Raw genomic sequence first — 72,089 nt, forward strand, 5'->3', positions numbered from 1 at the left:
GATTCGAACCTGCGACAGTAGCAGTCGCGCGGTTCCGGACTGCGCGGCGAAGATTTACTCGGCTTGTATTTCTCCAAGTGTACAAAGAGTCATTACAGGATTCGAACCTGCGACCGTGGCAGTCGCACGGTTCCGGACTGCGCGCCTAGAACCGCGAGACCACCGCGGCCGGAGGAGATTTACTCGGCTTGTATTTCTCCAAGTGTACAAAGAGCCATTACCAATATTATAGCAAGAAATACATCCTACTATTAAGACACAAACAACGATGAGGCTCTTGCTAAACTAAGCACGATCGATGGTGTTGCACTGAAGAGGTTGCCACCAGCCATCCTATACTGCAGTGGCAGAGGACGCTTGTAAAACATACCTGCTGGAGGCGCAGCTCAGTGGATGGGTTCCATTGGGTCCACCGGATCCCATAAGAGCGTTGCCTGTCTGACAGAAACTTACAACTCGTTGCAAACTTCGCAAAGTCCGTGAGGTGGACTCGATATGTGATATCACAGGAAAAGAAAGAAAATTACAGTCTGGCTAAATGTCAAACAAGAAATGAAACGCCCAGAGTTCAGCCCACAGTCGGTTCAACCGTTTTCTCTGTCACTTATAGTTTCCTTCATCTCTAGCAATGATGTCAACGCTAAAACCTTGTCCACATCATCTGTAGATTCACGTATCTGGTTACATAAATCAGATGGGATGTATGTTATCACTTCTAAGAGGATTATGCCTACTGATGGGTGGGGTACTGAAATTAACTGTCAACGACAACTATACACTTACTTTTGTTTATACCAACACTATCGCAGTAATGAATCGATCACACACATATTTCTGTATTTATCATCAGGAACACATCTGAACAAAAGTATCTGGATATCAATTAATGGACATTAATGTGGGAAGTGTCTGCTGTTCGTCTTTATGACGGCTTGCACACTACTGCGCACACTTCCAATGAGCTGTCCTGATGTCTTTGGAGGAATGGCAGCTCATTCGTATTCAAGAGCCAGAAGCTAAGAAAGAAGTTGTGACATCGCAACTCTGTGGATGAACATACAATTTCTACTTGTTTTACGAAGTTTGCTTTATTAGTTGTGCTGGATGTTATTCTTGTAAATATGTTGTCAAGTTACAAATGCTGTTTGTTATTTAAGGAAGAGAATACGCATGGAATGTTAACATTTTGTAAGTCGACAAGCTAGCCTAGTCAGGGAAAAGCTGTTGTCAAAGAGTGTAATAAATTGTAAATGCATTGTCGCTGGGCATGCGAGAGCGCCAAAAAAGTAGCAGTTGGAAGTGGCGAGGTGACGAATGGTATCGTTGGGAGTGTGTATTCGCCGATGTAGCTATGCAAAAGTGCGGAGGCAAAATGTCTGTTTCCGAAGTGCGGAGGAGTGAAAACTGAAGTGGTTGTTTTGGCGGATGTTTAATGTAGACAAGCCATAGCAATTACTGGGCACAGTACAAATGCAGCAAGAGTAATTCATATAACATCAAGAGTACTGTGGGCCCTTGTTATTGACTATGGATTGGCAAGAAGATTTTCCTGTGCCCTATTTTGCGCTAAATGAAGCCACTCGAAAAAGCAACGGCATCATGAAGTGAAGTAAGGTCTAGGCTTTTATAACTAGAAATGTAATAGAATGACCAGCTTAGTTAGAATTTTATTGCTTGAATAACACTGTATTTCGTTCATGCTGTCAAGCAAATAATTTTCCGAAGTCCTTATTCAAGTAGTATCCATCCTATCCCTTTGTATGGACCGAGATAATCAGAAAATGAACTGAAAATGAAGTGAACATTATTTTATTATATTATCAAAACATAACTTTTACAACTTTTGGGCAGTTACATAATAATGAAATAGTTGGCTTGGTTGTGGTATGAATAATGTCAGAAATAGAATGAGGCAAAAGCCAGTATTAATTCATTTGCTAAAAATAGAGTAACTTTCATAATAAAAAATTGGTAGTAAAGCTTTACGTAACTTGGACACTGAATTTCATTGGCAAAGCACAGTTCCAATTTATAGCTTGTGGCATGATTTGTAACTTTTATTACAAATAAATATCAAAGTAACTGCTACAGTCAAAAAATCTTTCCGCATGCTGCAATTACGACAGTCCCTATTATGGTGACTAACGTAACAAAAATTTTCTGTCCAGAACCAGTAAACAATCTTACTTTAAAAGGATATTGCGGAGACATGGCTTAGCCACAGCCTGGGGGATGTTTCCAGAATGAGATTTTCACTCTGCAGCGGAGTGTCCGCTGATATGAAACTTCCTGGCATATTAAAACTGAGCAGGAGAGCTTCTGCAAAGTTTGGAAGGTAGGAGACGGATACTGGCAGAAGTACAGCTGTGAGTACCGGGCCTGAGTCGTGCTTCGGTAGCTCAGTTGGTAGAGCACTTGCCCGCGAAAGGCAAAGGTCCCGAGTTCGAGTCTCGGTCGGGCACACAGTCTTAATCTGCCACGAAGTTTCATATCAGCGCACACTCCGCTGCAGAGTGAAAATCTCATTCTGGAATCTTACTTTAATTGATCTTTGAAAATTAATATGATATGTTGTGTATGTTTACTATTTGATTATTATCTGACTACTGTGACATGTGTGGTGTGAAATACTTGAAAGAGTGCGCTAGGTACTGTTCCTACGTCATGACGCCAATAACTATTCTTACGTATGATTGCTTAAGAGTATGAAGTTCAGTTCCAGTTTAATTATTCTTGTACCGGTAAGGACCTGGCGACCCTTGGTTATTTCATTAATGACATATTTCGAAAACCTTTCTTAAAAATTTTGCGCTAACTACTGTTAATAAAAAAACTAGTTTACTTGTTTAAAAATATATAAAGTTAACCGAACTTTCTTTCTAATCGTCATTGCTAAAATACTGAGCAGTGGTGATTCGGTCATAACTTCATTTACGTCTTTCGGTTTTGCATTATTCTTCAGACGTCTTTTCCCGAGAGATTAGTGTCTTTAAGTGCACGGTCATATAGAAAAGCCTAATTAGCCGAAAAAGTAGGAGGGTTATGAAGTGATGTTGGAGGCTGGGATCTACAGCGACGTCGACGCTCTAATTAATTCCAAAAGTGTTGCACTGTGGCCAGATGGGGACTGTAGGCAGACCAGCCCATTTCAGGAACGTTTTGGTACACAGACCATTGCCTCGCAGATGCTACTTTAGGACACACGCATTGTCATACAGTCATCGTCATCGACCTTTCTATACCACATGCGGTGCACAGTGCTGTGTTTGTATCCTTCCGCATTTAGCGTTTTCTTAAGTATAGTAAGGGTCTAAACATTCATGGTGGTGTCTGATTGTTCTATATCGTGTCTCCCTACCACTTTCGCGCAACGACGCTCTGAGCGTGTTTTTTAGGGAATTAACTAGTTTGAACCTGGGACCTGCTGCTGGTACGGAGACGCCAGACCGCACATGACATGTAGAATTCAGAAGAGTTCAGTGAGACTAGCGATCATATAACCAAATACTAAATGATCTCAGCGTCAGCTCCACTGCACTCCCTGTAAAAGAATCTTAATACTAACTAAATTTAGTGGAAAGGGTTCAAGGCTTTCCTATTTTTAGTTAGCTGGTAAAATAACGTCGAAAAAGCAGTTAAGTTTACCATTGGAAATTTTATTCTACTCACAAAAAATCGTTTATAAATTGCACTATTGATAAAAGGAAATGTTTTAATACAGGATGGTAAAAACCAACTGCGTTCAACAAAAATGTGAACGAATATTCCCTGAATTTCCAAGTTCTACAACCGATCGAAGGATAACCTATGCCATATCACATCTGTAATCTAGGTTTAATTTAAGTTTCACAAAAGAGAAAACTATCAAAATGGTCTACAGTGACCCTTAATTATCCTTAATTACTTATCTAACTTGTCGTAAATTACAGTGGCTGATGTGGCTTCTCAATAACTATATAAAAGAAAAATCATCGCGTTTCAGATCTTTACTTCAAGTGGCAAATGTGAACACCATGAGCTTTAATTGAAGATCGACACTAGTATTACGCAAAAAAGGGGTATAACAGATGAGTCTTCTGCAGTTCTGAGTGAAGCCTTAGGCGCTCAAAAATGCGGCATCGCGTGCGTTCATTACCTTGTCGGTGTTTAAGCAGCGTCAGGGCGACAGCGGCCGGCGCACCAGCCATCCAGCTCGCCGTCTCGGAACTAATTCTCCCTAACTTCTCGTTACTACAATTTACCGAAGTTGGTTTAAAAAACTATCTGGCTGTGTTTTTATCTGACCAGTCAGGGTCTCAATGTTAACCTTAAGCTACGCCTACAAAAATTCTGTCTATCCAATGAGAAACGTTATACTTTTCGTGGTGGGGCAATGTTTTTAAAGTTTGAAACGTAACACAGACGCTAAAAAGTCTCACGCTAAAACCTGCTTCTGGTGTGGTCCTTTTAGCGTTATCGTAAGATCTATACTGTTCTTTTGGAGGGCTCTATCTTTTGACATGGGCTGGGGGTGGTCCTAACGTAACAGAGACGCGAAAAAGTCTCACGCTAAAACTTGCGGGTGGTGTGGCCCTTTTTTTGTGTTATCGTAAGATCTATACTGTTTTTCTGGAGGGCTCTAGCTTTTAACAGGGGCTGGGGGGTCCTTCTTGACGTAACAGGGACGTGAAAAAGTCTCACGCTAAAACGTGCGGGTGGTAGACTTAGAGGTAGGCTAGCGACGTGGGTGTCCACTCCGTCCGTTATCGTAGGGCCTTCTAGCTTAACACGGTTCTGCTCTCAGCTTCTGTCCTCGTTTCTCCCCTCGGAACTGCGTCTGCCTCACGGTGGGAAGGTACGACATGCATTTAGGCATTCTTGTGTTAGTCTGTGGTATTCCATTTGCTCACTCGTTACTCGTATTACTTTGGTTAATTTAATGTCACGATTTATTCGGAGCTATGTGACATACTACTGGATTTGCTTATCATGTCAGGATTTTCATGGAAGGTGTTGGATTTGCCTGACACCTTACAAGGGGATCACACCTTAACCACGAAACATACGCAAATATCATTACACTATCTCCTCCGTATTTCCCTGTCGGCACTACCCTTGGCGGCAGGTAACGTTATCCAGGCATTTGACAAACCCAAACACTTCCATCGGGCTGCCACAGGGTGTAGCATGATTCGTCTCTCCAAATCACTTGTTTCCAGTCATCCACTGTCCTGTGATGTCGCTCTTTGCACCACCTCAAAAATCGCTTAGCACTGACCTCAGAAATTTGAGCTTATGACGAGTTCCTCCCTACGCACCGTCACTGGGCCACCTCAACTGCTGGTATCACCTTGTGACTCAGAAGCATTTCCTTCTGTTAATTTCAACAATCTTCCGCAATGTTCGACAGTCCCTGTTCGTCAGTATATGAGGTTTGCCATATCTTGGTTTTGTTGCGATTGTTCTTTCGCGTTTCTACTACACAGTCACGTAATCAGTAGTCGACTTCGGCAGCTTTAGAAGGGTTGAAGTGTTCACCATGGATTTGTTACTGAGGCGATACCGAATGATTAGTCCACGTTCAAAGTTATGTAGCTCTCCTACACTACCAAGTCCTCTGTTACTACTTCTCTATTGACAATACAATACTCCCTGCCTACTTTTATACTCGCGGATCTCCCTCTCGTGACATTACAAAGAGTTGTTTCGATACTTTTGATCAGATAGTGTATTTACAGGACCCTTGTATTCTTACAAGTAGCAGCGCATTGAATTTGAATATTCAGGGCCGGCCGGTGTGGCCGAGCGGTTCTAGACGCTCCAATCTGGAACCGCGCGACCGCCACGGTGGCAGGTTCGAATCCTGCCGCGGTCATGGAAGTGTGTGATTTCCTTAGGTTAGTTGGGTTTAAGTAGTTCTAAGTTCTAGGGGACTTGTAGGGAAGCAGCATACTCACGCCTTATAAAATTCACATTAGTCTTTCCATTGTGTGCCAGCTTAGTCCGCTGTAACTAACTCTGACGTCATAAATATTGCGCAATACTTTGAAATGAAGTAAATAACCTGAAACGTTTCTAGCATGTCAGGAGTAATACTAAATCAGTATGTGTTGAATATCAGTTCAATAACTTTAACCATTTTCGAAATTTAGACGTTTTTCTGTAAAAATCATTGGCGCAACAGAAAAGAGCTAGAAACTTAAAAATTTATATTTAGATTCCTTTTGCATAATAATTTAGTAGGAACAGTATTCTGCATTTCACAAATTAAAATTTTAGTTGAAATTCATGATTTTCTGGTTTTTGTCTTAGAAATTAAGGAAGCAAGACAGATTAAGTAGGCGAATAAATAAAGCTAGGATGTTTAAATTTAAGTAGAAGGGAGATCCGCTATAATCATAAAAATGTAAGGAGTTTCAACAGAATAACTATAAAACTATAGCTATAGCGTATCTCCAAAGAGCAAGTTCACAACTCGTCTACTGCGTGTAGTGTAATTAAATTAATTCTCTCGCCCAAAATATTTGACTCAGCCACGTCAGACTTTTATTATGATTACTTACTTGTGTGCTAATTGCACAATTAAATTTAAAGCTTCATCGGCCATCAACAAAGGAAGCAATGATTTATTCGATAACTTAAAGTGGTGCATTACTAGCCTAGCGGCTAGTCGGGAGAGCAGATTTGATCAGGCATTCCCTTAGCCGTCCACACCGCGGCTTTATATGTAAGAAAGCTGCGTGAAGGAAGGAAGGCCCTAGTTCTCTCCAGACGCTGATTAGCGCACCACCTGTGCCGGGAGTCACGTCACGTCGGTATCATTGATATACGAAGTCTCAGATGGTGTTCAGGAAAGATAGATTAGTCAGAATTGGTGGTGGAGTGTTTGTGTCTGTCAGTAGTGGAGTATCTTGTAGTGAACTCGAAGTAGATACACTGTGCGAATTGGTATGGGTGGAGGTTATACTTAACAGGCGAACTAATTTAATAATTGGCTCCTTCTACCGACCCCCAGACTCCGATGATATAGTTCCGGAACAGTTCAGAGAAAGCTTGAGTCTCGTAGCAAATAAATACCCCATTCATACGGTTATAGTTGGTGGGGACTTCAACTTTCCCTCGATGTGTTGGCAAAAATACTTGTTCAAAACCGGTGGTAGGCAGAAAACATCTTCTGAGATTGTTCTAAATGCTTTCTCCGAAAATTATTTCGAGCAGTTAGTCCACGAACCCACGCGAATTGTAAATGTTTGCGAAAACACACTTGACCTCTTAGCCACAAACAATCCAGAGCTGATAGAGAGCATCATGACTGATACAGGGATTAGTGATCACAAGGTCGTTGTAGCTAGGTTCAATACCGTTTCTTCCAAATCCATCAGAAACAAACGCAAAATAATTTTCTTTAAAAAAACGGATAAAGTGTCACTAGAAGCCTTCCTAAAAGACAATCTCCATTCCTTCCGAACTGACTATGCAAATGTAGACGAGATGTGGCTCAAATTCAACGATATAGTAGCAACAGCAATTGAGAGATTCATACCTCATAAATTGGTAAGAGATGGAATGGATCCCCCGTGGTACACAAAACAGGTCCGAACGCTGTTGAAGAGGCAACGGAAAAAGCATGCGAAGTTCAGAAGAACGCGAAATCCCGAAGATGGGCTAAAATTTACAGACGCGCGAAATTTGGCACGGACTTCGATGCGAGATGCCTTTAATAGGTTCCACAACGAAACATTGTCTCGAAATTTGGTAGAAAATCCGAAGAAATTCTGGTCGTATGTAAAGTACACAAGCGGCAAGACGCAGTCAATACCTTCGCTGCGCAGTGCCGGTGGTACTGTTACCGACGACTGTGCCGCTAAAGCGGAGTTATTGAAAGCAGTTTTCCGAAATTCCTTCACCAGGGAAGACGAATGGAATATTCCAGAATTTGAAACACGAACATCTGCTAGCATGAGTTTCCTAGAAGCAGATACCTTAGGGGTTGCGAAGCAACTCAAATCGCTTGATACGGGCAAGTCTTCAGGTCCAGATTGTATACCCATTAGGATCCTTACAGATTACACTGATACAATAGCTCCCTACTTAGCACTCATATACAACCGCTCGCTCACCGATAGATCTGTACCTACAGATTGGAAAATTGCGCAGGTCACACCAGTGTTTAAGAAGGGTAGTAGGAGTAATCCATCTAACTACAGACCTATATCAATGACGTCGGTTTGCAGTAGGGTTTTGGAGCATATACTGTATTCAAACATTATGAATCACCTCGAAGGGAACGATCTATTGATACGTAATCAGCATGCCTTAAGAAAATATCGCTCTTGTGCAACGCAGCTAGCTCTTTATTCACACGAAGTAATGGCCGCTATCGACAGGGGATCTCAAGTTGATTCCGTATTTCTATATTTCCGGAAAGCTTTTGACACCGTTCCTCACAAGCTACTTCTAATCAAGCTGCGGAGCTATGGGGTATCGTCTCAGTTGTGCGACTGGATTCGTGATTTCCTGTCAGGAAGTTCGCAGTTCGTAGTAATAGACGGCAAATCATCGAGTGAAACTGAAAGGATATCAGGTGTTCCCCAGGGAAGCGTCCTGGGACCTCTGCTGTTCCTGATCTATATAAATGACCTGGGTGACAATCTGAGCAGTTCTCTTAGATTGTTCGCAGATGATGCTGTAATTTACCGTCTAGTAAGGTCATCCGAAGACCAGTTTGAGTTGCAAAGCGATTTAGAAAAGATTGCTGTATGGTGTGTCAGGTGGCAGTTGACGCTAAATAACGAAAAGTGTGAGATGATCCACATGAGTTCCAAAAGAAATCTGTTGGAATTCGATTACTTGATAAATAGTACAATTCTCAAGGCTGTCAATTCAACTAAGTACCTGGGTGTTAAAATTACGAACAACTTCAGTTGGAAGGACCACATAGATAATATTGTGGAGAAGGCGAGCCAAAGGTTGCGTTTCATTGGCAGGACACTTAGAAGATGCAACAAGTCCACTAAAGAGACAGCTTACACTACACTCGTTCGTTCTCTGTTAGAATATTGCTGCGCGGTGTTGGATCCTTACCAGGTGAGATTGACGGAGGACATCGAAAGGGTGCAAAAAAGGGCAGCTCGTTTTGTATTATCACGTTATAGGGGAGAGAGTGTGGCACATATGATACGCGAATTGGGATGGAAGTCATTACAGCAAAGACGTTTTTCGTCGCGGCGAGATCTTTTTACGAAATTTCAGTCACCAACTTTCTCTTCCGAATGCGAAAATATTTTGTTGAGCCCAACCTACATAGGTAGGAATGATCATCAAAATAAAATAAGAGAAATGAGAGCTCGAACAGAAAGGTTTAAGTGTTCGTTTTTCCCGCGCGCTGTTCGGGAGTGGAATAGTAGGGAGATAGTATGATTGTGGTTCGATGAACCCTCTGCCAAGCACTTAAATTTGAATTGCAGAGTAGTCGTGTAGATGTAGATGTAGATAAACAGCCTCGGATGCAGTAATAAATTACTCGGGATACGCGTAACCATGAAATCGGTTTCGAGTGAAGTGTCAATTTTGGGATGACGTTAATGATCTATCTTTAGTTTGCGTATGTCGTATTTTCACGTGCCGCCGCAGGACAGGCATTCTACCATTATTAGCATGGCGTTTGATGAACATTATCATCAATTATGGCGAGCATTCACTTAAACATTTAATTTGAACAGTTATAGTGGCATCAGCGCATTAGACTCTGAACTGCTCTGGTAGTTGGATTGTGCGGCTTCTTTCGGTCTGTGACTTTCAGAATACAGTGAACATTTTAGTGAGAATGGTTTTTGATTATGAATCCCAGACAATCCCTTAATTCCTCATAGCTATAAGCTGTAGATATAAATGTATTTCTCAGATGAAGTGGGCACTGGGAGTTCAAATTACAGTCTTCACGTTTTGCTAATCACTTTCTGGTTGCCAATATTGTAGCTAGAGAGCCAGTGTTGAGAACGGCAAACAGCATAAATACAAAGCATTTATTATAAATATTCCACCCGCCGCCCTACAGACTGATGACCTCAGATGTTAAGTCTCATAGTGTTCAGAGCCATTTGAATCATTTGAATAGCCTGTTTTACCCACTTGTAATAAATTTCGTCAGCTAATAGCTGTTCCTCTTCACCAGAAATACTGTGATCTTAAAAGAGCATAGCGATTTAATGGTATATCAATTAACACATACATTTAGGATCCAAATTAGACACGTGGAAGAGTGTTTTAAACTGAGTGCTTTGAACACTAACTGAGTTTTCCGTTAGGGCTTTGCAGAACATAACAATGCAATGTTCCACAACATATTATTTTATTTATTTAGTAACTATTCAGCTTGCAGTTCTTAAGCTGTCATCAGATGACTCCTGATTGTCACAAATACAGATAAGATGACGTGCGACCAGAGCCCCAGTCTACGAGTCACAGAACTCCCCATGTTTTTCTGCAACTTCACGACAACAACGCCACCAGGCGGCTGGTATGTATAAACCACTTTGAAACGATTGTGTATCGTGTACATGGAGTGCAAAAATATTCAAAATGCAAATTAAGTTGTCATTCGAAGTTGATTGTGAAACTTCAAATATGGAAAGTCGTTTTACAATGTCGAATGAAGTAAAAGTTGTCCCTTTTTAGGCAGTGTGATATCGAAAACAGAGATATGAAAAAACACACTCTTTCTTCGTATTAAAATTGTCCTTTCAGATTCGTACAGGAAGATAAAATCAAGAAAGACGTTAAGTAAGTCCATTGTCACCACCGTCGTTTGTTTGTTCATTGAGATAGGAATAAGGAAATTAAAGATTGTTGTTGTTCCTCAAGGACAGAAAATTTACACAATACGATCCATTGATGACGCGCAAGTAGCAGTCGAAAGTGAACAGTCATTGCGTTTTGTGCTAAATGTAATGGAACATACAGCCGCTATACGTTAACATATGCAGATAAATAGTAAGAAAACGTAGCAGGTAGACATTCTGGAGGAGTAAAGTAACTCTTCGAAAGGACATGTACGGTTTTGATAGCTGGAAGCAGGATACAGATGATATGTACGCGCGAGGTATAGAAGCAACGACGAGGCCAAAGGGTTTTATAAGCCGCAGCTAATATCCAATAACGTAAACTCGTGCTAAGTTTTGAATGTATTAAAATGAGTCTGAAATGCGTAAAGAAACTCGCGAAGTTAACAACAGTCGTCGCAAAGCATCATAAACTGTGTAGCAAGCATGTGGATATATTCATAAGCGGTTTCTTTTGTGCTTAAGTATACCAAGTTACAATTCATTTCTCGTGTTAAACGATTTACTATAATGGACTTACGCCTCAAGTTAAGGGTATAGGAGAAGATATTATGATCACTGGTACGTTAATGCAGTATATATTCACTTCAGCCTATTGTTTTTTCTCTGCATGGTTCAAATGGTTCAAATGGCTCTGAGCACTATGGGACTTAACATCTGTGGTCATCAGTCCCCTAGAACTTAGAACTACTTAAACCTAACTAACGTAAGGACATCACACACATCCATGCCCGTGGCAGGATTCGAACCTGCGACCGTAGCAGTCCCGCGGTTCCGGACTGAGCGCCTGAACCGCTAGACCACCGCGGCCGGCTTCTCTGCATGTAACAGTCTTCCACAATCATGTCATATAATCTACTAGCTGGTGTTTTCTGTATTATCTTAATTGTACCACTAAGAGTGTCAATATAGAGTAACTGTTTTGTGCCTTCGCAGCTGACCTGCTCCCCAGGGGAAAATAAGCAGTAATGGATTACTGTTTTCACGCGTATTTGGAGGTACTAACCAATGTAAGAACCGACTACTCGAAACAGCTATAATTAACAGCCAGCAAATGAAGTAAATACTGATGTAATGTTGTTCAGTAGACTGCCCTCGGTCACGAAAAACAATATCTGCACATACATCCCTTAACATCTTATATATTACAAAAAATGGTTCCAAGCACTATGGGATTTAACATCTGAGTTCATCAGTCCCCTAGACTTAGAACTACGTAAACCTAACTAACCTAAGGACATGACACGCATCCTTGCCCGAGGCAGGATTCGAACCTGCGACCGTAGCAGTCACGCGGTTCCGGACTGAAGTGCCTAGAACCGCACGGCCACCGTGGCCGGCGACGACATGTTAATCTTCTGTTGATACATACCAGGCGCTTGGAGCTGTAACATTACTGCAGCTGTCAAAACATGACATTTTTTTATCACATACAGGATAGCGACTGTTGCTCGTGGACTGTGGTGAAACTTACACAGATTTTACGTAGAAGTCACAAAAATAAAAAAAAATGAAACATAGCTTCAAACTTTGCGGAATATATTTCAACACAAAACCACACATACGTTGCACAATGTGAAGTGTTACACACTGTTGAGAAAACTAGCAAGATGACACTTCTGGAAATACTTGAAATCAGTAAATGTGTGATACAGCTTTCAAATTGCCAAACTTGGTTTCCTTTTCCACCTCTGTTAAATTGAGTTTCAGTCGTAGAAATATAAAGTGACAGTTGTAAAATCAACTTAATTTTTCATCAGCATAATGATATTCACGAAAATTTATTATTTTCATTTAAATGTAATGTTTCTGAATGTTGTAGTACTTTCCTTTGTAAACACTATGTGTTATCATTTTTTGTATTTACAACATTCAGTTGTCGACTGACGATTCCTATGAAGTCGAAAGCCAGTTTGTGACCAAATAAATACAATTGTATTTACTCTAAGAAAAAAGTAAGAAAAACGACGAACCACGAAGTAAATGTCCGAATCTGACTTAAATCGGTAGCTGTGATGTAGATGTACATATGAACAAAAGAATACGATTTCAGAAAAAGATAAAGATTTATTCACGAGAAAGAGCTTCACAAATTGAGCAACTCAATAAGACCTTGGTTCACCTCTGTCCCTTATGCAAGCAGTTATTCGGCTTCACATTAATTGACAGAATCGTTGAATACCCTCCTGAGGGATATCGCATCAAATTCTACCTAATTGGCGCGTTATATTGCCAAAATACTGAGCAGACTTGGGGTTTGAACCCCTCTACCATCCTCCACACCTACAAATCCTTGATCCATCAAATCTTCTGTTATGCCAGTCTCACCTGGATATCCACTCTCCCCAAAGTCTTTAAGTCCCTCCTTATCCTCGAGTGCCATGAACTCCACCTCACCTTCCGTATACGCCTCCCGTCCCCATTTGCATCCACCATGACCTGATTCCGTTCCCCCATCTCCTCCTTTTCCATCATCCGTGTTCTCTTCACCTCCCACAGACTTTATCCCCCCACCCCCCTACCACTGTTGCTCCTCTCCTCTTCAACCCCCCCTCCCCCCATGCCTGCTGCCACGCCTTCACTGCTGCATCCCACCTGCCCTCCACTTCTACATCCTTCATCTCCTTCCCCAAGGTGGCTTCTGTCAACTTCCCCTCCCAGATGATACCCTCCCTCCCTCTATTTATCGCTCCTATCAACTCTGATCCTCACCTCCTCCTCCCTACCTCTTTTCTTTTCATGGGCTCCGTCTTATCGGCATTCCATCATGTTTTTCCCTGCCTAGACTCTCCTTGCCTCCATTCTCTCCTCCTGAGTCCTTTTGCTTTCCCTTCCTCAGCCTTCCCCACTCCTTCTCCCGTCCGCCCTCCCCCCTTTTTATGTGTATTCTCCTTTTATCGGCTCACCCTTTTTGCTTTTTCCTCTCCTCTCCTCTTTTTTCCCCTCATCTGTCCATGTCCTCTCCCTCACCCCCCACCCATCTGCCTCAGGCTGTGGTGTGTCATCATGTCTACTCTCTAGTGCAGTGTTTATGTGACTATTCAGTGTTATGCATCCCCTTTTGTTGGGAACAGAAACCAGACTGTCGCCATGTTTCTTATTTGTGCCTCTCTACTTAATGTGTGTCTTAATTAGCATCGTCAGCCCTGTGTTTTTATATTTTAGGTTCCACCACTTTCTACCATTTTACTATTTTTAAAACGTCGCCATTTTATCGCCTGTTTTTATTGTTTGTTATCTTCTCATTATGTTTTTGACTCTTCTGCAGGCTGAAGAGCGGCATATGAAGCTGCTGCCAGCCCAGTCCCCTCTCATACGGGGGGGGGGGGGGGGGGGGGGAGATCGAAATTCAATATAGGAAAAAAAATCTTACTAGTGCATAACGAGAGAAAAGTGTGGCTGTTTTTCAGCCTTCGTAAAGGAAACGAAGCTGGTGTATTCATCACCGATTGAGATTTGGAGCCTGGTGAAGCAGGACCTTCGAGTTTTGATACCTTTTGCTACATTGTATTTACATGCGGGCGGTAGGTTTTTTCAGCGTTAATAGGCATCACCACAAAATACGGCTAGCGAATAAATGTGGACAAAGAGGTAGTAGTGGCAATTTCCAATCTTAAGCCGAGATTTCACGAAATATGATGACGAAAGAAGATCGTCTTTCTACTAAGTTTGTTATGCGAATAAAATGAAATAACAATAAATTTTGTTTAAAATGTGTTACGTCAACAGTTAGTAAAAAGAAATCAATTGCATCAAATTTTTCCAAGTTATTGTTCATTAGCCTTGCACTTAGCCAGATGGCAAGGGCGAAACGAGTCGGGTGTATGGTTACGTTCAGGACCTTATTTTATGACATAAATTCCAACTTGATGCGCCTACCAGTTCCTGAGAAAAAGGGTTTTGGGAAGTTGGACGGTCAGACAGACAGACAGACAGACGGACATCAGAGTTATATTGTAAGGATTCCGTGTTAACCGACTGAGTTACGAAACCATAACAAGGTCCTTCATTACTCTTTGCTTAAACTTCAATCACTCAGTTATAAAAATCTTTCATTATTTTTCCGAAAAAATGTGTATCAGTTAGAAAAGAAAAATTACAAATCTAATCTGAAATCATTTCTTATGGACAACTGATTTTACTCCACGGAAGAATATGTAATTAAATACTGTTGGCATGTGACGTGTAGCACATTGGTGTTTCACTAGTAACTTTTGCAGTACAAGACTAATACCTTCGTTTTTGACCGTGTGTGGGAGGGCATTATCTTGCTCAAATGTAAGTCCAGGTTGGTTTGCCATGAAGGGCAACGAAAGGGGCATAGATTACTGTCGACTTGCCGCTGTGCTGTAAGGGTGCCGTGGATGATAACCAAAGTGGTCCAGCTACGAAACGAAATGGCGGCCCACACCCTCATTCCTGGTTTTCGGGCCGTATGTAGGATGGCAGTCAGATTGGTCGACAGTCAGGCTGGTAGCCCACCGCTGTCTGGAGCGTCTCAGGACAAGTAATCGCTGGTCATGAGGGCTCAGTTCGAAGTGGGCATCAGCACTGAAGACAGTTCTACTCCAGTCAATAAGGTTCCAGGGCGGAGACGTGTCTGGAGAAGCCCCAGACAGCGGTAGGGTATCAACCTGAACGTCGCGCTCCATACGGCCCCACGACCAAGAATAATGATGTAGGGTGCCATATATTTTCGTAGCAGGACAACTCCGGTTACCGTCAGCGACACCCTTACAGAAGCGGTACCTCGACGATATTTTGCGCCCTGTTTTGTCCCCTTCATGGCAAACCATTCTGGACTTTCATTTCTGCAAGATAATGTTCACCGCATACGGCAACAGTTCCTGTTGCTCGTTTTTATGCTTGGCAAAAACTACCTCGGCCAGCAAGGTCGCTGGATCTCTCCCCAACCGAGAACGTTTGGGGTATTATGGGTTGGGCCCTCAAACCAGCTCCTCTTTATGACGATATATCGCGCCGGTTGGACTGAATTTAGCACGATATCACTCAGGGGGACATCCAAAAACTCTGTCATTCAGTGCCAAGCCGAATAAGAGCCAGAGGTGGGCCAACACCTTATTGACTTGCTCAATTTGTGAAACACTTTCTCTTGAATAAATCATCTAGTTTTTCTGAAACTACAATCTGTTGTTTGTCCGTACATGTACATCACATCTACCGATTTCCGTCACATTCGGATAATGCCTTCGTGGTGAGTCGTTTTCTTTTCTCTTACAGTCTGTTTTGCAGAACATTGAGGGAGTGTTTTCCATTTATTACTGATTGATTAGAGATTAGAATTTAATGATCAGAAACGGATATTTCGATTTCAATTGACGTTAACATCTTTCAGCTTATAGGAACAACTTTAACGTCTTGTTACCTGTTAGTTTAGTCATGATTATCAGCGCAAAAACTTCATACTATCAACCAATAGTCTCAATACTGGGTAATTTATTGGAGAATGTTCGACAAACGTTGCTCATGATTGGGGAATTAACGGCTGCTCTGCTGGTGCTCTCCACATTGTACAACGAGTGCTGTTCCGCAATGGCCCCTTACTTAGCTTCAGTATGTCAAGAATATTTCGCCCAGCGCGAAGTCCCAAGTCACAAGAAAAAAGTGGGGTGTTATTTCTGTATATAAGAAGAATAAAGGAACGAACATGCAAAATTATGACAAATACCCTGAAACGTCCCCTTATAAAAATTGTAGAAGACTGTGCTTAAACTGACACACAATATTTTTTTTAGCGAAACGCACTCTGACTTTCAATAATCCCTACAAAAGAATGGCCCTGACTGACATTAACCTATATGTTTCACAAATCACTTACCTCACAAAAATCTTCGTTACTCCAACTACTGCAATACAGCGAGCGCCACTACTGCCAGCTAAATAAAAGATTTAAACTACTGAAGGCACTAACTACTGACAGCCATAGATAGCAAATGCAAGATTTTGATAGAGAACAAACAATGTGCTTATCTTAATAGTGTTCAAAAGTCATAATATATATAGCAGTTCATGACATCAAGTCTTACAAATTTCAAAACTCCGCCATTTCTCTCCTCACATCCACCACCGCTGGCGGCTCACCTTCAACTGCGCAACGCTACACGCTGTTAACAGCCAACTGCCCAACACTACAATGGCAGACAACAATGCAAACTAGCCACAGACTGCATACAGCACAGCCAGAGATTTTCATACAAAGCGCTACGTGGTGTTACCAATAAAAAAAACCTAAACAGCCTACTTACATAGCCCCCTTGCTCCCCTCAAAAAATATTACAAATTGTTTTGGGCAGTGGCCAATAGCGATTTGATAAAATTTTTCATAATTACAATAACAAAGATGTCAAATGCACACACTTATTGATACATTGTTGGTCAAAAGCTAAAATTTTCTCACAGTCCATAAAGTCAGTCCTGATCACTCATCACAGTAAAACTGCAGTTTGTTTTCTCAAAGTCTGAGCAGTAAAAGACAATGCACACGGATGTAGGTGATTTCCATGCAGTCTTGAAGAAGTAGTGTTGTCCTTCCAACGGAAAGACAGTGCTGACTTTTGACATGCAGACAGGTAATGGGCCACAAGAGAGCAGAGTCAGTCGAAGGTCTTATCATAGGCATGCGGCAGAATTCTTGAGCATATTCTAAGTTCTATCGTAATGAATTCCTGGAGACATTCAATCTGATGTCCATAAATCAGCAAGGATTTAGGAAGCATCGCTCACACGAAACTCAGCTTGTCCTTCTCTCGCGCAGTATTCCGCCAACCATGAATAAAGAGCAACGGCGAGGTTCCACATATCTAGATTACTGGAAAGCACTTCACATAGTGCCCCACTGCAAACTGTAAACGAATGTTGGAGCGTACGCGAATTGTTTTATTTTAAGCTTGGCAGTGAATCGAAGGATTAGAACCAAGTACGTTGTCCTGGATGGATAGCGTTCATCAAAGGTATCATCAAGAGTGCCCCAGAGAAGTATCACAGGACCGCTGTTATCGGTGTCCATGCGACACCATGCGCTACCTAACACGTTCCAAAACGCCGCGCATGAAAACAGGATTTTTCCGGGGCTCATACCTTTGTTTCTGTAGCTGATACAAATGTAGTTTGGAGTGTATTCGATAGCCTTTGTGTTACTGACCATTTTTGCACCCAGCGGAATGACGGTCTTGCTGTTGCTACCCTACATTTGAATATTACACAGCTTCAGTTGCTTAGGCGAATGGAGCAAATCGGTTGCTTCTTTTTGCGTTAGATTTGGTCTACTATGTGGCCGAAGGGTCCTATGGAGGCAATATTTCGGCCATTGTGTCCGAGCGATTCTAGGCAATTCAGTCCGGAACCGCGCTGCCGCTACGGTCGCAGGTTCGAATCCTGTCTCGATCATGGGTGAGCGTGATGTCCTTAGGTTAGTAAGGTTTAGGTAGTCGTAAGTCTAGGGGACTGATGACCTCAGATGTTAAGTCCCTAGTGCTTAGAGCCATTAGAACCATTTGAGGTAACATTTAGTTCATGAGCGGTTCACGAGAAAACCAGAAAAAAACATTTTTCACCATTTGTTAGCGCGTCAACAGCGGATGTCTAAATAACTTAACTTCACCAAATTGCTCAAATTTCTCTAGGCATTTATACACAAGTACCATCTTCCCGTTTTCAAAAATATTTATCCATTATCGACACCCTAAATACACTGTCTTTGGGTACCGAAACCGAGACGCAGATTCGAAGACGGATATACACAGCTAATTTTTACAATATATTCCTAAGAACCGGTTATTGAAAATCTTGAAAATTATCATAATATTTTTATCCTTTTCCGAGACATACTGGTTCAAAATTTCCTAGTTGTAGACGTAAAACACTCGTAAAATCAGGTGTGAGAAAACGTTGCTTATAAAGTTATTTATCACTGAGAAATATGCGGTAAAGTGTTTCAGTTATCATCGGAAGGATTCTGGGAATCCCATGTTTCAGCAAAACATACAAGCAAAATTTTTGTGCACGTAAAACCCAGTCTGAGGTGTAAAATTAGTTGCTATACTTAAGTTTCACCTAATTAATCTAACAAAATATTAAATCCACAAAGTCATTTCCTCGAGAGTGACATTCCCTACATAGCAGGGAAGCGAAGAGGACCAGCGGAAAAAAGCTCCCATTGCCAGATTTTGGGAAAATTGTAAAGGGGCAGGGGAAGATAGAATGAAAAAGCTAGTACGCCACTTTTCAGCCAGAGCCTTTTACACAGGAACACCTTTTCATTTTTTGTGCTCCGATAGCAGCATATTTCCGATAGTCTTCTGGTTATATAAACGATATTACGGGCAAAAAATGGCTCTGAGCACTATGGGACTTAACCCTGAGGTCATCAGTCCCCTATACTTAGAACTATTTAAACGTAACTAACCTAAGAACATCACACACATCCATGCTCGAGGCAGGATTCGAACCTGCGACCGTAGCGGCAGCGCGGTTCCTTACTGAAGCGCCTAGAACCACTCGGCCACAGCGGGCGGCGATCTTACAGGCAGATTGAGCAGCAGTTTGCGACTATTTGGTGATAACACTGTAGCGTACGGGAATGTGTCGTCATAGAATGTCTGCTGGAGGATCCAGGAAGACTTGAACATAATTTCTGTCTGGTGTGATTAATGGTAGCTTCCTCTAAATATAGCAGAAATGTGAGGTGATGCAGACGAGTTGGAAAAACAGCGTCAGTCAATAAAATATGTAGGTCTAACGCGGCAAAGCGATATGACATGGGACGAGCACTTAAGTTCGGTAGTAGGAAAGGCGAATGGTAGACTTCGGCCCATTGGAAGAGTTCTAGGAAAGTTTAACCCATCTCTAAAGGAGACCAGATATGGAACACTCCACTCTTGTATACTGCTCGAGTGTTTTGTATCACCCACAGGTCGGATTGAAGTGACGCATCACTGTCATTCAGAGAGATGCTGTTATACACTGAAGATCCAAGAAACTGGCACACCTGCTTAATATCGTGTAGGGTCCCCACGAGGACGCAGAAGTGCCGCAACACGACGTGGCATTGACTCTGCTAATATCTGAAATAGTGCTGGAATGAAATGACACCACGATTCCAACAGGGCTGTCCATAAATCCGTAAGAGTCCGAAGGGGTGCAAATCTCATCTGAACAGCACGTTGCAAAGCTTCCCAGACATGCTCAATCATGTTCGTGTCTGGGGAGTTTGATGGCCAGCGGTAGTGTTTCAACTCAGAAGAGTGTTTCTTGGAGCCACTCTGTAGCACTTCTGGATGTATGGAGTGTCGCATTGTCCACTGGAAATTCCGTAGTCGGTCGGAATGCACAATGGACATGAATGGATGTATGTGAACAGACGGAGTGCTTACGTATGTGTCGATGTATGTGAACAGACGGAGTGCTTACGTATGTGTCATCTGTCAGAATTGTATCTAGACGTATCAGGGTTTCCATATCACTCCACCTGCATACATTCCGCACCATCACAGAGCCTCCACCAGCTTTAACAGTCCCCTGGTGACATGCTGGGTCCATGTTTTCATGAGGTTGTCTTCATACCCGTACACCCTTCCATCTGCTCGATAGAATTTGAAACGAGACTCGTCCGACCAGGAAACTTGTTTTCAGTCATCAACAGTCCAATGTCGGTATCGACGGGCCCAGTCGAGTAGTAAAGTTTTGTGTCGTGCAGTCATCAAGGGTACACGAGTGGGCCTTCGGTTCCAAACGCTCGTATCAATTATATTTCGTTGAATGGTTCGGACGCTGACACTTGTTGATGGTCCAGCACTGAAATCTACAGCAATTTACGGAAGGGTTGCACTTCTGTCACACTGAACGATTCTCTTCAGTCGTCATTGGTCCAGTTCTTGCTGGATCATTGTCCGGTGGTGGCGGTGTTGGAGATTTGATGTTTTACCGGATTCTTCATATTCACTGTACACTCGTGAAATGGTCGTACGGGAAAGTCCCCAATTCATAGCTACCTCGGAGATGCTATGTCCCATAGCTCGTGCGCCGACTATAACGCCACGTTCAAACTCAGTTAAATCTTGATAACCTGCCACTGTAGCAGCAGTAACGGATCTGACAACTGCACCACACACTTGTTGTCTTATGTGGGCGTTGCCGATCGCAGCACCGTATTCTGCCTGTTTACATATCTATACATTTGAATACGCATGCCTATACAGTTTCTTTGGCACTTTAATGTATTTGTAACTAGTTTCTTCGATCAACACGGCAGTATTACGAAAATGCACCGTGAAATCAAATGGTAATTCCTGCCAAAAAGACGACGTTCTTCTCGCAAAAGACAGGTTCGAGTCCTGGATGTGTGTGATGTCATTACGTTAGTTACGCTTAAGCAGTTCTAAGTTCTAGGGGACTGATTACCTCAGAAGTTAAGTCCAACAGTGCTCATAGCCATTTGAACCATTTCTCGCAAAACAGTATTACGAAAATTTCGAGACCCTCATATGTGAATGACTGCAGAACGGTTCTACTACAGTCAACCTATAGCGCACGTATAGACCGCAAAGACAAGATACGCGAAATTAGGGCTTGTACGGCTGCATATAGATCGTCGTTTTTTCAATCTTCCCGTTTGCAAATGGAACAGGAATAGAAATGATTAGCGGTGGTGCTACATATCCTCTGTATGCAAATGTAGTAGATGTATACAACTGGTCAGGTTGACAAATGCTCGTCGATGAATCATCTCCCATATGATCCAACACCATTTTCCCAAAGTCTACTGTGCCACCAGGTACGTTAATCGTTTGTCTGTGACTTGAGCGACCCAGTAGATCGCAAGTTTTTACCAATAGCGATGAATTTCCTTCAATTAAGATCACGTCTGCAGCGATATCTCTCTTCATACATTCCATCGTCTATCCGGGCCCTGTATCCTGCTGCGCTATATAACTAATGAGTAGTACTTCCTACGACAAGTAACGCTCGCTCTTCAAGTACCAAACATTGTGGTAAAATCCAACATCGGCAGTTCACAGACGACTATGTTAAAGTGTTGCTGTAAGATGTAAGTTGTTTATCCATGTCCCTTATCTTATGAAATACCCGACTTGACACTAAAGGTACGGGACACCAGTTAAGTCCTTCCTCAAACGTTCATCGATTTATACCATAAATTAAGGTGTGTTTTTCCAATACATGGTGTTCAAAGCATGTGGTAGAGTTCACCGGATGAGTGATGATTCCTATCATATCGAAAGCTGCATATAACTCTTAATTCCTCAGTGAGACGTCAGCAATTTATTTATTTATTTTCTTATGTGGAAGGACGTTAAACAAGATCTTTGTTATGTAGCATCACTTCTGAAGACCACACGCTGCATCAACAGGTTGCGTCCAAGTCTGTCCATATTCAACGCCTTATTTCTGCACTGAGTACCAGACGTCACGTTAAAAACTCGACCTTGTCGATTACTGACTCTTTGAAATCTCGAAACCTATAATTAAAGTCAGATTTAGGTTGCAAAATTACTCTGCTGGTTTCAGTGCAATAAATTTTATGAATGCTGCAGCAGAATTGAAATACATAATAATCTTAAGACTTCTTAAGTTCACATGCTAAGGTACCAACTGTTCCTTATCGCGAAAAGAATCTCTTAAGAGAGAGACAGAGAGAGAGAGAGAGAGAGAGAGAGAGAGAGAGAGAGAGAGAGAGAGAGAGAGAGAGAAAAGACGTTGAACATCGATTGAAGTTTGGCCTTAGGAAAATTCCGTAACAGAATAGTAATTTGTAAGACTATAGTAATTCATACAAAAATTTCCTGGTGGATAACACAAGCGAAAATCTCAAGTCAGGAATATAGAAGAACGTACTAGGTGAAGCTACCGAAACTGCAAATAAACACATAATTAAATAAACAAAACAAAAAATATCATTTAAGACTAAAGTACCTCGCAGTAGTTCTGTTCTCTTACTAGCCCATGTTACTTAAATCTGCAACGTTTTTGTGAGTGCCTGGTAATCTATTTTTTTTATTCTAAATTAAAAATTTATTATGAATCAAAAGTACTATTTCAGCAGTGTTCCGTTAAGTCCTCTTCTTTATTACCAAAGGGGACCAGCCTGCAAGCTTTCGGAGGATTGGCGGATGTTCAGAGATCGATAACGCTGTGTTATTTATGGCTTTCCAAATAACAACGTGCTTCGGCCAAATGGGCTGTTAAATATTGCAGCACTGGCCGCGTAAAAGATACGGTTGATGTTAACGCTGTTTTACACAAGGATTTTAGAGGAATCCAGCAGGCAAAATTCAGGCTTTAGGCTTTGTGCAATTACATGTGAAGCGTGCAAATTGGTAATCGTTTCGTACTTCGTTGTAATTCTGCAGATGCTGAAACTCCTGTTATCTTAATTGCTCGAACTCGTGTTACATTGATGATAATTGTGGTGGTAACGATCCTTATTAAAGTAGTAGGGCGCTCAGAATCGTAGATATTAACGAAGGTACTAAAATATTGTATGAAACCATTTTAAACTACCTGAAATTCAAACCGAATAATAAGAGAAAACCATTTAAGGCCCAACGACTCTTTACCTGTCTCTCTTCCATTCGCTCACTTATCGAACTAAACTAATTTAAACTAAAATAAGCGTTAGTAAATTGTCATGCTACCACGGTGTTGGATTTTTAGAATCGTCAATCCTTCAGTAGAACTATTAGTTAACGAAACAAACACTGTTTTTTACCTTGTTCCACACATTTTATTATTAATGTAACTGTACAACCTAGGTTTCGGGTTGTAAGCCCACTTACTTGAAACTGTGTTCAAAACCCGAAATCTAGGTTGTACAGTAACTTTAATAATAAAATTTGTGGAACAAGGTAAAAAACAGTGTTTGTTTAGTTAATTTACAAAGTTTCACCAAGAACCAACAGTTGACTCAATTAAAATCATTACGTTGTTAAGAGAGATTACATAGAATCTATCCAAAGTGTAAATACTGGATTAATGAATCTACTGAGGAATTTCTAAACTAACGAGTGGATAAATAATACACTGATGGAAATGGAAAAAAGAACACATTGACACCGGTGTGTCAGACCCACCATACTTGCTCCGGACACTGCGAGAGGGCTGCACAAGCAATGATCACGCGCACGGCACAGCGGACACACCAGGAACCGCTGTGTTGGCCCTCGAATGGCGCTAGCTGCGCAGCATTTGTGCACCGCCGCCATCAGTGTCAGCCAGTTTGCCGTGGCATACGGAGCTCCATCGCAGTCTTTAACACTGGTAGCATGCCGCGACAGCGTGGACGTGAACCATATGTGCAGTTGACGGACTTTGAGCGAGGGCGTATAGTGGGCATGCGAGAGGCCGGGTGGAATCGATGTTGTCGCCAGTGGTCGGTGGAAGGTGCACATACCCGTCGACCTGGGACCGGACCGCAGCGACGCACGGATGCACGCCAAGACCGTAGGATCCTACGCAGTGACGTAGGGGACCGCACCGCCACTTCCCAGCAAATTAGGGACACTGTTGCTCCTGGGGTATCGGCGAGGACCATTCGCAACCGTCTCCATGAAGCTGGGCTACGGTCCCGCACACCGTTAGGCCGTCTTCCGCTCACGCCCCAACACCGTGCAGCCCGCCTCCAGTGGTGTCGCGACAGGCGTGAATGGAGGGACGAATGGAGACGTGTCGTCTTCAGCGATGAGAGTCGCTTCTGCCTTGGTGCCAATGATGGTCGATGCGTGTTTGGCGCCGTGCAGGTGAGCGCCACAATGAGGACTGCATACGACCGAGGCACACAGGGCCAACACCCGGCATCATGATGTGGGGAGCGATCTCCTACACTGGCCGTACACCTCTGGTGATCGTCGAGGGGACACTGAATAGTGCACGGTACATCCAAACCGTCATCGAACCCATCGTTCTACCATTCCTAGACCGGCAAGGGAACTTCCTGTTCCAACAGGACAATGCACGTCCGCATGTATCCCGTGCCACCCAACGTGCTCTAGAAGGTGTAAGTCAACTACCCTGGCCAGCAAGATCTCCGGATCTGTCCCCCATTGAGCATGTTTGGGACTGGATGAAGCGTCGTCTCACGCGGTCTGCACGTCCAGCACGAACGCTGGTCCAACTGAGGCGCCAGGTGGAAATGGCATGGCAAGCCGTTCCACAGGACTACATCCAGCATCTCTACGATCGTCTCCATGGGAGAATAGCAGCCTGCATTGCTGCGAAAGGTGGATATACACTGTACTAGTGGCGACATTGTGCATGCTCTGTTGGCTGTGTCTATGTGCCTGTGGTTCTGTCAGTGTGATCATGTGATGTATCTGACCCCAGGAATGTGTCAATAAAGTTTCCCCTTCCTGGGACAATGAATTCACGGTCTTCTTATTTCAATTTCCAGGAGTGTAGTTTTGGTTGTGCTTGAAACTTCGGACTTGGAAATGTTAGGCGATATGGTACTCCATCATTACGTAAGTCATGCTGTAACAGGTTTTGAAGTTGAGCGTGATATTATCACATGCTCGCAATTATTGAGTATCTAAATCAGAGAGATAAATGAATTTATGGCCTCTTTGCAATGGTGTCATCCTCGCCACCTCGCTTACAGACCGTAAGTTATTTCACTGTGATGAATCAGCTGTCTCCGTCTTCAGAGCGGGAAAATATTTTGTCTCTCTTACTGAAAACAGAGAGAGTAGTCTCGTTGTTGACATCTTCGAGAGAATGATAGCTGATTAATGTGTTCACCGTTTTCTTTTCTTCTGTAGGGCAAGGAGCACTTTCTCAAGATTTCAACAGTCATCATATTGAAAGGGTACAGTACCGTCGGAAAATGGAAATAGGTACAACATTCTTCGTTACTCTTGTCAGAACGACATATTTTTTTGTAATAATAACTCAATTTCAGTTATACGCCGAAGCCGGATGCCAGTCTAGGGAAGAATGACAATTTCTTATTTAATTGATCACATGTGCACTCCCACAAAATACGAAGTGCATTCAAGTTCTAAGGCCTCCGATTTTTTTATCCGGACTGGAAAGAGATAGAAACATGCGTATTGTTTTAAAATGAGGCCGCGTTCATTGTCAATACGTCCCAGTGATGGTAGCACCGTACGGCAGATGGAATTTTACCGCCAGCGGCGAGAATGAGAACTGTTTTAAATACTTAAAATGGCGACGTTTTCCTTACTAGAAAAGCGAGCAATCATTCGTTTTCTGAATTGAAATTTATCGACAGTTGAAGGAGACATGTGGTGATGGAGTTATGGATTTGTCGAAAGTGCGTTCGTCGGTGCGACAGTTTAATGAAGGCAGAACATCGTGTGACAACAAACCGAAACAACCTTGGGCTCGCACAAGCCCGTTTGACGACATGATCGAGAAAGTGGAGAGAACTGTTTTGGGGGATCGCCGAATGACTGTTGAACAGATCGCCTCCAGATTTGGCATTTTTGTGGGTTCTGTGCACACAATCCTGCATGACGACCTGAAAATGCGAAAAGTGTCATCCAGGTGGGTGCCACGAATGCTGACGGACGACCACATGGCTGCCCGTGTGGCATGTTGCCAAGCAATGTTGACGCACAACGACAGCATGAATGGGACTTTCTTTTCGTCGGTTGTGACAATGGATGAGACATGGATCCCATTTTTCAAGCCAGAAACAAAGCGCCAGTCAGCTCAATGGAAGCACACAGATTCACCGACACCAAAAAATGTCTGGTAACCGCCACTGCTGAAAAAATGATGGTGTCCATGTTCTGGGACAGCGAGGGCGTAATCCTTACCCACTGCGTTCCAAAGGGCACTACGGTAACAGGTGCATCCTAGGAAAATGTTTTTAAGAACAAATTCCTTCCTGCACTGCAACAAAAACGTCCGGGAAGGGCTGCGCGTGTGCTGTTTCACAAAGACAACGCACCCGCACATCGAGCTAACGTTACGCAACAGTTTCTTCGTGATAACAACTTTGAAGTGATTCCTCATGCTCCCTCCGCACCTGACCTGGCTCGTAGTGACTTTTGCCTTTTTCCAACAATGAAAGACACTCTCTGTGGCCGCACATTCACCAGCCGTGCTGTTATTGCCTCAGCGATTTTCCAGTGGTCAAAATAGACTCCTAAAGAAGCCTTCGCCGCTGCCATGGAATCATGGCGTCAGCGTTGTGAAAAATGTGTACGTCTGCAGGGCGATTATGTCGAGAAGTAACGCCAGTTCATCGATTTCGGGTGAGTAGTTAATTAGAAAAAAAATCTGAGGCCTTAGAACTTGAATGCATCTCGTAAATCCCTATATCCAATTTGGTGAGATCTGCGAAATGAATGAATGTATGGTTGTCTGCTAACCGCAGATAGCGAATGGGCAACATATGATCATCTTTGAGACGGTCCTTTCGTCACCTTTGGTGGAACCAAAGAGCTGAAATTTACCTGAGCTCTGAGCGCGTGAAATGTGGCTGACCAATACGGTAGCAAGGTGCGCCCCCACCTTGACGGAGGTGCGAGCTGACCTGAAGAACGGCCATGTTTTCAGCATTCTGCCGTTGGATCTTGTGTTCGCAAGACCTGTGTTAGGTGTGCTCCGTAAAGACAAAAGAGTGGAGAGAATGGTATGCACGTGAAAAACTTAAGAGTAGTTTAGAATAATAATTTCTCTATTTCAGGAACTTTTGCGGGGAGAATTAAATGTCAGGCAGGTAATATTAAGGGAATCGTAGTAATCTTCGGAAGTGACCAACTGTCACAATGAAAACGCGTGTACCAATAAGTTGAAATACTTCCGAGTGCTAAAGATAAGCTGAATTACTGGCGTGTGTACTGTAAGTCGGCAATATTTAAGAAATGGCGTGTGCAGGACTTGAAATTAGAGACGAGTACTTCCACGTGGTGAGTTCTGTGTGAGTCTCAATCTGTGTATGAGGCAAAGGATAAAGAGAAGTATTCGTCCATGGTATCAGTTGAGGACTCGTTTGTGTGACGAATATGTTCTTAATATTAATTTGCGTCTTATGTTTCCGTGTGACGCTTGATTCAAACTACAATACTCTGAGAGTGAGGCAAGGTGAGTCTGCCATCTATCCAGCAACGCCACTTGGCTTGCATTGCACAAGAAGACGTTCGTATATCCTCCAGAGTTCACAGTAGGAAAGATGAGTTACGAAGTGGGGCAGTGCCGTGTGAAACTGGGATGAATACTAATTGAAGTGAGTAAGCTGAAAGTGACTATTCCTTGTGTTGTATTCCATGTTGCCAGTGTGGTGTATTTCATGTAATTTAAGTATGTGTGGTTTGCATGGGAGAGTAGCAAGATAGGTTCAGAGGTAGTGGGTTATGCATGTTCCTTTTTGTACCGCTCGGTCTGGAGGAAATTTTCGTGTTGATGGGTGTGAGAGTCGAAGTGTGAGATATAGCAAAAGATCCACCATCCTATCCAGAAAGTGCACTGTAGCGTTAGATCATTACGAGACCATAAGGCAGGGAATCACCAATGTGAAGCCATGCCCACTGGGCGGAGTTTCTCATGTGTAATTGTTGTAGAAAATATAATGGTATGTTTAGGTTATAGAATTTATCGGAATAAAAAAGATAGGGAAAATAAAAATATTGGTGGCTTTTTCCTTCGAATAGTATGTTGTCATGATATCCAGAATTTATAATGTGTGCGCCATTCATATTCAGCGCGATGGCCACGTGTTGATCAAAGCCGTTGGGTAAGAAAGAAAATGTGGTATTGCCAGTGCGTAGAGAACAGTCAGAGTTGTGTAAATTACTAATAGTCAGATGTGCGTTACCCGTTTGCGTTGCGTAATATTCAAACAGGAGAATAATTTGTAACTTAATTGTGAGTACTTGAGTTCATGTTACTCTATAAGTAAGAATGAAACCACTCGGTTGGCAGACAACTCATATCTTGCAGGCCTGACTGTTTAATGCCACAGTATGAGCAAGGCATGTGGGGGCCTCTCAATATCTTCACTAAATTTCTGCTGCGCAACAAACATTTAATGGGGGAGACGCTCTTTCATTTCCATTTCAGATCTTGTGATTTACGCAATATAATGTGGAGCATGATGTGTTCATGTACTTCCACAAACAAAAAAGTAATTACAAAAGTTGTATAGTAATACATATCGCAGTGTTTCTCGTCTTAAAATGAGAAGTAGTTCCTGTTGTGCTTCATATATATACCTGCGAAGGTAAACTCTATCTGCAACTGATTTTTCCCTAGATAATCCTGTGCAAGTTTGCTTACCTTACATCTTCTAAAGCTGTCTCGCTGTCCCTACTGAACTTTTTCTCTGTAGCCCTTGGGTCTCATACCACGAGATATAACCACACCTCTTGAGTGGCCTTCGGTGATATTATTGCATTGTAACAGTAAAGTCCTGACACAAGGGATGAACTCCCATTTATTAATTCAAAATAAATAAGGAAAATTTGTGTTCGCCCATCAGTCGTAGGCGTGAGCCAGTCTTAATTCACTGATCACAGTAACGATCGCGGAATTTGATCACAACATTTCGAGCACCACAATATTCGCAAAACAGTGTACTCCGTCTGTTTCTACGTATCTTTAGTTCAAATCGTCTCAAATCCAATACAAAACTTCAGGTTATTTTCTGAAGTGATATGTAGCACTCGTGATCTATACATCTTCACAGTCTGGATGACTGTACTAGAATGGATAAAGATGTTTCTCGAGGTAAAGATAAAATTTAGCTCAATTTAAAGTAAATGAAATAACCACTTTAGCGACCACATGTTAACTCACGAAGACTAGTTTTAAATTCCGTACGGGAATACACCGTTCCATACAAATTTGTGACTGGTTGGTTAAGTCTACCAATCTTTCGTAATATTAAATTAATTCTTTCGTTAATCTTCGCAGGTCGAGGTTTAATAATTGAAACTATGCTTGTAGCTGTATAGAAATAAGCGTGGATGAAGTCTTCAGAATTGTGAGATTGGTTTCGTAATCATGTAAACATGTTCCACACCCAGGAGGATTCCCTCTTTTATGGGTCTATGGAATGAATAATTAATCTAATGTAATCTAATCTAAATGAAATATTCATACTAGAAGTTATGGATCCTGGCGTCGGTCAGAAACAACTCAGCCTATTGTCATCGCTTTCCCACCCTCTCCGTTCATACGGCGCGACAATCTGTCATTTGTGGAGTGGGAAGTCAATCTTTCCTTCTGGCTCGCAAAGCTACGGAAGCGTATGTAGTTCGAAACGATACAATGAACAATGGCCCGCAGTGTAGCAAAGTACCACAGTGTCACAACGTAAATGGGTAAGTGAATGCAGGAAGTAATGTGAGTAATCTCTCAGAAAGTTATAGAAAAGTGAATCTATTATTGACTATTTTATTCAGAAAGTATTCTAATGGATGTTTTTATAAGTAATGAAAAATGAAGTCTAGAACCCTTCATCCATCAGAGGATTTCAAATGGTCGATGTTGTTATTGTTTTTGTTGTTGTTGTTGTTGATGATGATGATGATGATGATGATGATGACGATGCTATGATCGATGAAAGATATACATGATGTAGAAAAACGATAACGACAGATTTTGAGACGTCTTCAGAAAAAAATTGAGTGTAGGAATTCATACTGGGAAACTACATTCAACGACGCTTCGGAACGTCGAGTTTGTAGCGGTCAACGCCTGCCGCTAGGGCACCGCTTCGGCAGCCAACCTGAGTTGATACATTGACAGAACGCACTTCGAGCATCTCGCAAAGGGAGTGACAGTGTTCAGGACGTCAGGTGGCATCGGTCGCGTCCACGCCTGTAAAAATATTGCTGCAGACAGCAACAACTGGTGAATGCTGTCGAAGTGTTTGTTTAGCGGCAGGCATTGGTTCCTACAGGTTCTGCGCTTTCTAGCGTTGTTGGATGATGTTTCCATGCAACGGTCTCTATCCTCAACACTTCCCGTATGTCAGCCTCTACGACTTGCCAGTCTAATTTCTTTACACCCTGTGTATTTTCCATCCTCACGGCCCATAAGGTTGAGCTCGGACAAAAACTTTAAGTGTATACACCTGCAGACCAAGATATGGGCAGTGCAACAGACGAACTCGCACTGTATCTACAATTATCATTCTATACATAATGACACATTTGCTTTCACCGGCTTTCTTTTCTGTAGTCAGATGTGACAGAGGTCACTACCTACAGGGCTCCGACTTGCTCGTTCTGTGACGAGACGTCGACTTCCACCAACTTGTAGCTGACTCCTTGTTTCACCGCCTGGGAACCACTTCCGCTCTCCACAGTTACACGCGAACAGCTGACCAGCTCGCCATTTCCGAGATGTTCGTTCCCAGGTGCACGACTATAGCAGTCTGACTTTTGCAATGATCACTTAAGTGAACGGATTTACCTATTGACGATTCGTATCGCAGTTAGTTGATTATGTATTCGTCAGGCTTGGCTTATTCATATAAACTGAAAGAACCAGAGGTTGTACGGAGTTTCAGGGAGAGGATAAGGGAACAATTGACAGGAATAGGGGAAAGAAATACAGTAGAAGAAGAATGGGTAGCTCTGAGGGATGAAGTAGTAAAGGCAGCAGAGGATAAAGTAGGTACAAAGACGAGGGCTGCTAGAAATCCTTGGGTAACAGAAGAAATATTGAATTTAATTGATGAAAGGAGAAAATATAAAAATGCAGTAAATGAAGCAGGCAAAAAGGAATACAAAGGTCTCAAAAATGAGATCGACAGGAAGTGCAAAATGGCTAAACAGGGATGGCTAGAGGACAAATGTAAGGATGTAGAAGCTTATCTCACTAGGGGTAAGATAGATACTGCCTACAGGAAAATTAAAGAGACCTTTGGAGAGAAGAGAACCATGTGTATGAATATCAAGAGCTCAGATGGCAACCCAGTTCTAAGCAAAGAAAGGAAGGCAGAAAGGTGGAAGGAGTATATAGAAGGTTTATACAAGGGCGATGTACTTGAGGACAATATTACGGAAATGGAAGAGGATGTAGATGAAGACGAAATGGGAGATACGATACTGCGTGAAGAGTTTGACAGAGCACTGAAAGACCTGAGTCGAAACAAGGCCCCCGGAGTAGACAACATTCCATTAGAACTACTGACGGCCTTGGGAGAACCAGTCCTGACAAAACTCTACCAGCTGGTGAGCAAGATGTATGAGACAGGCGAAATACCCTCAGACTTCAAGAAGAATATAATAATTCCAATCCCAAAGAAAGCAGGTGCTGACAGATGTGAAAATTACCGAACTATCAGTTTAATAAGCCACGGCTGCAAAATACTAACGCGAATTCTTTACAGACGAATGGAAAAACTGGTAGATGCAGACCTCGGGGAGGATCAGTTTGGATTCCGTCGAAATGTTGGAACACGTGAGGCAATACTGACCTTACGACTTATCTTAGAAGAAAGATTAAGAAAAGGCAAACCTACATTTCTAGCATTTGTAGACTTAGAGAAAGCTTTTGACAATGTTGACTGGAATACTCTTTTTCAAATTCTAAAGGTGGCAGGGGTAAAATACAGGGAGCGAAAGGCTATTTATAATTTGTACAGAAACCAGATGGCAGTAATAAGAGTCGAGGGGCATGAAAGGGAAGCAGTGGTTGGGAAAGGAGTGAGACAGGGTTGTAGCCTCTCCCCGATGTTATTCAATCTGTATATTGAGCAAGCAGTAAAGGAAACAAAAGAAAAATTTGGAGTAGGTATTAAAATTCATGGAGACGAAGTAAAAACTTTGAGGTTCGCCGATGACATTGTAATTCTGTCAGAGACGGCAAAGGACTTGGAAGAGCAGTTGAACGGAATGGACAGTGTCTTGAAAGGAGGATATAAGCTGAACATTAACAAAAGCAAAACGAGGATAATGGAATGTAGTCAAATTAAATCGGGTGATGCTGAGGGAATTAGATTAGGAAATGAGACACTTAAAGTAGTAAAGGAGTTTTGCTATTTAGGAAGTAAAATAACTGATGATGGTCGAAGTAGAGAGGATATAAAATGTAGACTGGCAATGGCAAGGAAAGCGTTTCTGAAGAAGAGAAATTTGTTAACATCGAATATAGATTTATGTATCAGGAAGTCGTTTCTGAAAGTATTTGTTTGGAGTGTAGCCATGTATGGAAGGGAAACATGGACGATAACTAGTTTGGACAAGAAGAGAATAGAAGCTTTCGAAATGTGGTGCTACAGAAGAATACTGAAGATAAGGTGGATAGATCACGTAACTAATGAGGAGGTATTGAATAGGATTGGGGAGAAGAGAAGTTTGTGGCACAACTTGACTAGAAGAAGGGATCGGTTGGTAGGACATGTTTTGAGGCATCAAGGGATCACAAATTTAGCATTGGAGGGCAGCGTGGAGGGTAAAAATCGTAGAGGGAGACCGAGAGATGAGTACACTAAGCAGATTCAGAAGGATGTAGGTTGCAGTAGGTACTGGGAGATGAAGCAGCTTGCACAGGATAGAGTAGCATGGAGAGCTGCATCAAACCAGTCTCAGGACTGAAGACAACAACAACAACAACAACAGGCTTATTCATAAGTACCTTCAGGGCTTCAGAAGACTGCAGCATGAAAATGACAACACATACAGAAGATACGCACACATCAGTGGGTAGAGCACCGCTCCGAGCCTTTAACTCTCATTTCACGCACCCAGTATAGGCATAGTTCGTGAAGTTACACTGTTTACTGAATTTGATAACACGAACTGAATGAGAAGATGAGACAGCCGCCCAACTTGGAAACCTGTGCATAGCCTTACATATCAGCAGCACCGAACAGCCCTGTCCAGTCACATTCATGTGCCACCTGCCAAAAGACCAGACAACCACCTTTTGGAGTGTGGACCGCTGTAAGACGTTCAGGAAGAGAGTCAATGCATTCTCGAAGATGCCGACAGTGATACGAAGTCATGCTGACGCCAGAGCCGTGGCTTGATGGTGCAGATTTCTCGGTTGAGGATCGGTGTACGAACACCACGGTTGAGGTGGTCCAAGAGATTCTCTATGGGGTTTAAATCCGCGGAAGTTGGTGGCCAGGGGAGCATGTAAATTCATCCTGGTGCTCTTTCAACTACGCACGTACACTGTGGGCTGCGTGTCCAGCGAGTAGAGGGCACCATGTCGGGGAAGAACAAACTGCGTGTTGGGTTGGAAGGATATATACACTACTGCCCATTAAAATTGCTACACCACGAAGATGACGTGCAACAGACACGAAATTTAACCGACAGGAAGAAGATGCTGTGATATGCAAATGATTAGCTTTTCAGAGCATTCATACAAGGTTGGCCCTGGTGAAACGTTGTTGTGATGCCTGGTGTAAGGAGGAGAAATGCGTACCGTCACGTTTCCGACTTTGATAAAGGTCGGATTGTAGCCTATCGCGATTGCGGTTTATCGTATCGCGACATTGCTGCTCGCGTTGGTCGATATCCACTGACTGTTAGCAGAATATGGAATCCCAACGGCCTCGTATCACTAACAGTCGACATGACTGGCATTTTATCCGCATGGCTCTAAGGGATCGTGCAGCCACGTCTCGATCCCTGAGTCAATAGATGGGGACGTTTGCAAGACAACAACCATCTGCACGAACAGTTCGACGACGTTTTCAGCAGCATGGACTATCAGCTCGGAAACCGTGGCTGCGGTTACTCTTGACGGAGCACCACAGACAGGAGCGCTTACGATGGTGTACTCAACGACGACCCTGGGTGCATGAAAGGTAAACTGTCATTTTTTCGGATGAATCCAGGTTCTTTGTACAGCATCATGATAGACGCATCCATGTTTGGAGACACCGTGGTGAACGGACATTGGAAGCGTGTGTTCTTCATCGCCATACTGGCGTATCACCCGGCATGATGGTATGGGGTGCCATTGGTTACACGTCTCGGTCACCGCTTGTTATCACTGACGGCACTTTGAACAATGGACGTTACATTTCAGATGTGTTACGACCCGTGGCTCTGCCCTTCATCCGATACCTACGAAACCCCACATTTCAGCAGGATAATGCACGACCGCATGGTGCAGGTCCTGTACGGGCCTTTTGGATACAGAAAATGTTCTACTGCTGCCAGCACATTCTGCAGATCTCTCACCAACTGAAAACGTCTCTCAATGGTGGCTGAACAACATGATACGCCAGTCACTACTCTTGATGAACTGTGGTATCGTGTTGAAGGTGCATGAGCAGCTGTACCTGTACACGCCATCCAAGCTCTGTTTGACTCAATGCCCAGGCGGATCAAGGCCGTTATGACGGCCAGAGGCGGTTATTCTGGGTAGTGATTTCTCAGGATCTATGCACCCAAATTGCGTGAAAATGTAATAACATGTCAGTTCTAGTATGATATATTTGTCCAATGAATACCCGTTTATTATCTGCATTTCTTCTTCGTGTAGCAATTTTAATGGCCAGTAGTGTAGTATGGTAAGTGTAAAAATTAAAGCCCCACCTTACAACTTACATTCGTCATCTTTTCTGTATGCTTTGTAGTTTTCACGCCGTCGTCTTCTGATATCCCAGAACGACCCTGTAGTTTGCTTACAGTGCCGTTGTCCACCACACAAATACGCCGAGGTTAATCTTGCTGTGTACAGTGGTTACAACGTGTTAGCTTATCAGGGCGTCTGATGTCGCCGGGGAATAGCTGGAAGTCACCGTCGTGCGGGCTGGCTGCAGCATTAACGCGCAGTAATCTCGAGATGCAGGGCATGCAGTGACGGCACGCCTTTGTGGCCCTACGCTGCCCTACGGTTTCGCGACACAGCGCTGGCTGGCTGCCCTTGTACGGGGTCCGCGGTGCTTAGCCAGCTCCGCGCCAAACGACGGAATCCCTCGCCCTTGTGGAGTGATACCGGCGTGCCGTTCATTAGTGAGAGCGCGGCCGTGTGAGGATTGCGTAACGACCGGCCTGCGGCGGCCGCCTCAGCCTCGGGCATCGCGGGCCGTAATCCTAAGCAACGCCAGCAGGTTCTAACGGCCGTCACGGCGCCATTAACGCAACGAGCTGCCGGGACGGCGGGGTCCAAAATACTCGGCGCCGTTTACGCTCTGCAAGTAGCACCTTTGCACGTTAACACATACACTTTCTCTAAACATCTGTATCCGACCCCGTTTGTGCATTCTCGGCTCGATTATGGGTGCACGGTGTATGGCTCTGCGAGGCCTTCTTACTTAAAGCTGTTGGTCGTTGTGCACCGTGAAGGGCTTCGGTTGGCCACTGGAGCATTCAGAACTAGCCCCATATCGAGCCTCTGTGTAGAGGCTGGTGAACCGCCACTTCATATGCGGCGACGGCTGCTTACAGTGCGCCAAGCGTATAAAGCTTTGTCTACACCAAGGCTTCCCAACCTGTGGTCCGCGGACCCCATTCGGGTTCGCCGGCTCTTTCTAGGCGGTCCGCGGCCACCATTCACCAAATCGTGTAAAATAATGAGTAAAAGTATTGAATAAAAATGCGAAAATCAAATTCATAACTACCTTTTTTCGTGTGAAAAACGAGTGTACTTTTACTTTAGGTCGTTTCCCCAAGCAGCCTTTTGTGGTTCCTAAGTGAGAACGCCTCCCCCCATGAACCATGGACCTTGCCGTTGGTGGGGAGGCTTGAGTGCCTCAGCGATACAGATGGCCGTACCGTAGGTGCAACCACAACGGAGGGGTATCTGTTGAGAGGCCAGACAAACGTGTGGTTCCTGAAGAGGGGCAGCAGCCTTTTCAGTAGTTGCAGGGGCAACAGTCTGGATGATTGACTGATCTGGCCTTGCAACATTAACCAAAACGGCCTTGCTGTGCTGGTACTGCGAACGGCTGAAAGCAAGGGGAAACTACAGCCGTAATTTTTCCCGAGGACATGCAGCTTTACTGTATGATTAAATGATGATGGCATCCTCCTGGGTAAAATATTCCGGAGGTAAAATAGTCCCCCATTCGGATCTCCGGGCGGGGACTACTCAGGAGGATGTCGTTATCAGGAGAAAGAAAACTGGCGTTCTACGGATCGGAGCGTGGAATGTCAGATCCCTTAATCGGGCAGGTAGGTTAGAAAATTTAGAAAGGGAAGTGGATAGGTTAAAGTTAGATATAGTGGGAATTAGTGAAGTTCGGTGTCAGGAGGAACAAGACTTCTGGTCAGGTGACTACAGGGTTATAAACACAAAATCAAATAGGGGTAATGCAGGAGTAGGTTTAATAATGAATAGGAAAATAGGAATGCGGGTAAGCTACTACAAACAGCATAGTGAACGCATTATTGTGGCCAAGATAGATACGAAGCCCACACCTACTACAGTAGTAAAAGTTTATATGCCAACTAGCTCTGCAGATGATGAAGAAATTGAAGAAATGTACGATGAAATAAAAGAAATTATTCAGATAGTGAAGGGAGACGAAAATTTAATAGTAATGGGTGACTGGAATTCGAGTGTAGGAAAGGGGAGAGAAGGAAACATAGTAGGTGAATATGGATTGGGGCTAAGAAATGAAAGAGGAAGCCGCCTAGTAGAATTTTGCACAGAGCACAACTTAATCATAGCTAACACTTGGTTTAAGAATCATGAAAGAAGGTTGTATACGTGGAAGAACCCTGGAGATACTAAAAGGTATGAGATAGATTATATAATGGTAAGACAGAGATTTAGGAACCAGGTTTTAAGTTGTAAGACATTTCCAGGGGCAGATGTGGACTCTGACCACAATCTGTTGGTTATGACCTGTAGATTAAAACTGAAGAAACTGCAAAAATGTGGGAAATTAAGGAGATGGGACCTGGATAAACTGAAAGAACCAGAGGTTGTACAGAGTTTCAGAGAGAGCATAAGGGAGCAATTGACAGGAGTAGGGGAAAGAAATACAGTAGAAGAAGAATGGGTAGCTCTGAGGGATGTAGTAGTGAAGGCAGCAGAGGATAAAGTAGGTACAAAGACGAGGGCTGCTAGAAATCCTTGGGTAACAGAAGAAATATTGAATTTAATTGATGAAAGGAGAAAATATAAAAATGCAGTAAATGAAGCAGGCAAAAAGGAATCCAAACGTCTCAAAAATGAGATCGACAGGAAGTGCAAAATGGCTAAACAGGGATGGCTAGAGGACAAATGTAACGATGTAGAAGCTTATCTCACTAGGGATAAGATAGATACTGCCTACAGGAAAATTAAAGAGACCTTTGGACAGAAGAGAACCACGTGTATGAATATCAAGAGCTCAGATGGCAGCCCAGTTCTAAGCAAAGAAGGGAAGGCAGAAAGGTGGAAGGAGTATATAGAAGGTTTATACAAGGGCGATGTACTTGAGGACAATATTATGGAAATGGAAGAGGATGTAGATGAAGACGAAATGGGAGATACGATACTGCGTGAAGAGTTTGACAGAGCACTGAAAGACCTGAGTCGAAACAAGGCCCCCGGAGTAGACAACATTCCATTAGAACTACTGACGGCCTTGGGAGAGCCAGTCATGACAAAACTCTACCAGCTGGTGAGCAAGATGTATGAGACAGGCGAAATACCCTCAGACTTCAAGAAGAATATAATAATTCCAATCCCAAAGAAAGCAGGTGCTGACAGATGTGAAAATTACCGAACTATCAGTTTAATAAGTCACAGCTGCAAAATACTAACGCGAATTCTTTACAGACGAATGGAAAAACTGGTAGATGCAGACCTCGGGGAGGATCAGTTTGGATTCCGTCGAAATGTTGGAACACGTGAGGCAATACTGACCTTACGACTTATCTTAGAAGAAAGATTAAGAAAAGGCAAACCTACGTTTCTATCATTTGTAGACTTAGAGAAAGCTTTTGACAATGTTGACTGGAATACCCTTTTTCAAATTCTAAAGGTGGCAGGGGTAAAATACAGGGAGCGAAAGGCTATTCATAATTTGTACAGAAACCAGATGGCAGTCATAAGAGTCGAGGGGCATGAAAGGGAAGCAGTGGTTGGGAAAGGAGTGAGACAGGGTTGTAGCCTCTCCCCGATGTTATTCAATCTGTATATTGAGCAAGCAGTAAAGGAAACAAAAGAAAAATGTGGAGTAGGTATTAAAATTCATGGAGACGAAGTAAAAACTTTGAGGTTCGCCGATGACATTGTAATTCTGTCAGAGACAGCAAAGGACTTGGAAGAGCAGTTGAATGGAATGGACAGTGTCTTGAAAGGAGGATATAAGATGAACATTAACAAAAGCAAAACGAGGATAATGGAATGTAGTCAAATTAAATCGGGTGATGCTGAGGGAATTAGATTAGGAAATGAGACACTTAAAGTAATAAAGGAGTTTTGCTATTTAGGAAGTAAAATAACTGATGATGGTCGAAGTAGAGAGGATATATAATGTAGACTGGCAATGGCAAGGAAAGCGTTTCTGAAGAAGAGAAATTTGTTAACATCGAATATAGATTTATGTATCAGGAAGTCGTTTCTGAAAGTATTTGTTTGGAGTGTAGCCATGTATGGAAGGGAAACATGGACGATAACTAGTTTGGACAAGAAGAGAATAGAAGCTTTCGAAATGTGGTGCTACAGAAGAATACTGAAGATAAGGTGGATAGATCATGTAACTAATGAGGAGGTATTGAATAGGATTGGGGAGAAGAGAAGTTTGTGGCACAACTTGACTAGAAGAAGGGATCGGTTGGTAGGACATGTTTTGAGGCATCAAGGGATCACAAATTTAGCATTGGAGGGCAGCGTGGAGGGTAAAAATCGTAGAGGGAGACCGAGAGATGAGTACACTAAGCAGATTCAGAAGGATGTAGGTTGCAGTAGGTACTGGGAGATGAAGCAGCTTGCACAGGAAAGAGTAGCATGGAGAGCTGCATCAAACCAGTCTCAGGACTGAAGACAACAACAACAACAACAACAACAAGTGAGAACGCATACACAGTTTAGTGCGGGAGAACGCGACTTCTCTGATCGACTGTTTCGCAACAATACAGGGGTCGTTTGTGCGCCGGATCACGGTGCTAGATGCGCGGAAAACTTTTACGCATGCGCGGAGCGAGCTTTGTCGACCAATCACAGCGCTCGCTGGCACGTATGCGGCCCCAGGCATCATTAAATGTTAAACTTGCTTTGTCAGTGCACTAACTGTTTCATAAGTCGATTTTTGACCAGTTTATTACTTCTAACATGGATCGGTGGCTGAAGACATGAGCATTGAAGAAGGCTGCAGTTTCTCCATCGCCTTCACAACAAGGGAAGTTCCCAGTTGAAATGAATGAGGAGGGAGGACGACCAAAGGAAGGCTTCACATACATTTCAACATTTTTCTTCGTATTTCACGAAAACACACACACACACACACACACACACACACACACACACACACACACACACACACACACACACACGACCTTTACGAAATATGCATGCTCCTTACACAACAGTAGCCAAATAGTGGAAGTGATCAGACCATGAGCGGCAGCTTGTCAATAGCAAACAGTTTAGACGTGACGTTGATTGCTCTTGGAGGAAGACAGCTCCATCGTGTGAAATTTCAATTGCCAAGTAATTTTAATCACGCTATAGTGTGTTGAACAAAGGGAGTAAATCCATTAGTAAGTGTCTGAATAAAGTGAGAATTCAAATTGGATCGTTAATTTCAAGTTGTTTTCATTCATCTCTAAACCAAAGACTATAGATACTTCGAGGGGGCGGGAGGGGTAATTGGCAACATGGCGCTTGCATTAAGAAGTTTTGAGTTCCCATGGGTTTCGCTCTGAAATTTAGAGTTACTGTGCTCTTGACCGACTAGGGGACCGCCATGGATTTTCGACTGAAAAAGGGGTCCGCCAGCTGAAAAGGTTGGCAAGCCCTGGTCTACACCATACACCTCTGCATACCATACCGTTGTTCAGCCTCCTCCGGCACGGCTATTTCATAACCGGCAACGTGCGACGCGGCCCTATGGGATTCGCGCACAAGATTGCCTCGCTGCGATGTCTATGGCTTGTGTTCGTGTTTTACGTCGCAGTTGGAGCAGATCTCCACCTTGGCTCCTCCGGAGACCCAAACTTATTTTAGAGTTGACTAACTTTAAGAAACATAGCACACCAGATTTTAGGTTCCAATCTCTGTTTTTTAACGTTTTAGATGTGCATCACGGTTTCACCGTCGTCTACACTGATGGATCCAAACAGGAGAATTTCCTTGGCTGTTCTGTGGTGTCCCCTGACCATGCTACCCGGCTTCGCCTCCCTGATGAAATACAGAATGTTACAAAAAGGTACGGCCAACCTTTCAGGAAACATTCCTCACACACAAATAAAGAAAAGATGTTATGTAGACGTGTGTCCGGAAACTCTTAATTTCCATGTTAGAGCTCATTTTAGTTTCGTCAGTACGTATTGTACTTCCTCGATTCACTGCCAGTTGGCCCAACTGACGGAAGGTAATGTTGACTTCGGTGCTTGTGTTGACATGCGACTCATTGCTCTACAGTACTATCATTAAGCACATCAGTACGTAGCATCAACAGGTTAGTGTTCATCACGGACGTGGTTTTGCAGCCAGTGCAATGTTTACAAATGCGGAGTTGGCAGATGCCCATTTGATGTATGGATTAGCACGGGGCAATAGCTGTGGCGCGGTACGTTTGTATCGAGACAGCTTTCCAGAACGAAGGTGTCCCGACAGGAAGACGTTCGAAGCAATTGATCGGCGTCTTAGGGAGCACGGAACATTCCAGCCTATGACTCGCGACTGGGGAAGACCTAGAACGACGAGGACACCTGCAATGGACGAGGCAATTCTTCGTGCAGTTGACGATAACCCTAATGCCAGCGTCAGAGAAGTTGCTTCTGTACAAGGTAACGCTGACCACGTCACTGTATGGAGAGTGCTACGGGAGAACCAGTTGTTTCCGTACCATGAACAGCATGTGCAGGCACTATCAGCAGCTGATTTGCCTCCACGGGTACACTTCTGCGAATGGTTCATCCAACAATGTGTCAATCCTCATTTCAGTGCAAAAGTTCTCTTTACGGATGAGGCTTCATTCCAACGTGATCAAATTGTAAATTTTCACAATCAACATGTGTGGGCTGACGAAAATCCGCACGCAATTGTGCAATCACGTCATCAACACAGATTTTTTGTGAACGTTTGGGCAGGCATTGTTGCTGATGTCTTGATTGGGTCCCATGTTCTTCCACCTACGCTCAATGGAGCACGTTATCATACTCTACCTGTGCTGCTAGAACATGTGCCTTTACAAGTACGACACAACATGTGGTTTATGCACGATGGAGCTCCTGCACATTTCAAATGACGTGTACGTACGCTTCTCAACAACAGATTCGGTGACCGATGGATTGGTAGAGGCGGACCAATTCCATGGCCTCCACGCTCTCCTGACCTCAACCCTCTTGACTTTCATTTATGGGGGCATTTGAAAGCTCTTGTCTACGCAATCCCGGTACTAAATGTAGAGATTCTTCGTGCTCGTATTGTGGACGGCTGTGATACAATACGCCATTCTCCAGGGCTGCATCAGCGCATCAGGGATTCCATGCGACGGAGGTTGGATGCATGTATCCTCGCTAACGGAGGACATGCGACGGAGGATGGATGCAAGTATCCTCGCTAACGGAGGACATTTTGAACATTTCCTGTAACAAAGTGTTTGAAGTGACGCTGGTACGTTCTGTTGCTGTGTGTTTCCATTCCATGATTAATGTGATTTGACGAGAAGTAATAAAATGAGCTCTAACATGGACATTAAGCATTCCCGGACACATGTCCGCATAACATCTTTTCTTTATTTGTGTGTGAGGAGTATTTCCTGCAAGTTTGACCGTACCTTTTTGTAGCACCCCGTATACCGTTTTCGCAGCGGAGCTCCACTAGATCCTGAAGGCACTGGAGCAGATGAATCGTGTTCGGGGCGATCGATTTCTTCTCTTTTCCGATTCTCTTAGTGCATTACAATCACTGCAGAATCTGTACCCAACTGAGGAGATGGTCCAGCTGATATATGACCAACTGAACTTGCTCCAACGGTGGGGTAAGTAGGTCTCCCTCTGCTGGGTACCTGGTCATGTAATATGGGGCAATGAACAGGCCGATCGGGCTGCCAAGGAGGCCTGCAGAGAGCAGGATGTGGTCCAGTGTCCTATTCCCTTGCAGTCTATATCTGCACTCCACAGGAAGTTCATGGATTTGTGGGAGGAAGAATGGCTGGCGGTGAAGGCCAATAAACTGCGGTTGGTGAAGTCAATAACTCGGCCGTGGCGTTCCTCCTGCCGGTTGCTCAGGCGGGAAGAAGTGACCCTCACGCGTCTTCGGATAGGCCGCCGTCCTCTGACACATAGCTGTTTATTACGGTTGGAGGATCCCCCGTTCTGTGATGCTTGTGGTGTGCACATCTCTGTCCGGCACATTTTAACAGACTGCATTTTATACCGTGATGCAAGGGCAGAAGCATAAGTTGCTGGGGATCTGCCCTGTGTTTTAACTAGCGACGAGACGTGTGTGGCCAGGGTTTTAAAGTTTTGTGATGTGTCTGGAGTCTGGCCTAAACTTCTAGGCTGGATGTTTTGGTGTGTTTCAGAGTGGCTGGCTCCTCCCTTTTTTCCTTGCGGACAGCCAGCCACTTCCATCTGCTACATTGTTTTAGCTCCCTCTACCACTTTTTTCCTGTGTTGTCCATGTTTCGCTGCTGACGCCATGCTTCGTCCCACGCTTCGGTGTGGGTAGGCACATATTTTTACAAGCTTGTTACCTGTGTTTTATGTTCTGTTTTATCTTACTGTTCTGAGTATTTTCTTGACACCCGTCTCACTATGTCGCTGAGCGGGGGCTGAAGACCTTGCTGTCGTGGGACCCAAAGAAACCTCTACTACTACTACTACCGTGTCCGACCCAAGGAAGACACCGCACGGCTACAAGTAGAGCTTACACATTGTGACTTAGGCCGTCGGTAGGGGAACCGTGATGTCGAACGTCAACGTTAAGCGTGCCGTGTTCAGTGTGCCCCAGAATGCTCGGAAACGATGCGACTTGTGCATACGATTCGTGTTCTCAACGTGATATACGCGATCGCAGCGCGCTCCAGCGGCAGTTGTCAGCTGTATCTAACTCACACATCACACTTTTTACGAAACGGACGGGCATAAAATTCCTACGTTAGCCCTATTCAAACGTATATTTCCTCCGTTTTCCGTATGCTGTTGCTGTTTCTCCGTCTGTAGTATGCACAAATAAGAACTTCAGTATCTGTGACCATGTTATAAGGCGCCGGCCGGTGTGGCCGAGCGGTTCTTGGTGTTTCAGTCTGGAACCGCGCTGCTGCTACGTTCGCAGGTTCGAATCCTGCCTCGGGCATGAATGTGTGTGATGTCCTCAGATTAGGTTTCAGTAGTTCTAAGTCTAGGGGACTGATGACCTCAGGTGTTAAGTCCCATAGTGCTTAGAGCCATTTGAACCATTTTTATACCATTCATGTTTCGCTCCTATACTCTCAGACTCCAACCATACGTGAGCTGTCCACGTGCACCCTCGTGTTCTCCACGCATTCATCACGTGATATGCGAGACAGCACGTGATATGCGAGAGTTCGTTAAAAATAGCAGTGCTTTCCACTGTGGCGTGTTTTTTGTTTTGTAAAAAAGAAACAAGGCGACATTAATTTTCGTGCTTTTCAAAGACCTCCCATTGTGATGCTGAAAGTATTCCTTTCCTAAGAGCTTTCCCAGGCATCACGTGTTGTCTTTCTACGCTTGTTCTGTCCCGTCGAGTCTGCCCCGCTGTTAACTTTATTTTGTTATAAGGCAATAACGAAAGTGCAATACCATTCCCAAGCAACATGGACATCAGCTTAAAGAAGTTCGATTTAAAATAGTGCTATAATAGTTTACAGTAGTTCTCCACAAAAGGTAAAAATGACACAGTCCAACGAAAAATTTTTTTAAACACTTTTTTCACTTTGATAGCTGATCTTTATAGATTTTTTATGACCTGAATCAAAATCTCGCCTTACTTTTTTGTATATCCCATATTTTCGAGCAATATGCTTTTTATTATATACTATGCAGTGAAGTGACCAACAGCAGTCCCCTACCATGTTGGTGTTCCAGCGGCCTTGGTAGCGTTTTTCCGCCACAAATCTAAAGGCTTTTTTCTCCTGTTTGGAACGTTTTCTCAGATCTTCAACACACACATAACATACCTTTAGCGGCGCCTAAGATTTATCTTGATCACCAAGTTTAGATCCAAAGTATGATAGATATGCCTTTTTCACAAAGTCTGTGGTGTTTTTAATCACAAATTCACCACAAATGTAATAAAAACTGTCAGCAGAGTTTTTACAACCACTATTAGACATTGTACTGAGCAGGTGTATAGGACACGGGAAAGTGACATTAACCAGAACGGCATCTGTTAACACAAAAATTGAATCGACCTTTTTTTTGCCAACAAATGTTTTTCAGCAGTGCTGCTGTAAGTAGGCTGTTTAAGTTTTTATGTTGGTAACGCCACGTAGCGCTCTGTATGAAAATCACTGATTGTGCTGTGTGCAGTCTGTGGCTGGTTCGCATTACTGTAATATTTGCTATTGTAGTGTTGGGCAGTTGCATGGGAACAGCGCGTAGCGTTGCGCAGTTGGAGGTGAGTCGCCAGCAGTGGTGGATGTGGGGAGAGAGATGGCAGAGTTTTGAGAGCGGACGATCTGGACGTGTGTCCGTCAGGAAAAGGAAATTTGTAAGACTGGATGTCATTAACTGTATTACATTTCTTTATCAAAATCTTTCATTTGCTTACTATGCCTATCAGTAGCTAGTGCCTTCAGTAGTTAGAATCTTTTATCTAGCTGGCAGTATTGGCGCTCGTTATATCGCAGTAGTTCGAGTAACAAAGATTTTTGTGAGGCAAATGATTCGCGAAAGATATAGGTTATTGTTAGTCAGGGCCATTCTTTTGCAGGGATTATTGAAAGTCAGATTGCATTATGCTAAAAAAAAAAGTCTGTTGATCAGAATAAGTAAAGAGAGAAATGTCTGAGTACGTTCAGTTTTGCTCAGCTGTTTGAAAATCAAATAACGTAGAAGTTTACCAGCACATGAATTCATAAATTTTTTTCTATGGCGGCGTTTCACTACCAACGTCATCTACCATTACACCTCCTTTTTAATTAGCTCTTACATTCTTTAAAAAATCGCTTAATTTAATAAATTTAACTGTAAAATGTGAATAAATGGTGGGTGATACAGTTTTTAAGTATCATATCTGGATTTCCCACCCTAAAAAAGTAAGAATAAGTTACTTCCAGTAAAAAAGTTTTTCCATTGTTGGCCTGTGTTATTTAACTCTGTTCACTGTTTAATAGAACTATAAAGTCATTCTTACTCGATGAATGTTCCTATTCAATAGCAGAATCTTTACAACATGTCAAATACAAAACTTAAAACAAGAAAGCGCAAAATATCTTACTGCATGCTCTCTGGTAGATGAAGCCAATCAAACGCTCTCACTCCGCAGAAACAGCGCGCACTTATATTTACGTAACATCGACTGCTATACAATATATTTTTATTAAACTGACATTAAAGTATCAGAACCTGTTAGTAAACTCGAAGGCTAGTATGAAAAAAATGGACCCAGTGTGTAACATTATGTGATTGCCATATCATTTTAAATCGTTCACTAACCGAGCAGTCACTCGGCAACAGCTGTAGTTAGCAAATAACGTTGCGAGAATGTAAAAAAAAAAAAAACGAACGTCCGGTGACGTGACGTGTTTATTGTGGAAGCGCCGTCAGAGATGCAGTGAGCTATTGACTTTGAAAGCCGCTGCGCGAAAGACGGACAAAAGAACAACACTTTTAAACATTCCTTTGATGTACGAGAAAATTCTCGATAAACAGTTACTCCCTCTTCTGTGTCTTGATATTTGTGTCGGACACATGTATCTCGCCACCGTATTATTAGTGTTTAAAAATATTGTTTTAGTGTAATGTGAAAGAGCCATACTGCATAGCAGTAGATTTATGTGAGAAGTTATATTGTGCGACGTGTATTAGGACCTTCAGAGCATTGTAAGTTCGTTATCTATTGATTGCCATAAATTAAAAGTTAAATGGAACTTGTGTATGGACGATTTATGTAGTATAGATCCTATGTCTCACTACTTCATGACCATATGTATCTGATTTTCTTTTATGTTTCTGCAAAGTTTGATGGTTCAAAGTCACGAACTGTTTCGTCGAAATCGGACGGAAGTTTCAAACGACGAAATATATTTTTTAAATTTTTTTAATGGACTTAACTTATGAGTTCATCAGTCCCCTAGAACTTAGAACTACTTAAACCTAACTAACCTAAGGACATCACACACATCGATGCCCGAGGCAGAATTCAAACCTGCGACCGTAGAGGTCGCTCAGTTCCAGACTGAAGCGCCTAGAACCGCTCGGCCACATCTGCCGGCATGAAATATTTTCTCCGCACCTTATTCCACTGGTAAATGCATGATAAACTTCGGTCCCTTAGGAAATTCATATTCAGCTACCCAAACACAATTATATTTTCGATAGTCATTTACCCTCCTCTACAAAGCAACTTCTGGCTGATCAGACGATTCAACAAGAAATAGTCGCACAGAGTCGGCGTAAAATTCCTGACCAATAAAGGTATTCAAACCCGCTACAATAAATAGTTATGTCTATTGGCCTAAAATACAATATATATCATTATGTGCTTTTCTCTGCAAATATATTTCTACCGCCGCTTACAGCTGTATGTTAATTCACAACAGAAGCACGTCTCCCCATACCCTACAGTTCAGCTACTCTACTCATTGCGCTGCACCGATCGCGTGTATTATATAAGACTACAAAATTTTTTAAACCATCAATACGACTTTTTCTTGTTTTTATTACCAATTATCAGTTTGCTGATGCTTAGAAATGGCGTATATACATATGGGCTTCAGCTGAAAGCCAATAAGGCGTTTCGCAAGTCTACACTGAGATGACATGGCGCATGTGACGTAGGTGGCGTTGTTTCCTCTCGTTGGTCAACGTTCAAACGCACTTTGAGAATATCTGCGGTGTTAGATATTGCTCTGTACGTTCAGAAAGACTCCGAAACGTCCTCTTTCCACGCTATAACTCAAAAACTCGGCACACTCAACGCTCAACATTCGAATCCACCATCCGTGAACTGATGCGTTTAGACCCCAGATCTACAGTTATGAAACCACTGTAGGCTTCCGTAGATTATCGTAAGTAAGCGTAGACCATAGTAGGTTTCGAGGTAGCTTTGGTCACTTAAGGTTGTACCCACATTACCTGTATGTTAGGTGTGTAGCATAACTACCACGCGTTACCTCATAACCACCACTTTGTTTGCATATGCGATCAGTGTCTTACCAGATTCCCCTAAAACCGGAAAACTGGCGATATATAAAGGCCCAGGTAACCTACAGAACATTTTTGTCCTACAAAGTTATCCGCCTATATGTTACCTAAAAACAGAATTGAATTTGTCAATGTTTAATTCAGTTTTTATTGGAAAATTGTTGATTTTTAATGTGTAACCGAGGAATGTAGTACTAAGAATAAAGAAAACAGTACGGATTTATCATAAAGCTCTAGAAAACGCAATTTCCTCGACAGAAACATAAACAAAAAACATCAAACTTCGCTTAAATATTTCGTCGAACTTATACGAAACATGTTTCTGTTATTCATAAACAACTTTCGTATTAATCAGTAATAACAGGAAATTCTTGCCTTTGAACATTGTGAAGAACGTTCTATCGAGTGCAAAATAACAACAATAATTATACCTATTTTTATGTTTGTGCATGTAATCTGTACTTATATCAAAAGTGATCTGACTCTGTTTACGCCCTTATGTACCCTACTAGGGTTGATACCCACGCTAAACGCGAACGCCACTGAAGCACTCTGCTGGCCGTTCTACCTGTCACAGAGAACTGCAAGTCAAATCATTTATTTATCCGCCCATGATTTGTACGCGCACTAAGTTATACTACCTTCCGACCATGTCTTCTGTGTACTATTTGTTAGGCATTGTAACGTTAGTCATAATACAGTAAAAATAAATAACTTAGATACGAGGATATGACAGATCGTTGGTGTCTGAATACTGTTATCCCGCACAATTCAGACGCCCAGTTGGCTCCAGGACCGTACACATACTGCCATGCTCCTTTTACTTTCTTCACTCTGACCGGGAAACTGGCTCCAGGACCACAAACGTACTACCAAGCGCCATGCCATACCCATGCATACCTTCAGGCGTCCGGAAAACTGACCCATCATCCTCCCCCCTCCACACCCCACACCCCCATAACTGAGAAGCTGAGCTCAGGAGAATGAAAAGACATTTGTGTTATTTGTTACTTATCTTAGCCGATGTACTGCATGGAAAAAGGATTATATTGTGATCGAGTACTGAACTATGACAGGATATTGGAGTTTTCCTCTATGTTTGTTAACCCAGACTATGAGTTCAAGTAGTAGTCTTTAACTGTGTGGTACGGATTACTTATGAAGCCTGTTTTAATTTCAGTTAAGACGTCCCGGTTTGACTGGTCACGATCGATATATTAATCTATTCCGGAACGTTTCGTTCCCGACTGCTAGAGACATCTTAAGGTAAAACAGCTCTCTAGAGTTGCACAAATATAAACCTATCAGCATATTTAAGAAAGCTTTTTGACACATTTGACTGCACTATTCTCCCTGGATTTCTGAACACGGCAGAGATGAAACAGAGGGTGCGAAAGGTTATTGGCAAATTGTACATAAACCAGACTGCAGTCACAAGAGAGATTATAATCGCACCCAGCCGTTGTAGCCGAGCGCTTCTAGTTGCTTCAGTCTGGAACTGCGCTGCTGCTACGGTCGCAGGTTCGAATCCTGCCTCGGGCATGGATGTGTTTGACCTCCTTAGGTTAGTTAGGTTTAAGTAGTTCTAAGTCTAGGGGACTGATGACCTCAGATGTTAAGTCCCATAGTCCTTAGAGCCAATTGTATCATTTTTTATTATCGCATGAGAGAGAGAGTGTTAGTTCAGTTGAACAAGCAATAATGGAAACTTTCAAGAGGAATTAAAGTTTAGGGAGAGGAGATAAAATCTTTGACCGCTGCCGATGACATTGCAGTTTTGTAAGAGACGGAAAATGAATTGGAATACCAACTGAATGGAATGATAACGTTATGAAAAGTGGATTTGAGATGAACGTAACCAAAAGTAAATCGGCCGTAAAGGAGTTTGGGCGAATTAAGTCACGTGTTCCGAAGGGAGCATGTCCCTACTATACCAAGGAGAAAACACAGATAGACCGAAAAGGAAACGGTGCAGGTTACCTTCTACAGGTAAAATTTATAGTAGGATAAGATAAAATTTTACAGACAAAATATTTTTGTATGTCCCACAGACATTAGATAGATGTCGCTTCAGTTCAAAAGATAAACAACTGGCCACCATGAAACGTCGGTTTATAAGATCACCTGCGATGTGTGTCAAGCCTGCTATACCTGATAGACTGAGTGGTCAGTCCGTACTGGGCTCAAACAACACCACAGAAGTCGGAGGTTAAAGAAGCCGGATTCAACCTTTGCCGAACATTGTTTAAAGTAAAACCACAAATGTGTTGTAGATGTGCAAGTTCTATACACAGAGACAAAGGATGTGTAGCTCAATCAATTAGAAATATGTGTGGATCCCCACATTTGATATCGAATGAGCAGACTCAATTAACTTATTCACTCCTTCTAGACAATGTTACAGTCTGTACATAGGAAGAAAACACTGGGTGCCTTGATTTATAAGTAGATAAAGACACACATTTCTGAGAAAGTAGTTCTAATTCAGGTATATTATTAACTGGTATTGTAGATAATGTCCTAATTAATACTGTAGAAAACAGATGTAATCCTGGAAAAAAATTGTCGACAGAGATAACATTAATAGTGTAAGCCAAAAATCGATAGATTAAGAAGCTGTCATGTTATCTTTGCTTAATTTTCATATCTGGGAACATTTATGTGGTAGAAAACGGGCTTAAAACACAAAATCTAGGTCGTAATGTAATAATAAAGTTTGTGAAGCAAGGCTAGGTAAGTGTTTTGTTTAATTGATATACTGATGGAATTAAATTATGCAGTGAGACAGTAAAAGCAGTATACGAGTTTTACTATTTGGGAAATAAAACGATTGACGTAGAGATAATATAGAATGCAAACTGGTACTACCAAGAAAATTCTTTTACAGAGCACTGTGCTACCAAATATCAACGGAAGTATTTCATGAAAGTATTTGTCTGGAGCGCAGCCTTACGTGAAAGTGAAATGTGGACCACAAAAACTATACAAGAAAAGTGAATAGAAGCACTTGAAATGTGATGATAGGGAAGAAATACTGAAGATTAGATGAGCTGTAGCGAATGGAGAGGTACGGAATCGTTTTAGGGTGCAAAGGACTGTAATGTCGATACTTGGGTAATAGAAGGTGGGGCTGCTAGAGATATAGTTAATCTGGCAATGGAGGAAAAAGTTGCGCATAAAAACTGTAGAAGGAAATAAACGCTTGGAAAGAGTAGACACGTTCACATGTAAGCTGCATAGTTATGCAGAGATGAAGAGATTTGCGCGGAATGGACTAGCACCGAGAATTCAACTAACCGTTATTTTTACTGAAGATTGCAAGAGCAGCCAATAAATATATAGACTACATTTCCTTTTTATGCACATGCGGAGACAGTAATGCATCACAAAATGCTCGTAAATCTGCTAGACTTTTACCGGTATGTATCATGAGGTTTCGATTACATTCACAATCTTCGATCCGAGCGACAACATCGAAAGGAGTCGACGTCACTAAAGGTTTTACCATGTTTCATCTCGAGCGTTATTGGATTCCCGTCAGGCGCACGTTTTGAAGCTAATATGCGAGAGTATGAAAAATGTGATACAAGATGAAAGGGGCAACCAGCAGCCCAGAGAAATGATAAGCTGGGAGCATGCGACGTGCTCACATTTGCCTGCTGTTTATTCTGGCTTTAACTTTGAGAGAAATGAGTCCTTCTACGAAATTATGAACTGTTATAGCGTTGTTATTAACTGCATTAGTTAAGCAAAAACATGCAGTTTATGTATAAGCAGGCAGCACCAAGTGTGCAAGGTTTACATATAAATAATCTATTCAATTACAGTAGTTTAATGATCTATATAATGTTCATCCTACTTTACGTTTATTTGTGACGTTGAAAGGCGTCTGTCTACTTTGAGATATCATTCATGCCGCACATACATGCTCGCGTCGATAACCACGTAACTGCCTCAAAGAATGAGTAGTCACTTCTCTGACTACTAGGGATATTATTTATTTATCGTATGACTTTTTGAAACAATGGAAAATTGTAGATCATAATACTTACAATATAAAATATCGTAAACAAAAATCTAGAGCCTCTATGTAATCTATCGACTTTTGAGTAGCCAGCAGAAAGTCTTCTGGTCTTGTGGGGAAATCTCCTGTGATGTGTCTGATTGATCTGTGGTTCTCCACAAAGAGGGGAGAGGATGGTTGTTTACCCTATTTGTGTCATAAATCAATCAATAAATATTTCGTGTTGCGTCTTAATACTGTTTAACACTGACCATGTTTTGCATGGCAAGTAAAATCCCAGTGATTTAAGGGTGATAAATGGCATATTATTATTTTGTCGTCCAGTGTATTCTCGAGTCCATGCATGAGCAATGTTGGACTAATTTTCCACCGTGTCAGTTATGGCTTACCTCATCGACACCTTGATGGTTTGGTAGACTTTTACTGTCTATGATCTTTTTACATTCATCCGTTAGAGCACTCACGCGATGCAGTTGAGGGGGTCGAATGTGGATTAGTACCGGCAGGCACTCTTCATTCTGTAGATGTTGATTTAATAACGCTAGCAGTCATTCTGATGGCGTTATGTAGCCGGAAATCTGTCTTTTGTGCATATGGGCTGTTTAGCCGAACTGGGGCACAATATTCAGCGGTTAAGAAGACAAGACCCAGAAGAGAAGAAAATAGGGTGGTTTTCGATGCTCCCCTGATTGTACCATTTAGCTTTTGAATAATATTGTTTCTTGTTTTCAGTTTTTCGGTTTCTTTCTTAGATAATCTCTGAAAGATAGAGTTGTATCAATATTTATCCCCAGATACTTTGGTGTTCTGTTATGAATGTGTGTAGTGTTATCAAAATTTCTGTTGCGTTTGCTTCCGGCTAGTTTGTTATTACTCCACAAACACCGGTTCCCAGAACTCCTGAAGACAGACGTTCCCTGTGGATGTTGGATCACAGAGACAGTCCCTTTGTCTGTTCAAAGATGTCACTAAACCCGCCAAAAGATGTGAACAACCATGCATGAGCAGCGCCTATTAGACAGAGCGGGTCCGACAACCAATAGTTTCAGTCATTCCACCAGGAAGGAGGTCCACGCTCCGTGTTGTCTGTAGTTCAACCACGCCTAGACGGTCAATACCGGGGTTCGATTACGTCCGCGTTGTTACTTTGCGCCAGGAAGGGCGCTCAACAAGGGAAGTGTCCAGGTGTCTCGGAGTGAACCAAAGCGATGTTGTTCGTGTTGTTCGGACATGGAGGAGATACAGAGAGACAGGAACTGTCGATGACGTGCCTCGCTCAGGCCGCCCAAGGGCTACTCAGCAGTGGACGACCGCTGCCTATAGATTATGGCTCGGAGGAACCCTGACAGCAACGCCACCATGTTGAATAACGCTTTTTGTGCAGCCACAGGACGCCCAGCAATAGACTGCATGATGCACAACTTCACTGCCGACGCCCGTGGCGAGGTCCATCTTTGCAGCCACGACACCATGAGGGGCGGTACATATAGACCCAACAACATGCCGAATGGAGGGCTCAGGATTGACATCACGTTCTCCTCACAGATTCACCGATGACTGTCGCATATGTCTTCAACCAGACAATCGTCGCAGCCGTGGTTGGAGGCAACTGGGTCAGGGTGAAAGACTTAAACACATTGTCCAGCGAGTGTAGCAAGGCGGAGGTTCCCTGCCGTTTTCACGTGGCATAATGTGGGGCCGACGTAGGCCGCTGGTGCTCATGGAAGACGTCGTAACAGCTGTACGATAAGTGAAGGGCATCCTGCACCTAATAGTGCAACCATATCGGCAGCATATTGGCGAGGCATTCGTCTTCATGGAACAATTCGCGCCCCCATCGTGCACCTCTTGTGAATGACTTCCTTCAGGATAACGACATCGCTCGACTAGAGTGGCCAACATATTCTCCAGACATGAACCATATCGAACATGCCTGGGATAGATTGAAAAGGGCTGTTAATGGACGACGTGACCCACCAACCACTGAGAGGAATCTACGCCGAATTGCCATTGAGGAGTGAGACAATTTGGACCAACAGTGCGTTGATGATCTTGTGGATAGTGTGCCACGACAAATACAGGCATGCGTCAATGCAATAGGACGTGCTACCGGATATTAGAGGTACCGGTGTGTACAGAAATCTGGACCACCACCTCTGAAGGTCTCGCTGCATGGTGGTACAACATGCGGTGGGTGGCTTTCATGAGGAATAAAAAGGGCGGAAATGATATTTATGTTGATGTCTATTCCAATTTTCTGCACAGTCTTCAGAAGTCTCGGAACCCAGGTGATGCAAAACTTTTTTTGATGTGTGTATTATAAACAATGAGATTCGTGAAAAACTACCGCATCATGTAAGACGTTTTAATTTATTACTTCTTTATTACAACTTTACTTACAACACGTTTCGCAGACAGTAGGCACATATACCACTGAATGTACTTCCAAAACTATGTCATTGTACATCACATACACTCCTGGAAATGGAAGAAAGAACACATTGACACCGGTGTGTCAGACCCACCATACTTGCTCCGGACACTGCGAGAGGGCTGTACAAGCAATGATCACACGCACGGCACAGCGGACACACCAGGAACCGCGGTGTTGGCCGTCGAATGGCGCTAGCTGCGCAGCAATTGTGCACCGTCGCCGTCAGTGTCAGCCAGTTTGCCGTGGCATACGGAGCTCCATCGCAGTCTTTAACACTGGTAGCATGACGCGACAGCGTGGACGTGAACCGTATGTGCAGTTGACGGACTTTGAGCGAGGGCGTATAGTGGGAATGCGGGAGGCCGGGTGGACGTACCGCCGAATTGCTCAATACGTGGGGCGTGAGGTCTCCACAGTACATCGATGTTGTCGCCAGTGGTCGTCGGAAGGTGCACGTACCCGTCGACCTGGGACCGGACCGCAGCGACGCACGGATGCACGCCAAGACCGTAGGATCCTACGCAGTGCCGTAGGGGACCGCACCACCACTTCCCAGCAAATTAGGGACACTGTTACTCCTGGGGTATCGGCGAGGACCATTCACAACCGGCTCCATAAAGCTGGGCTACGGTCCCGCACACCGTTAGGCGGTCTTCCACTCACGCCCCAACATCGTGCAGCCCGCCTCCAGTGGTGTCGCGACAGGCGTGAACGGAAGGACGAATGGAGACGTGTCGTCTTCAGCGATGAGAGTCGCTTCTGCCTTGGTGCCAATGATGGTCGTATGCATGTTTGGCGCCGTGCAGGTGAGCACCACAATCAGGACTGCATACGACCGAGGCACACAGGGCCAACACCCGGCATCATGGTGTGGGGAGCGATCTCCTACGCTGGCCGTACACTTCTGGTGATCGTCGAGGGGACACTGAATAGTGCATGGTACATCCAAACCGTCATCGAACCCATCGTTCTACCATTCCTAGACCGGCAAGGGAACTTGCTGTTCCAACAGGACAATGTACGTCCGCATGTATCCCGTGCCACCCAACGTGCTCTAGAAGGTGTAAGTCAACTACTCTGGCTAGCAAGATCTCCGGATCTGTCCCCCATTGAGCATGTTTGGGACTGGATGAAGCGTCGTCTCACGCGGTCTGCACGTCCAGCACGAACGCTGGTCCAACTGAGGCGCCAGGTGGAAATGGCATGGCAAGCCGTTCCACAGGACTACATCCAGCATCTCTACGATCGTCTCCATGGGAGAATAGCAGCCTGCATTGCTGCGAAAGGTGGATATACACTGTACTAGTGCCGACATTGTGCATGCTCTGTTGCCTGTGTCTATGTGGCTATGGTTCTGTCAGTGTGATCATGTGATGTATCTGACTCCAGGAATGTGTCAATAAAGTTTTCCCTTCCTGGGACAATGAATTCACGGTGTTCTTATTTCAATTTCCAGGAGTGTAGTTCAGGAGATATGATCCCAAACACTGAACTGCGTGAAAATGAAACTCCTGGGCAAAATTCGCCAGAAAAAAGGTGAGTATATACACAAATACATGTGCAACTTGTTAAATACGAGGCGTGTTTTTTAAGTAAGTACCGTTTTGAAATTAAAAAAAGACGTGCTGAGATATCTCAATAATTTTAATTTTACATGAAAGCCTGTACCTTAATCTACTTTTCAACATGATTTCCGTCAATATTGAGGCCTTTTCATAACTTTTACCAGTCTTTGAATACGCTCCTCATATAAGTCTGCCGCCTGACTTGTTAACCACTGCATCACCACTGTTTTGACTTCGTCATCGTCTTGAAGACTCTGACCGCCCAGTTGTTTCTTCAAGTGCAGGAACGGATGGTAGTCACTGGGCGGAAGATCGGGGCTGTACGGAGGATGATCTGGTGTTTCCCATCGAAAGATGTGATGCGATCTTTCGTCTGTATCGCCACCTGCGGACGGGCATTGTCTTGCAGTAAAACGATGCCCTTGCTCAACGTCCATGGACTGTTCCTTTAATTCTGGTGTGACGTAGGCTACCCATGTTTCATCGCCCGTAACAGTTTGGCTTAAGAAATCATCACCGTCGTTGTGGTACCGCCTAAGGAAAGTCAATGCATTGTCTAAACGTTCGGTTTTGTGCACATCCGTCAACATTTTCGGTACCCAACGTGCACACAATTTTCGGTAATTCAAATGCTCGGCCTCAATGTCATACAAAACACTACGAGAAACACTAGGAAAGTCATCCCACGAGGAGCAAATCGTAAAGCGTCTGTTTTCTCTCACCTTATTGTCCACTTCCTGCACCAAACTTTCGTTAACGACCGAAGGACGCCCACTCCATTGTTCATCATGCACATTTGTGCGGCCATCTTTAAATGCTCTCACCCACTTTCTTACCATTCCATCACTCATAATGTTTTCTCCGCGAACTGCACAGATCTCACGATGAATATCGACCGCTTTTAGGCCTTTAGCACTAAGAAATCTTATAACAGCCCGTACTTCACAGTCGGCGGCACTCACGATTATCGGAGGCATCTTAAACACTCAGTACACAAAGTAAACAGGGAAGAATCAGATTGTAATGGCGTCAGTGCGTAGATTAAGGTACAGGCTTTCATGTAAAAATAAAATTATTGAGATACCTTAGCACGTCTTTTTTTAATTTCAATACGGTACTTACTTTAAAAACGCGCTTCGTATATGTCAAAGATATTTGTTACGAGCATATGTGGGCAAAGACACGGGTAAAAGGCTCATCCTAAACCCCTGGAACGATTTCAATCAAATGTGGTTCACATATTAGCTACAATTTGGATAGAAATACTGTGGGGTAAGAATCAGTAGGCTCCTACTGGGTGAGTGTGATAACATGAAGAGGGAAGGCTGGATGTAGAAATGGGCAGACAGCGTTGGTGAAGGAGCAGACAGGAGCAAATAGGAGGAGGAGGAGATCGAGAGAGATCGAGAGAGATAGGCTAGGGGGAAATGCCCAGAGTCAGGGATGAGGAGTAGAGGAGTTGATGGACACAGACAGGAAGGGGGAGGAGATGAACAGGGAGAGAAGGCAGAGACTGACAAAGAGAGGTGAGGTGAAGATATAATTAGGGATGAAGGAGGAGACGAACAGAGGATGAAGGAGCAGATTTATAGTGGCGAGAGAAACAGATGGAGAGAGAGAGAGGAGTGAGGGGGAGATGGGAAGAGAGAAGTGGCATGTGGAGGTGGAGAGAGGAAGAGGAGTGGAAGTGGGAAGAGAGATGGGCAAGGAGGAAACTGACAAATAGTAGATCGGAATAAGAACATGCCTGGGAAACGCCGGTGCTGACCTAGAGCTAAACCTAGGAACATTTCGTAGATTATGCAGCTGTGTATGGATACATCGCAACGCTACAGAAAAGTAGTGAAATGATCTGAACGCTTGGCTAGGGTCTTACCAGCTGGTCCTCAAGATAAACAAATGTAACGTATTGCGCATCAGAAATGGCAAAGATCGGTTATTGTTTTGTTACAGGATTTCTGGAAATTTTCTGGAAGCAGTCATATGCATTCAGTGTCTAGGAGTATGAGTACGGAGCTATACTACTGGCCATTAAAACTGTTACACCAAGAAGAAATGCAGATGATAAACGGATTTACATTGGACAAATATAATATACTAGAACTGACATGTGATTACATTTTCACGCAATTTGGGTGCATAGATCCTGAAAAATCAGTACCCAGAAAAACCACCTCTGGCCATTATAATGGCCTTTATACGCCTGGGCATTGAGTCAGAGCTTGGATGGCGTGTACAGGTACAGCTTGCCCAAGCAGCTTTAACACGATACCACAGATCATCAAAAGTAGTGACTGGCGTATTGTGACGTGGAAATTGCTCGGCCACTATTGACCAGACGTTTTCAGTTGGTGAGATATCTGCAGAATATGCTGGCCAAGGCAGCAGTGGAATATCCACAAAAGCCCGTACAGGACTGGCGACATGCGATCGTGCATTACCCTGTTGAAATGTGGGGTTTCGCTGGGATCGAATGAAGGGTAGAGCCACGGGTCGTAACACATCTGAAATGTAACGTCCACTGTTCAAAGTACCGTCAATGCGAACAAGAGGTGACCAAGACGTGTAACCAAAGGAACCCAATACCATCAAGCCGGGTGATACGCCATTATGGCGATGACGAATGCACACTTCCAACGTGCGTTAACCGCGATGTCGCCAAACACGGGTGCGACCATCATGATGCTGTAAACAGAACCTGGATTCATTCGAAAAAATGACGTTTCCCCATTCGTGCACCCAGGTTCGTCGTTGACACCACCATCGCATGCACAGAAGGGTAACCGCGGCCACGGTCTCCGAGCTGATATTCCATGCTGCTGCAAACGTCATCAAACTGTTCGTGCAGATGGTTGTTGCCTTGCAGACGTCCCCATCTGTTGACTCAGGGATCGAGACGTGGCTGCACGATCCGTTACAGCCATGCGGATAAGATGCCTGTCATCTCGACTGCTAGTGTTGCGAGGCCGCTGGGATCCAGTACGGCGTTCCGTATTACCCTCCTGAACCCACCGATTCCGAATTTTGCTAACAGTCATTGGATCTCGACCACTGTGAGCAGCAATGTCGCGATACGATAAACCGCAATCGCGATAGGCTACAATCCGACCTTTATCAAAGTCGGAAGCGTGATGGTACGCATTTCTCCTCCTTAGACGAGGCATCACAACAACGTTTCACCAGGCAACGCCGGTCAACTGCTGTTTGTGTATGAGAAATCGGTTGGAAACTTCCCTCATGTCAACACGTTGTAGGTTGGTGTCACCGGCGCCAACCTTGTGTGAATGCTCTGAAAAGCTAATCATTTCCATATCAGAGCATCTTCTTCCTGTCGGTTAAATTTCGCGTCTGTAGCAAGTCATCTACGTGGTGTAGCAGTTTTAATGGCCAGTAGTGTATTTCAAGTGGAACGATCATAAAACCTAACTGTGGGAAAAAGAGATTCCGGACTGTGATTGACTGTAAGAATCCTCAGGGTGTTTAGTCCACCTACGAGAGGTAGCTTAAAAAGGCCTCGTTCAACCGATACTTGAGTGCTGCTCCTCAGCCAGGGATGAGAGACGCATCTCAGTACACGTTCGTTTATCAAGCGCAGAAGCGTCCCTAAGATTGGACGTACCCTCTGCCAAGCACTTCACGGTGGTTTGCGAAGTGTGTATGTACATGTGGAAGATTCTCATCCAACTCCAGTGGCAGACACTAACATTGCAGGTGTTGTGCGTCGCAGATAATTTTGCTGTTGAAATTCCAAGAGCGCACTTTCTGAGAGAATCAATATACTGCTCCCTCCTATATCTAGGGTAAAGACCATGCAAGTAAAGATATAATGACTCGGCTTCACACGGAGCCTTACGAACAGTCGCTCTTTCTGCGTACTATCAACGATTAGAACAGGAATGGTGGGCAGCGACAGTGGTACACGAAGAATCCTCCGCCACACACAATAAGCTGGCTTGCGGTGTATAGTTGTAGACGTTTATAAGCTTGCGTGAAGGGGCTGTCGATTCAGGACACTTGTTAACTAGCTATGCGCTGGTGCTCGGTGTTATATGGCACTGTATCTCTAACAATTGTGATTTCATCAACTGACACTAGACTGGTACCGTTTACAGAGGCTGTACAGTTACCTGATATGTTAGACAGTGCACAGTAGTTTATTCATTCCGCTAGTTGTGTTGTTAGCGATTTACAATAGCATCGAAACATCTTTCCTTACTAACAGGTCGACAGCCACAATGAATTATCACATGTGATTCTCCAAATTCTCCCCGCGTACTTAGTGACGAAATTGTTTTCAGGTGAACTGCCGGATGTCAGTGTCCAACGGGTATAAAATTTCGGCAAGCGACTATGGTGTGATCAATAGATGTGCATCTGATGATGGAAAAATTGTCGCTTGTCGAAATATTGTGCCACTGAACATCCTGCCATTCACCCGTGAACCACTTCATCATGTCGCACATTTATACATCCTCCATCATCAGATATTAGAGTTGTGTGAAGCGTTGTAGAATTTAATTCCTTACAACCAGATTCCAAGAAGAGTGGAATGCCACAGAAGGATTCGCAAGTAGAACTACAGCCCGTGAACTGTGCATTTTAGGCGCCAGCAAACCTACCGATATAGAGGTACAAACACTTCAAGGTTGGGATCTCTGTTGGCTTTCCACTTAACACTAGGCTTACAATATGGTGAGACCTGATTAGTGAGACACAAGTTGTTCTTGATCAACGCCACCTTCAATATTTGACTCCACTTATCAAAGAGATGACCGACATTGGCTGTACCCTGTGTACAGCTGAGGGCACAAACACAGACCTGTAAACTCTTGGTATGGGACTTCTGGTTATTGGCATGGGCGCAGAAACCCGATGGGAGCCTCTTTAAACTCTCGTTTGAGTTACAATTGCGATATAGAGGTACAAACATTCCAAGGTTGGGACCTGTTTCTTATGCAGTTTCACTTCCAGACCCACTACTGGTTTAGTGTCGAATAAACGAACACTAACGTCCTGTGACATCTACCAGCTTTGTTTCCGGCTAGACAAAACATTTCAAATGACGAATTCCCGACAAACTCAGAGAGGGAAAAACTAACGAATCGAAAGAAATCTCTGTGAATTGTAGCTTATTATATGTGTCACAACTAGCCAGATCACTTTCGTAAAGCAATGGGGTTCGTCACTGGAGAAAACTAGGAATGCATGCGTGCTGTCCTGTGAACAAGGCTATTTGTTATATTGGAGTAGAGGAGTGTCATGATGATGTAGAAGAAACCCATACCTAAAAGGAGTCCTTGGGCTGGATAATGATGCAGACGAAGCTTTGGTCTCAAATCTGCAAATGCTACATGATTCACACTGAGTGATGTCTAGGCTAAAGACGTTAACGAGGAGGCATGTATATTGGCCAGGTGTAGAAGACACTGTCGAATGTGTGGTCCAGGCCAGCCTGCTGTATGTACAAAACCAAACAGCTCTAGTTAAGTCATTTTTTCCTATCATCCACTGTCAGTCATCTGTGGAACCTGGTAGACGATAAGTTAGGAGTTCCATCCAAGTGGGTGTTGTCGTTAGACGTGCATGCTCTCTCGAATTTATCATGTGTTGTGTGTATGTCACTGAAAATAGACACAGGTACGATCCTCGGAGTAGAGGGCGAAGCAGCTCGTCCAGATTTTTAAGATTCACATGAATGAAATAATAACGACGGCATTTAAGGGAGCCATGATACTCTTTCTCGTTAATTACCGTTACAGACCATTACACAACTGTAGCCCAAACGAGAGTTTAAAGAGGCTCCCATCGGGTTTCTGCGCCCAATCCAATAACCTCAAGTACCATACCAAGAGTTTACAGGTCTGTGTTTGTGCCCTCAGCTGTACACAGGGTACAGCCAATGTCGGTCATCTCTTTGATAAGTGGAGTCAAATACTGAAGGTGGCGCTGATCAAGAACAACTTGTGTCTCACTAATCAGCGCTCACCATATCGTAAGCATAGTGTTAAGTGGGAAGCCAACAGAGATCAAACACTGCGGGGGAAGTTTCAGACCTCCTAGCACTCATTACTGCCTAAGTCCTAACGTCCACCATCTATCGCCCTCTAGCTCCAGCTCATGACAGCCAGTATTCCGGGTCCACAATCCCTGCGCCAACTCTCTCCCTAATAGATACCACACTCTAGATTCCTTATTGGGCATTACCAGACCCATGATTAACAGAGGAAGGAAATTCGCATCCTCTTCATCCAGCGATGCTGAGATGTTCTTGGACTTGAGCGACATTGATGTACGTGTGTTCATATGGACGAATGGGAGTATCACCCTTTGTAAGAAAGTGTGTAGTAGGGGAGTCTAGTCTCACCTTTAAGTCAGGACAAATTTACTTTCATTGCTACATTAATGAAGCCTAAAACAAAATGTTGATCCTAACATTTAATTTTAATATTAGAAACTTTTTCTTTTGTTGATGATGCTGAACAGCCCAAGTAACCTGAAAAACGGTAAAACTGTAATAATATATGCCACCTTATGCCTGCCTAAGTGCTGGTTTACTTTATAGTATCAGTAACGACATACACTGAACTTCCAAGACAGATCAAAAAGATGTCTTTAATATTTCAACATATCTTTTTCATACCGATGAAAAATTTTGGTGTATTTCAGGAGGGAAATTACGAGGTATCTACATTTCAAGAATTCTATACCTTAAAATTTTTAGAGTCTATTAAACTATATCAACAACAGTTAATAACAGAAAAGAAATTAGTAAAATAAATTATACGTGGAATACAACAGAATCACAAAAAAGGCTCTGAGCTGTCGACAGGTATGTATACAAGATTGAATCGTCACTAAGCTTTCGGAAAGTGTCCTTCGTCAGAGCTAATAGTCAAAGTCGTATACATTGTCTAATAACATTGTGACGATTTCTGTCTTGTTGAGCGACTGTCGAGTGCAAAACGCCTCACCTGCAGGGTTGTTATCTTTACTTCTTCCAGTGTTTAACACGATGGTATACTGTTCTTGCTGTTTAACTGTCGAACAGGTAACACATTATTACTTTCATAGAAACGTCCCAGAAATGTCCTTTTCTGCTGAGGAAGCAAGAGATGAAAGAATAATTGTCTCCACGATATGGAAGAACTGTCCTCGGATTACTATGACGCAGTTTTATGAAACCAAATAGATCGGCATGGATCGTCCTGGATCAGAGCTAGTTTCCCCCGAATGTGAATCGTATGTTTTAATTGTCTTGTTTATATAAAACAAGCAAAATTACAATTTTAAAACTATTTAATTATTAAGTTAGACCCTACGCCTTACTCCTCAGCATAATTTTCAGCAACATTAAGATCCTTATCTTAGCGAACAACGAATCTAAGAACGCCATTCTCACAAACATCGCCCCTCTGTTGAATGTCTCTATTTCATAAATTCTTGTTTCGACTTTGGTGTGACATAAACCATCCTGGTTCTTTCGTCTTCGCTGACCATTTGGCTCAAAAGATTCATAGTTGTCATCATTTCTCTGTTCAAGGAAATTCAAGACAATTACTGGCCGCGCAGGATAGCCGCGCGGTCTGGGGCCCTTGTCACAGTTCATGCGGCTCCTGTCAGAGGTTCAAGTCCTTCCTCGGGCATGGGTGTGTGTGTTGTCCTTAGCGTAAGGTAGTTTAAGTTAGATTACGGAGTGTGTATGCCTAGCGACCGATGACCTCAGCAGTTTGGTTCCATTGGAACAAAGCATTACAATTCCTAGAACGTAGGACCACAATTCCTATTACATTGCTTTGGTGCTCCTCATACATCATTTTCAGTGCATAACATGGCTATAAGTGGATTGCTAAAGTCTGCAGCAGGGCTTTCGCAAATAACACTTCTTGCAACTGGAGGTGTATAATTAAGTAAGAAATAATTTTCTTTAACTTTTCCCACAACTTTCTGCACAAAGTCCTGAGTGATTGCAGGCGGTCTCGTACTTCACAATTCATAATGATCTCCATTTTCTAGCTATCGCAACTTCACTATCTTCAAATGATAAATAAAAATATGTAAAAAATGACGATCGATAAATAAACCTATAGCAACAGGAGTACCTACATGTAAAACAATAACTCTGCGAACTTATGCACCAACATTATATTACGGATTTCTCAAACCACTCTGATGGATTTTCTTATCATTCAGTGGCTCGTAGTGTTTTCTTGGACAAATTTCGCTAATCGTATTATTTAGTGAAACAGGCATTTTGAGAAATGTGTCTGTAGTAGAGTTATAAAGATTATAGCTGGAAAACAGCACCTAGCCGTAAGTATGGCAATAAAAATTCATTTTCATTTAACCAATAAGTGCTTCGGGTTTTTGAAAAATCCATCGTCAGATGGCTGTTAGAATTTCCCATGTTATATCCTCTTTTTGTGGTCCGTAATTGTTTGCTGCTCCAAGATAAATAATTGGTTTAGAATTTCAGCAAAGTGTGGGAGAGACTAGTAATTTATGGACTCACACAGAAAATGGCCTTAAAGTTGATTTGCAATAACTTGGGAAAAAACTGACGTGTTGTATGTTGAGAGTGAAGCAATCGTTGAATATTTCTATTGCACCTTTCTAAATTTCGTTGTTTTACGAGCACTATTTATGTACTGAGCACTTTTGTAACTATCGCTTTAATATGTACCATTCTGAGATTTGAAGTACTATACACTATGATCAGCACCCATGAAATATGAATCTGATTGACAAATAAGAGAAATAGTAATGTGCCATTCTATTTAATTGTGTGAAAGATAAAATATGATTTCTCATTGTCTAACTTCGAGGTACATACCCATTCGAACTGTACAATAAAATCTGTGGTGAGTTACAGTATAATCGTACGAAGTACGTAAACATTGAATCAGACTAGCACTGGACAAGAACGTGAGGCTTGTAAGGCGTGTACATTTCTACTGTCTATTGTCAAGCCACAATTTATGAAATAAGTTTATATTTTATTAAGAGGATTAAGTAAGAATAATAAATATTTGTCATGTTGGAAATAATTGTGGTAGCAGGGAATGTCTGCACCAAAGTATTGTTGGCAAGAGAGACCCGACATTGATATAACATTAAAAAGGGCGGGAGAGACCGCGTGTGGATACATTTTAAGAAAAGAGCGGGAAAGACCGCGCATTGATACATTTTGTAATGGTAGCAGGGATTGTCTGCACCAGAAAGCATTGCTGGCAGGAGAGACCGCACTTTAGCGTTCGTAGGAAGTCAGTAGTAAGCGAGATGTGAAGCGAGTCGGTAGCAGTTCTGAAGCGAAAGGTTGAGAGGAGCGGTGTGCCTGCCAGCCACCAGCTATGATTTACGAGAGATTATAAACGGATGTACAGACACATCAGCTAACGATTATCATAAGGGGAACTAATATTATTGAATTATTTTTTTTGAGAAACTCAAGACTACTGAAGGTAGGTTTGCACAATGCTAGTGGTAAGAATATTGTAAAAAGTAAGTCCCATTTGAACGTTTGTAAAATCATTTCATTCAGAATATAATTAATTTTTGCCAACAATATTGCATTACTGATGCATCTCAAAAAACATCAACGTAAAACTTCGCATAATTTTATTGTTGTCAACGAAAAGTTTAACTATGAATTACGTAACTTCAGTCAAATTAACTAAAGAATAACGTCAGCTTTGCTATTAAAGAATAACGTCAGCTTTGCTATTAAAGAACGTCAGCTTTGGTAATAAATACAGCCACTTATTATGACAGCCACCAGCAGCTAATAGAGTATAGTAAAGCAGAGTAAGTATATTCATGTCGCAGTTCGATGTAGCAGTCAGATGGCGAACCAGTAACAGTAAAAAAGGTAAGGAACAGTTTTGGGTTATTGCAGGTAACGACTGAGGGCCACGACGACGGCACATTCTATGTTTCGTCGAAATAATCAGCAAATCACTTTTTATAAGCAGCAATTAAATTTGTATGCGAAGACTGAGTAAGAGAATAATTTCAAAGAGAAGATTTCATTTGTTATTATTAAGCAAGAGATAGAAATTCTAAGGAAAGGTTTCATAGGTTATTGTAGAAGGGAAGGTTGCGTAACAAAAGAGATGTAGAGGAAACGGTAAGGCTTCAGGCTATATACGCTCTAAAAATTACATGAAAATAACAACGTATGTCTATCTGCAACGAAAGAACTAGTTTTAAGCTTCGAACGTTGACAGTTTTCACGACTTTAATACACAGAAAACAAATCATTGTGGATGTTTCACACGGTATTATCAAAAGACGGAGTACAATCAAACGAAAACATGGACGAACGATTCTGGACAGCCAGTAGATGCAGGTGTCCAGTGCGGATGCGCGGTTTTCCGAACGCAGCTCTGCAGTGGCCATGTTTAAAAACTATACCTACGTTTCAAATAATCTTCGTTCCTTGCGCCACGAAACTTGCAACTTTATCCTAAAATATTCTTCTCTTTAAAGAGTCTACGTCGTCATAAAGTTGCCTTGCCTGTAGTTCGCTACCGGCGACGAATTCACGCCGAAAATTTTCGCGAAGGCAAATTTTTCCTCGCTACGGTCGCCCTGACCGGCCTTGCAGAGCACGAAGCTGTGACGTACCTCCGGTACCGACGACGGGCCCGGATTATGGCTTGTCGCGATCCATCAGGGTCGGGAATCCAATAACGAGAGAAAATTGATTTAAAGCAATTTGTGCGCCCTTCAGCTGCCGTAGCTTCCCGCGCGTGCTAGGAGCCGGCTCCTTTCTGCGCCGTCAGTCGAACGACAGCGACGGCGACTTAGCACCACCGACCGAGTGGATGGGAAGTGACGCGCCGGAGCGATACGCCGCGCAATCTTCCCGCCAAAAACGGTTTCGCGCCCACTTCGGCATGTAACCGTTATTCAGCGCCTCGTCGTCGCCTCAACGTTCTGTAAATTTCACTATCGCTGATGAGACCACGTTTGAACGAGCTTTCGTGCAACAGCGGCTTTATTATTATCGAGTGTGTGCAAGAGTGGCAATCGCTCTTTCTGGAAAAAGCTTCCTTCCGCAACCGAAGACGTGGTTTTCGAGGCGTCCGTGTACTGTTCTCGTCCCCAACATGCTCTCGAAAACTTAGAGTATCACATCCTAGAACAAAACCTCTCGTTTTGTGAAGTCAACAGTCGACAAGAGAAAGAGAACATTTTGTTCTTGGTGATTATAAAAGTTCTCGGTTCTAGGAAGGGTTCCCATTAGACTTTTCTGAGGTTTGTTCCATGTTGTTGTTGTTGTTGAGGTCTTCAGTTGGTTGTATACAGCTCTTCATGCAACTCTATTCTCTGCAAGCTTCTTAACCCCCTATTAACTACTGCAACCTACATGCTTCTGCATGACCTTAGTATATTCATCTCTTGGTCTCTCTCTACGATTTTTATCCCCCGCGCTACCCTCCCGTACTAAATTGGTGAATCTTTGATGCCACAGGACGTGTCCTATCAACCGATCCCTTCTTCTAGGTGAGTTGTGCCGCAAATTCCTCTTCTCCCCAATTCTATTCAGTACCTCCTCATTAATTAAGTGATGTACCTATCTAATGTTCAGCATTCTTCTGTTGTTCCATAAATTTTAAAAACTCATTGTGCGAACACAAGGTGATAAGATATTTGGAAACTTCTGATAAAAATATTAAAGTTGTTTGCTTTTCAGCTCAGTGATGTAGTTGATTTCTCAAAAATTTTTTAACATACGGACATCTTTGCAAAAAATATCGTGTGCTGTCTTTTAAACAGTTTTTTTATTTCGTCATTGTAGATTTCGAACAACTTTATTATCAGGACTTGAATTATTACATAAGGATCTTTATAGAGATGTCAACAAACGATAAACGCATATCTACGAATTTCGTCAATTTCTGTTATTTGTGACATCACAATGAAGAAATTACAACACATTGCGTGCACGAAGTTGTTTACGTAAAGTAACTTAATTACTCACTGAAATGGCGCAACAGTCAAAGTGTTTGATAAACAGCTCCAGTCTTAAGTTCGGAAAGCAATCAGTACCATTAAAATAAAATAAATTTATAATTGTTTTCACAGTTAGTCTACCGCAATTGTTTTAATATGTTACATCTTATTTATTGCTTGTTGATTTGACTGAATTGATTTGGTTGTGGCTTGGCGTGCAATGTTTCGATGGTGAATTGTTTTATGTGTTATTCAGAAAAGTTATTTCAATACTTTTGGTCGTATTACCCTGCATAATATGTTCTGCAAGCTTTATAGTGTCCCTTTTTTGTCAGTGTTTTATCTGATCCACAGTAATTGCAATGATAGTCTTTCTTTAAAATTGGTTAGGAGTGTAGTTTTTTAGATCAAAATAACTTCATTTTGAACAGAGCATGAAATTTTTACTTTGTATCCACGGCACATTTATGTAATAGGAAACACGACCGTATGTCACAATTTCTATAACCACTGCTGCAATAATTAATTAGTTAATCAGAGGAGCTGGCCATTGTTAACTTGTGACCACATTGTTCTGTAATAGTTACTTTACTCTTTTTCATTTTGGCCATTTCTGAGCGCCTCTACCAATTCAGAGTCGTAGTGATTGCCAGCATATTTATCAAAATTATATAGCATTTTTAAATAAAGTTGAATAGGAACTGTTAAGCATTTGATGACAAGATCGTTATGAATTAACTGGTCAGGGTGTGGATGTAATACAGTGGCCCTTATTAGGACGTTTTTATTAAGTCATTTTCTTGACTGTCTGGTCATTACAAATTTTGCAATTGATTTTAAACTAACTTCCAATGAGCTGGAGACTTGAAACTAAACGACAATATGATATAAGCTCACTTTCTTGTTGATCTGTTTGGTATGGAAGGGGTGTAGTGAAAACAGTTGGTAACGCCTGACATCTAGATAGCCCTGCACGACTGGTATGTTATGAAGTTACTATTGGAATGCATTTCATGGTGTACACAAGTGCAGGGACATGGCTGAGCGAAGAGAAAAGGAGGGAGAATGGATACTGAGAGGGGAGGATGAGAGGGATAAAGTAAGGGGAAGAGGAAATAGGCAGGGAGAGAAGGAGGGGGATATAGGGAGGCATGAGGAGGAGATGGAGAGAGAGATGAGCATGTAATGGACATAGAGAGGTGGGATGAGATGGACACACAAAGGGAGGCAATAGAGGATGAACTCAAAGGAGGAGGAGGTGAACATATAGAGGGAAAGGAGGAGACAGGGTGGGTGGAGGGGGAAATGCACATAGTGGGGAGATGGATATTGTCAGAGAGAAATGGGAGGAGGCAGTGGACAAAGAGAGGGGGTGGAAGGAGGCGAGAGGTTGTTGGAGGAGGAGATGTACACAGAGAGGGGGCAGAGCAGAAGTGAGCACGTATGACATATATGTACAAGGGTGCAGCTGCAGGTATAAATCTAGTAGTGAAATAAAAATCTTGTAAAAATGTATACAGTTAATGTTGCTTGCTTATTTTACTCTTTAGGAAAATTGTAAGTAAAACATTGGCATATTATTAGTATGCGTCTACCAACTTTCGTTTATGTCGCACAACTTAATCTCGGTGTTCTGATTTTTTTCAGGAAATGTATCTAGAGACTAATTTTTATTTAAACAATTGTCTTTCGACTGTGCCCTATACAAATCGACTTTTGCATGTACCAGCTCTGCAGACTTGAAATAATGTCACGAGTAAGTTCTGCCAAATAAACATGTCGGACGAGTTTGTTGTTGTTCGCTCGCGGCCGTGGACGGTTCGTCTGCTGACGCTGCTCTGCCACATAACGCTACAACTGCAGCCTGCCGTGGCTCCGCTCCGCCGAGTGCAGCTGCACACAGACCTGCCCTGCAATTACTCGCCAGCCAGTGTAGTGCGCTGCTTCCGCTAGCTGCCGCCAGCCGGCGCAGTCAGCGGTGCTTCCGGCTGGCACGAAAAAAAAAGAAACCCAATTGTGACCGTCACTGACTGGTCAGAATGTGCGCTTTTCTTGTGCCCCGTCGCGCTATTCCACCCTTCGCACGACTGCTCTAATTTCTCTCTCTTTCTACAGAATTCCAAACTATTGAGAGCCAGCATTCGTGTATTTAGTCGACTATACACGTGACACAAAATACACTGTGACTTCATGGCAGACCTCACTGTTCTGTTTCCGACTACTGATTCCCTGTCCCTTTCTCTCTCCTCACACCCTCCCTCTCCCTCCCCCCCTCTCTCAAACAAACGAATACACACACACACACACACACATACGCACACACAGTATAGGGCGTACATCATACAAATTTGCTTCTTTGGAAAATATTTTTGTATTCGAGGCGTATTGAAAATTTACGCTACAGGCAACAGTAATACGACGTACTGTAAAGAGAGCAGAGGGAACTGATATTGGTCATGCCCGTCGCGTGCAGTGACTGGATGAGAAAACTCGACCGGTTAAAATCAATACGAGATTCTGTGTTTTTAGATTTCCAGAAGGCTTTTCAGATGGTTCAAATGGGTATGAGCACTATGGGACTTAACATCTGAGGTCATCAGTCCCATAGAACTTAGAACTACTGAAACCTAACTAACCAAAGGACATCACACACATCGATTTCCGAGGAAGGATTCGAACCTGCGATCGTAGCGAACCCGCGGTTCCACACTGTAGTGCCTAGAACCGCTCAGTCACTCCAGCCTGCGAAGGCTTTTCAAACATTACCTCAAAGACCACTTGCAATAAAACTGCGTGCTTATGGAATATCTTCTCAGTTATACTACTGGAATCATTATTTCCTGTCAGAGAGGTTACAGTCTGTAGTAACTGACGGTAAGTCATCAAGAAAAACAGAAGTGATTTCTGTCGTTCCAAAAGGTAGTGTTATAGGCTCTTTGCTATCACTTATCTTTATAACTGTTTTCAGAGACAATTTGTGCAGCCGCTTTAAGTTGTTTGTAGTCATTATAAGATCAAAACCAGTTTGCAGAATGATTTAGATAAGATATACGTATGGTTTGAAAACTGGCAGTTGATCCTAAATAATGAAAAGTGTGAAAACTGGGAAAAGTGATCAGAACTATTTTAATGACTTCGCCTATAGTAAGAAACTAGCGACAAACATATGACATAAGAGTCTATTCAACAATGAAGTGGCAATAATGCGTACTAAAAGGAATCCGGTAAACTTCGGTTTTATGGTAAATCAAACACATCTGCAGGCCGTAAATTCAACTAAATAGCTAGCAATTAGAGCTGCGAACAATGTTAATTGTAAACATCATATGGAAAATGTTGTGGGGAAGGCGAATGAAACATTGTGTTTTATTGCCAGAACACTTAGAAAATGCAACAGATCTTCTACAGAGACTGTCTACACTACGATTGTTCGTCCTCTTTCGGAGTACTGCTACGCAGTGTGGGATACTTACTAGATACGATTAATGGTGCAGGTAAAGAAAGTTCAAGGAAAAGTGCAGTCATGGACTGTGCGGCTGGTCCAGGCGGAGATTCGAGTCCTCTCTCTGGCATGGGTGTGTGTGTTTGTCCTCAGGATAATTTAGGTTAAGTAGTGTGCCAGCTTAAGGACTGATGACCTTAGTAGTTAAGTCCCATAAGATTTCACACACTTTTGAACATTTTGATCAAAAGCGTACAGGCCGACCTCGTCTGTTGACTGAGAGATCGCCGAGAGTTGAATAGTGTCTTAATGTTTTATAGGCAGACATCTATCCACACCATCACACAGGAATTCCAAACAGCATCAGGATCCACTGCACGTACTATGACAGTTAGGCGGGAGCAGAAAAATCTTGGATTTCATGGTCGAGCGACTGCTCA

The sequence above is a fragment of the Schistocerca gregaria genome, chromosome 6 (assembly GCF_023897955.1).
Source record: "Schistocerca gregaria isolate iqSchGreg1 chromosome 6, iqSchGreg1.2, whole genome shotgun sequence".
Lineage (NCBI taxonomy): Eukaryota > Metazoa > Arthropoda > Insecta > Orthoptera > Acrididae > Schistocerca > Schistocerca gregaria.